General features: G+C 39.2%; 2 protein-coding genes across 2 annotated transcripts; both read right to left on the bottom strand.

The window, feature by feature from the left end:
- Positions 1-57,041: 57,041 nt before the first annotated feature.
- LOC133823511 (endo-1,3;1,4-beta-D-glucanase-like) lies at positions 57,042-58,678 on the bottom strand. The gene is made up of 4 exons (XM_062256321.1): positions 58,545-58,678; positions 58,190-58,280; positions 57,924-58,013; positions 57,042-57,346 (listed from the first exon to the last, which is right to left on the bottom strand). The coding sequence occupies exons 1-4, from the start codon at positions 58,572-58,574 to the stop codon at positions 57,297-57,299; spliced, it is 261 nt and encodes an 86-aa protein (XP_062112305.1). The 5' UTR covers positions 58,575-58,678; the 3' UTR covers positions 57,042-57,296.
- A 954-nt stretch (positions 58,679-59,632) lies between these two features.
- LOC133825283 (alpha-amylase 3, chloroplastic-like) lies at positions 59,633-63,395 on the bottom strand. Its single transcript, XM_062258249.1, has 9 exons — positions 63,267-63,395; positions 63,130-63,174; positions 62,769-62,874; positions 62,371-62,497; positions 61,606-61,721; positions 61,025-61,101; positions 60,769-60,903; positions 59,828-59,846; positions 59,633-59,643 (listed from the first exon to the last, which is right to left on the bottom strand). The coding sequence occupies exons 1-9, from the start codon at positions 63,357-63,359 to the stop codon at positions 59,633-59,635; spliced, it is 729 nt and encodes a 242-aa protein (XP_062114233.1). The 5' UTR covers positions 63,360-63,395.
- Between the last annotated feature and the right edge of the window lie 8,694 nt (positions 63,396-72,089).

Below are 72,089 nucleotides of genomic sequence, written 5' to 3'. Positions count from 1 at the left end.
TTTAGCCATGTGGCCGTACTTTCCACAGTTGTAACATTTTCCATCAAATTTATTGTTATTCTTTGACTAGCCACGCCGGTTGTCTTTCTTTTGAGCTCCCCCTGTTTGGGAGCTTCCATGATGACTATCCTTGTCATCATTTTTCTTAAAATTTTTGCTAGCATTTGGTCGAGATCGACTTTTCTTATCACCACTAAAGAGTGCTTCTTCATCACTCTTTAATGAGATTCCAGATGTTTGCTTAGCTAACGCTTCTTGGTCAGCTAGCAAGTTTTCCAATTCAACAAGAGAAGGTTGGGTTGGCCAACCTTGTATTGCAGCAATAAAAGTTCTAAATTCTGGCCTTAATCCATGAATAATAATTCTTCTAATTCTAGCATCTGACATGCCAGCAGCAGAGTCTAATGCAGAGATTTCGCGACAAAGATATTTTACCTTGGTAAAGTATTGGTTGATCGTCATGTTGCGCTGCCTGATTGAGAGAAGCTCATTTTCCAAAAGCTGCAATCTCATATCATTCTTCTTGGTGAACAGTGATGCGAAAGTATCCCACGCTGCCTTCGGTGTCTTCGCTAGCCTGATGTGCTCCAACATTTCATCTTCAACTGTGGTCTGAATCGCAAACATGGCTTTGCCCGCTTTAATCTTCCATTTCTTCAAAGTGGTTGCATCCTCCGGTTGTGTGACTTCATTGCCGCCAACGATCTCCCACAAGTCTTGGCCTTGGAGATATGCCTCCATGTGCATCGACCACGTGTTGTAATTTTGGTTGTTAAGTTTCTTAATTCCACCGACCACTTGAAGGTCACCCATCGTGCAAACTCTGTAGTACTAAACCACACACAATCACTCTAAGAAACTCAACAAAGGACTCTTTCGGTACGACCCCGATCCGGCTCTGATACCACTTGTTGGATGCCACAACACGTGAAAACGTAATTACTTTATTGATACAGAAGTAATTACACCAAGACTTGATTACAATTCTTGGCCACACACACTAAACACTCTAGTTTACACTCTTTTGAACACTTTTAGATGCACTTTGTGTACTCACTCTTTTTACACCTTTCCAAGGGACCTAAGGTCCCTATTTATACTACTCAACTTTAATATGCTAGAGAACTCTAGAAACTACTTGATAGTGGGCTTGGCCCAAAGACTAGAAAAATCTAGCAAATCACCTTTCTTCTAAACACTACAAACTTCTAGAATATTCTATGACTTTTATGAAACTTAATTATATAATTCTATAGTATTAATAATGATAGAAATTTCTAGAACAGTCTAGAAGCTTAGAGGTGGTGCTGACTTTTCAATAAAACATGTTGACTCAATCAGTATCTAAAAGAGTGTAATAGATGGAGTCTAACAAAATTAAAGTTTTATTAATTTTGGATAGTTTCCTCACTAAAAAAATTTGAGTTCACGCCGCATACAATTCTCAAATATTAGGTAGTTTTGCGGCAAATATCATCATTTTAAATAATAAGACAAATAATATATCTAATTTAGAGAGAAGATTTATGTTCCTTTATTTATGTTCCTTTATTATAAGGTGATTTTTATTTAAGTTGTCATTTTTTTTCTTCTGTATAAATCTCATAAAAGTTTAAACTTTATTTTTAAGGTTTTTTTTTCTTCTTTCATATATAGATATGTATTGTAAGTTTGTAACAATATTACAATTAGTGACAAAGATTTTATTTAACAATTAAGACTCAATAAATAACAACAAATAAACTTAAATGCAATCATCTATTGACTCACAATTAATAAGAATCAAAATCATGTTAATTCAAAGCTTGTATATATATAAAAAAAGTAGGTGTTTGTGAAGTCAAAGCTTGGGGATGGTGGCTAGCCTAATGTAAAGAATGGACATGTGACTGGGATTTATTATTACTTAGAACAAGGAAAAGCACAGTAAACGGAAAATTAGAAAAACCACTTCCTATTTTTTATGGGTTATGAAATTTCAATTGTTCTTCATAAATTGTGCGATCCAATCAGGGTAATTTTGTTAAAATTTCCTTTATAAAAATAAAATTCTTTAACAAGAAAGTATATTATTTTGCATTTTTTTTTAAGGAAGTCAGGTTGGTGCACATTCAAGATGAAAGGAGACTGGGCAGATTTCTCTGTTTTGCTCAATACGTGTTGTATAAGAAACGAGACCCTTGAAAACTGAAAGGTAGAATGCAAAGTAAAGCACAACCAGATGCTAAGAAAGAAGGCAGGAGAAACAAAATCAATACCACATCAAGACAATTGACAATTGAAAAGTGGAGGAATAGTAATAACGACTTTCTTCTTCTTCTTCTTGTAAGTTCTGTCTTTTGTTTCCTTTTCTTCTTCACTATTTATTACTGTCACTGAATCTTGCGGAGCCAGAATTGCATATATTAACTATTTTAAAGCCACATACAAGGAGCTTAATTATTAGTTTTTTATTACTTTTGGGCAAACTATTTCATTGTGGACAGTGTGTTCACTGGTGATATTTAGAGAGAATAGAGCTATTTTTTTTCCTCCAATGTTCGCCATTCTAGTTAGCAATATCATTATACTAATGGGAATGTTCACGTGTTGAAAGTAATATGTTTGTGTTGCAGTGAATAGATTTGTTGGTGTATGCAGTTTTTTAATCATTATTATTCAGAACACTTATCAGTGGCATCAGGTTTATAAGTAGGTTATCTTCACCAGTAATGAGCTCAAATGGTTGAGAAGAATACATGGTATTTGGTTGCATCTATCATTCTAGCTTACTTTGATTGGTTGTACCTTCCAAACTTCGTTTGAATACGAAAGGGGCAGTGACTTTAGTGTTAGAATATTTATTTAAATGGTATATAAAATCAATTTGTTACAACTAATTGATTTAATATATCAGAGTCAATATTTTATTTATTGACAAAATATTCTAATTAATGGTCAACATTATTTGTTACCTGATTTTTTTTATTACCCGATTTTACATATCCCAACTGATTGAGAGAATATCTCAATCTGTGGTAGAGATTTTAATGGTAGGTCTCACTCTATAAATATAGAGTATCGGTCCCCAAGCTCACTGCACTTCCTGACTATCAATAATTGCATCTAAAAGAATTAGTGAGAGCTCGGAAGGTTGTGTATTCGTTCTAATTCTTTTCTTTTTCTTTTGTAGATCTAAAGCTAGATCGAGATTATCAATTGCAATGGCTGAAGGTATACAATATTTGATCCTCTATTTGTCTATGTTCAATCTATATATTAATTCCGCCTACATGTATAGGATTGTTCATATGCATACATTTTATTTTAATCTAACATTTGGTATCAAGAGCCTGGTATATCTCTGCCTTGTTATTTTTGTATGCATATATACATATATATTTTTATGATTTATAAATATGCGTATGTCTTCATCTATACACATATATTATATATTCGTGTATATAGTTTTATATATCGTTGAAAATTGGAGATTGTTAATTCAAATTTGTTTATCAATTTTAGTTGCATTAGAAATCTTTTGGTAAGTGTTTCTAATAATTTGTTATTTGAGAAACTAGTTTAAAAACAAAGCAATGACCATATACATACACGTTCATGGCCTTAAGTTGAAATTTTTATTTATTATTTTCGATCTATTTGAGTATTAGGAACTCTTAAGATTATATTTTCTAATGTTTTGATGTATCAAAAACAAGTTTTGAAAATCAAAACAACTTTTGAAACCTTAAGAACCCAGTTATAGTCAAACTTTATTTTTGATATTAATGATCGATTTGTTGTTGTTTTTTAAGCAAACAAATTCCATGAATATCTTTAAACACTGTTTTTGGTGTGTTCCGGGCAAAGATATTGGAATTTCGATGTCAAAATGGCTCTTTTACGACCGGGTTTTCATTCGGGCTGCATGACCCGTTTGCAGAAAAACGGGTCAAAATGACCTAGTTGACTGAAGAAGACGACCAAAACGATATGTCGTTTTCGGTCATGGTTGAAGAAACGACTCGTCGTTTGGATGAGTACTACGACACACTACAGGGGAAATGACATGCCGTTTCCCGCCAACAGCACAAAAAATGACCCGTCGTTTGACGGGTCATACGACGACATTAAGGGAAAACGACATGTCGTTTTCGCATGGCAGATTTAAAAAAAAAAATTGAAGAAAAATTCATAAAAAATCTGAAAATTACCTTTTTTAATATATTTTTGGAATTTTATTATTTTCTTGATTTAATACTTATTTAGACAATAAATTTTATTTTTAATTCTTTTGCCAATTTAATTAAAACATATAATTTTGGTATATTATATATTTGGAAATTAATTAAAATGTGAAATTACTTGATTTTGGTGTATTTATTGTATGATTATTTTCTTTTATTCATGCAATATTAAATAATTGTGCTTTTTAAGAATGTAATTACTTTTTGTTTTACAATTAAGTTTGTGCAATTATTTTATTAATTCACCAAATCAATAAATGATTTTATTGTCTTATTTAACATGAATATTTTCTGCCAAGCATATATATGGAATTATTGTATTTATTTTCGTACATATAATTAATTATGCTAATTTTTATGATTATTTTGTTCTTATTCATGCAAAATTTATTTTAAGTATAATTATCTTTAATTTTATATGTATGACTTTATAATTTTAAATATGTTGTATATTCCATAATTTTGCTAGATATGTTTAGATTACAATCAAACATTAAGATAGGTTGAATAATATTTAGCATATTAATATTCATAAAACATTTAGGGTGAATAAAATTATGAATAATTCATAAACAATTTTGTGGTTGACATAAGAACGCATGAAACTGAGACAAATGCTCAATCTAGAATGATTTTTAATGATCTTCGGACGACCACACTAGGAGCATTACTCTCTGTGATTGTCTATTATGTTATAACGAAATTGTTCTTAGGTCTTTCTAGAGCCTAAAACATAATGTCTAGTGAACTATATAATTTTAAATAATTAGGGCGTAGCCACAACATCTTTAATTATATAAAATTATATATTAATTTGAAAGGATCACATAATTGACATAAATTGTGATTGATTAAACAGATATAATAATTTTACCCCACAAGGATTTTATTATATTTATATAATTAATTAGGATAATATATTAAATTAATTTTCTTAATTTACCCACAGGAGTTATGAAAATTAATTTAATAGTTTTATTATAAAGTTTAATAAAGATAGAAGTATCAAACCTTAATTTATCCCAAATAATTCGTTTGAATAATCTATCATCCTATACATCTAATTTGGTTAAATTAAAAATTTAGCCCACAGACAATTTTTGTTTAATAAAATTTTATTCTTTAGCATGTTATATATTGGTAAAACATGACTTCATTAAGCCCCAATCTTCGAAATCTAAGTTTGTAATCCTATTCATACAGCTTCTTCATCTTCCTCTAGTTTCGCTGAAATTATTACCAAAATTCCTGAGCTTAGGGGTGACAATTTTAAAATCTGGAAAGAACGAGTTCTTCTTCATTTAGGATGCGCCGACATGGATTACGCAATAAGGAAGGACGAACCTGCTGCAATCACTGCGACTAGCACTGTTGCTGAGATCGCACTATATGAAAAATGGGAACGATCTAATCGCCTCAGCATCATGTTCATTATGTTCAAGATCCCTCTGGAAATGCGTTGATCGGTGGAGCAACCTGAGAAAGTCAAAGACTTAATCAAACTGATCGATGAGCAGTTCGACACTTCGGACAAACCACTTTACAACAACCTCACCCACCAATTCTCATCCATAAAACTCACTGGTGTCAAAGGAGTTAAAGAACATATTTCAAAGATGAGGGACATTTCTGCTCAATTGAAGAAGCTCGATGTAGTCATTCCTGAAACCTTCCTAGTCCATTACATCCTTAAAATCTTCCACCTCAATACGGGCCTTTCAAAATTTCCTACAACACACATAAGGACAAATGGAGTATCAATGAAGAAGCAAGGCTCCTACAGGAACAAGGTGAAAGTCCTCACATGGCCACCCAAGGCAAGAAACGCAAACCATCCAAGAAGGACAATGGGAAAAACAAAGTGCCTCCCCAAGGCGAAATAAAGAAGGATTCCATCAAGTGTTTCTTCTGCAAAAAGAAGGGACATGCGAAAAAAAGAATGCGCCAAGTTCAGGAAATTGATGGACGACAAAGGTGATCCAATTTCATTCGTATGTTATGAATCTAATATGGCTAATATTAATAATAACACATGGTGGATTGATTCTAGATCAACAATTCATATTTCGAATTCCTTGCATGGTTTACAAAACCTAAGGAAGCCAGTGGGAAGTGAGCAAAGCATCTTATCCAGAAACAAGATGGGCTCACATGTGGATGCTATTGGAACGTGCCATTTAGTTTTAAGTAGTGGTTTTGTTTTAAAGTTAGAAAAGACATTTTATATACCGAGTTTCTCGAGAAACTTGATTTTCGTTTCAAGACTTGTACCTTTTGGTTTTTCCTTTACATTTTCAAAAAAATCTTTTAATTTATATAATAAATCTGAATGTGTTGGAAATTGTATTTTTTCTGATGGTCTTTACTGCCTTAATTTATAAGACAATACCGCTTATAATACTGTGCACGTTCACACTGGCAATAAACGATGTGTTATGAATGAGAATTCCACTACATTATAACACCGAAGATTGGGACATATCTCCATTGCTAGAATTAGAAGGTTAGTGAAAGATGGGGTACTCAATACCTTAGATTTGACTGATTTTGATACTTATGTGGATTGCATTAAGGGAAAGCATACTTCCAAGTCTAAGAAAAATGGTGTCCATAAGAGTTCCGACCTATTAGAAATCATACATACTGATATATGTAGTCCAGATATGGACTCATATGGTCATAAATACTTCATTTCTTTCATAGATGATTACTCACGCTACATGTATATCTACTTCATAACAAAAGCGAAGCATTAGATGTCTTTAAGATATTTAAAGCTGAACTAGAGAAACAATGCAACAAGCAAATTAAGATAGTGAGATCAGATAGAGGTAGAGGTGGAGAATATTATGGTAGATACACTGAAGATGGACAAGCACCTGGCCCTTTTGCAAATTTTCTTCAAGAAAATGGGATTGTTGCCCAATATACCATGCCCGGTACACCCGAGCAAAATTGTGTTGCAGAAAGGAGAAACCGAACATTGATGGACATGGTGCGGAGTATGCTTAGCAGCAACCCTAAACTTCCTAAATCCTTGTGGACTGAAGCTTTAAAGACATCCGTGTACATATTAAATCGAGTTCCAACCAAGGCAGTCTCCAAAACTCCTTTTGAATTATGGAAAGGTTGGAAACCGAGTTTGCAACATGTACACATTTGGGGATGCCTATCTGAAGTTAGGGTATACAATCCACAAGAAAAGAAACTGGACCCAAGGACCATAAGTGGATACTTTATTGGATACGCTGAAAGGTTTAAAGGTTAAAAATTTTATTGTCCATCTCATAACACTAGGATTGTGGAATCAAGGAATGCAAAATTTCTTGAAAATGCATTGATTAGTGGGAGTGATCAATCTAAGGACTTAGGTTCTGAGAAAGATCCTTCAAAACCCTCCACCTCAAGAGCAAGATTGATTGTGGTTGATAATACCCCTGCAGTCCAAATGGATGTTGAACCACCACAACCAATTGTTGAAGATCCACAAGTCAATGATAAAGTTCAAATGGATCAAGTTGTTCAAGAGTTGCCTATAATTGTTGAACAACAAGCTGAACCACCTGCTCCCCAAGAGCCTGCTGGTGTAGCCTTAAGAAGATCCACCAGGACAACAAAATCGACGATACCTAGTCACTACATTGTGTATTTGCAAGAATCTGACTACAATATTGGAACCGAAAATGATCCAAATACGTTTTCACAAGCTATGAATAGCAAAGAATTGGAACTGTGGTACAATGCCATGAATGAAGAAATGAATTCTATGAAGAGCAACGGAGTCTGGGATTTTGTTAAGTTGCCTAATGGGGCAAGGGCTATTGGGTGTAAATGGGTCTTCAAAATAAAGAAAGACTCATTAGGAAGCATTGAGAGACACAAAGCGAGACTCGTTGCTAAGGCATTCACTCCAAAAGAAGGAATTGACTACACTGAGACCTTTTCTCCGGTATCTAAGAAAGATTCCCTCAGAGTTATCTTGGCATTAGTTGCTCATTTCGATTTAGAGCTACAGCAGATGGATGTGAAAACTGCCTTCCTAAATGGTGACCTAGAGGAGGAGATATACATGAAACAACCAGAAGGATTCTCCTCTAGTGATAGTGAGAATTTGGTGTGCAAGCTTAAGAAGTCCATCTATGGTTTAAAACAAGTGTCCCGCCAATGGTATTTAAAATTCCATGATTTCATCTCTTCCTTTGGATTTGAAGAGAATGTCATGGATCAATGTATATGCCAGAAGGTCAGTGGGAGTAAGATTTGTTTTCTTGTTTTATATGTGGACGATATTCTTCTTGCAACCATTGATAAGGGCATGCTACATAAGGTGAAGCAATTTCTCTCAAAGAACTTTGAGATGAAGGATATGGGTGATGTGTCTTATGTCATTGGCATTAAGATCCATCGAGATAGATTCAAAGGTATCTTAGGTCTATCTCAAGAAACCTACATTAACAAAGTTTTAGAGAGATTTTGGATGAAAGATTGTTCACCAAGTGTTGCTCCTATCGTTAAGGGTGATAAATTAAATTTGAGCCAGTGTCCAAAGAATGATTTTGAAAAGGAAGAAATGAAGAACATCCCATATGCTTCTGCTGTTGGAAGCTTGATGTATGCTCAAGTGTGCACAAGACTCGACATTGCCTTTGCTGTCGGATGCTAGGAAGATTTCAGAGTAACCCGGGATTAGACCACTGGAAAGCTGCAAAGAAAGTTATGAGGTATCTTCACGGTACTAAGGATTACAAACTCATGTTCAGATGAACCAACAACCTAGAAGTAGTTGGCTACTTAGATTCAGACTTTGCTGGTTGTACTGATTCACGTAAATCAACCTCTGGTTACGTGTTTATGTTTGTCGGTGGAGCTATATCATGGTGGAGTAACAAATAGACCTTGACTGCTACTTCTACTATGGAAGCCAAGTTTGTTTCGTGTTTTGAGGCTACATCGCATGGTGCATGGCTAAAGAGTTTCATTTCAGGCCTTAGAGTTGTAGATTCCATATCTAGGCCATTGAGAATGTTCTGCGACAATTCAGCTGCTGTATTCATGGTTAAGAACAACAAGAGTGGTAGTCGAAGCAAGCACATTGACATCAAGTACTTAGCCGTGAGAGAACGTGTTAAAGAAAATAAAGTGGTCATTCAACACATTAGCACTGAATTGATGATTGCTGATCCTATGACGAAAGGCTTGCCACCTCATAAATTCAAGGATCATGTAGTGAACATGAGGCTTGGTTCCCTTATGTAAATTTATTGTATAAACTGAAGTTATTATCAATGAAACTCTTATTTTGATATTTTCTCATATTTATGCTCATTTGAATTTTATTTGAGAAAATTTTATAGGACCTGAATAAACATAGAGTTTATTCGTTTAAGTACATAGCCACATAAATTACATTGTTATGTAATAAATATATTGTAATACATGGAAGATAATACTCGCCATTAAAAGAGGACCTATCGCAATGATTCATGTGTTTATTATCGAACAGGGATAATCGTCCGGCTTAAGTAATATATTAATTTAAATGCTGACAAAGTGGGAGAATGTTATAATATTTATTTAAATGGTATATAAAATCAATTTGTTACAACTAATTGATTTAATATATCAGAGTCAATATTTTATTTATTGACAAAATATTCTAATTAATGGTCAACATTATTTGTTATCCGATTTCGCATATCCCAACTGATTGAGAGAATATTTCAATCTGTGGCAGAGACTTTGATGGTAGGTCTCATTCTATAAATATAGAGTACCGGTTCCCAAGCTCACTGCTCATTCTGATTATTAATAACTCCATCTAAAAGAATTAGTGAGAGCTTGAAAGGCTATGTACTCGTTCTAATTCTTTTCTATTTCTTTTGTAGATCTAAAGCTAGATCGAGATTATCAATTGCAATGGCTGGAGGTATACAATATTCGATCCTCTATTTGTATATGTTCAATCTATATATTATTTCCGCCTACTAGAATTGTTTATATGCATACATTTTATTTTAATCTAACATTTAGATTATCTTAAATTGTTTTGTCCATACTTTTTTGGTGTTCTTAGACCCTTTGCCTTTCTTTATTCCTTTCAATCTCTATTACATTTTCAAGAAACGCTTTATTATTAATGATATATGCTGTTATATTTTCTCAAAAAATATAACTGTTATATCATTACTATTTCTCTAATTTTATTAGTTTATTTATTTATACCACTTATTACTTGCAATATTGAGGAATTTCTAAATCTTATAACTAAAATTAACAATTATTATAATTTATAACGTCCAAATAGGGTGAATCATATCTTGAATTTTTTTATAAACCTATTTATTTTAAAATTTTTTTCCTGTGTAAAATTCCGTCACTTATAGTCACTTTTTTTAATCAAGCTACATGATTCCAATAGATAAAAAAATGAAACGTTTTTCAAAAGTTTTAATTTTAAAGATATTATGCATTTAAATTAGAGGCATTTAAGTTTAGAGGTTTGTCATTTTTCATTATTTTAATTCTTAGTATCTGTTAGGTCAATTATATTATTTTGTACTTAATACTAACTATGAGTTATATACTCTTTTTTAATAGTTTTATTCGCGCACACGTTATACATATTACATATTACTATTAATTCTTTCGTTAATATCTTATTATTAAATATTAGGAGTTATAGTTTTATAACTGATTTTTAGTTATTTTTTCAATTGGGTTTGTTAGTTATGTAACTCATGGGTCTATATATTCTGCCCATATTCTTTAATAAAGCAGGTTGTTATTTTCATTTTTTCTTTGGGCCTTTCTTTGTAATATGGTATCAATTGCTATAGGAGCCCATTCCCGTTTAACCTTCAAGAAACAGCCTCATCTTTCTCTCAAGAAACCCTAACGTTTCCTCAGCCACATCTTTCTCTCAAGAAGCCCTAACATTTCCTCTGTCAAGCTTTTTGCCCTTCACGGTTCGCACGAGAGGTTCCCAGCCGTGCAACTCATCTGTGTCCAGCCTCCCTCCGACCCCTAATGTGGCTGTGACTCCTGATGTTGCTTCTTCTTCTCCCACTCATGAAGGTCTCGGTCCAGCCATCCCAGCCTCTTCCTCTCCGGTTCATCTGCATCGTCCTCTGCTTGCCTCCTTCCCAAGAAGCTCTGCTTCTCCTCTCGGCAATCATGGTGGTCTCGGCAGTCATGGTGGTCTCGGCATTCTGAGTGCCTCTAAAGCTCCGCCCATGTCAACCTTCTAATATGGATCATACATACCACTTGGGAACTGGAGACAACCCCAATTTTTTGATATCTACTCAGATTCTAACGGCTCAAGAAAATTTCCAATCATGGAAGAGAGCTGCTTCCATTTCCATTGCTGCCAAGAATAAAACCCAGTTCATAAATGGGTCTCTGCCTTAACCCCATCCTTCTGATCCTTATTTTCATGCCTGGCTTCAATGTAATAATATGGTTATGGCTTGGTTATTACAATTTGTTTCCCGTGAAATTGCAGCTAGCATTATGTTCCAGGATTCGACCACTGCTATGTGGAATGACCTCCATGAACGATTCAATCAAGACAATGGCCCTCGAATATTTCAGCTCCAAACTTCGATCCACACTATCAAACAAAGAGGCTCGGATATCAATTCCTATTTTAACCGCTCAAAGCTATTTGGGATGAGCTCAAAGAATTTCAGCCGATTGTTCCTTGCTCATGTGGCTGCAAATGTGGTGCTGTTGAGAGACTTCTTGGATACTATCACCGAGATAAGATTATGCAGTTTCTTGCTGGGCTCAATGACTCTTACTCTTCAGTGAGGGCTCAAATTCTCCTCTACGATCCTCTTCCTCCTCTGTCCAAGGTCTTCTCCATGGTGTCTCAAGAAGAGAGACAAAGAAGTCTCGGCCACACCACTCCGTTCATTGCTGCTGCTGGGGGTTCGAATAATTCAACCAAGCCCCCTACATCAAGATCAAAGAAACCGAGACCCACTTGTTCTCACTGTCTCAAACCGGGTAGCTTGGTGGACAAATGTTTCTTTCTTCATGGATTTCCTCCTGGGTATGGTGACAAGCGTCGTCAAGATGAAGCTCTCAAACCCTCGGTTCATCAAGCTTCCGCATCTCCCGTCTCTGCTTCAATTTTCGGCAAACCGCCTATGCTGTCCCAAACTGAGCTCAGTGAGCAGCTTATCTCCCTCCTAAGTTAGAATCTTCAACACACCTCAGCTGCCATTGACACTAATTTTCCGATTTCCTCACAAGTTTCTGGTAATCTTGTTGACTTCCCCTCTTGTCTGTGGATAGTTGATAATGGAGCTTCCCACCATGTGTGTTACTCCCTTAAATGTTTTAAAACTATTGATAAACATCCTATTGCTACCTTAGTCACTTTACCTAATGGGCAAAGCATTCATATTTCTTATTCTGGCACAGTTCAACTTTCTAGTTGTATTACCTTGATTGACGTTTTATTCATATCTGAATTTCAGCATAATCTATTTTCGGTAAATGCTTTTCTACAACATAGTCCTAACTCTTTAATATTTTCTGCTTCTGAATGCTTTATTCAGGCACCCACTCAAACTTCCAAGATTGGGATTGCTAAGAAAATGGTCAGGCTATTTTACTTTGAACAAGATCGTTAGTTCTTGCACTTTGTACATTCTGATATTACTGTTAATGCTTGTACTAAAATGGACCAATGGCATTTTCGCCTTGGCCATCCTTCTATGTCAATTTCATAATTCCATAAATAAAACTCTTGTTTTTTTTTTCTAATAAATCTTCTGATCATGCTTGTTCTATTTGTCACTTAGCCAAACAAAAAAGGCTTCCCTTTGTGTTTAATAATAATAGGGCTTCTAAGCCATTTGATCTTGTTCACTTTGACATTTGGGGGCCATTTCATGTTCTTAGCATAGAAGGGTACAAATATTTTCTTACGATTGTTGATGATCACCCTCGTTTTACATGGGTATATTTACTTAAAGCTAAATCTGATGTGCAAAGTATTATTCCTCAGTTCTTCTCTTTAATTGCTACTCAATTTTCTATTTCTATTAAAGCTGTTAGATGTGATAATGCAAAAGAACTTAACCTATCTTCTTTATATGCTTCCAAAGGGATTGAACAATTTCACTCATGTGTTGATAGACCTCAGCAAAATTCTGTGGTTGAACGAAAACATCAACACATCCTCAATGTCGTTCAGTCCTTGTTATTTCAATCTCATATTTCTCTCCCTCATTGGTCTTATCTCATTCATACAACTGTTTATCTCATTAATAGAACTCCATCATTACTTTTAAAGAAAAAGGTTTCATTTGAGCTTCTTTTTAATAAATTACCCTCATATGAGCATCTTAGAAATTTTGGCTGCCATGCTTATGCCTCCACTTTAGATAGGACTAGACATAAATTCTCTCCTCGATCTAAAGCTTGTGTTTTCATTGGTTACCGACATGGAATGAAGGCCTATACTTTGCTTGATATTGACAGTCAACAGATATTTCATTCTAGAGATGCCATCTTCTATGAGCATATTTACCCTTTAAAGCATGACAAGTCTACTATGTATACTGATTCTCTATCCTTGACAAAAGTGTTTGATGCAGGACCCCATCATCCTCAAGTGCCCTCCTCTTCCAATAACGCTCTTGAGGATCCATCTCCTACGTTACCTGCAGTTACCACTTCAAAAAGTGGAAGGCCTATTTCTTGCCCCTCTTATCTTAAAGACTATGCTTGTAACTTTTCTATTTCTGAGTCTTCTACTACTTATCCCTTATCTAATGTTCTATCTTATGATAGGTTAAGTGACCACTTTCAGGCTGCCATTTTGTCTGCACACATGGTAGTAGAACCGTCAAGTTACAAGCAAGCTTCAAACATTCTAGAGTGGCAGCAAGCGATGAACGATGAACTTCATGCACTTGACCGAAATAACACTTGGGACATTGTCTCTCTTCCTCCTGGACAACATGCTATAGGATGTAAATGGCTCTACAAAATCAAATACCAACCAAGTGGAGCTATTGATCGCTACAAGGCCCGGTTGGTGGCCAAAGGCTACAACCAAAAGCAAGGTATTGATTATTCAGACACCTTTGCACCTGCTGCAAAGTTTAACACTCTTAAATTACTACTTGCTGTAGCTGCCATGGAAAATTGGCCTTTATGCCAATTAGATATCAACAATGCTTTCCTTCATGGGGACTTACATGAAAATGTCTACATGAAAATTCCAAAAGGGTATCAACCCAATAATCCCCTACCAAAAAATGCAGTTTGTAAATTAACCAAAAGTCTATATGGCTTAAAATAAGCCCCTAGACAATGGTATTACAAACTTAGCACATTTCTTCTCTCTAGTGGTTTTTGCCAATCTAAATCGGACCACAATTTATTCATTAAGAGCACATCTAATATATTTATCGCTCTTCTAATCTATGTTGATGACATTATTATTACTTCAAATAATGATGCCGCTGTCTTTGACTTTAAAGGCACGTTACATGCAGTTTTTCAATTAAAAGACCTTGGCCCCTTACGGTTTTTCTTAGGTCATGAGTGTAACACCCTAGTTACCCCAGGACAGTTACTGTGAACGGTGAATCGAAAATTTGACTCGCTACCTGAGTCATTTGGTTAAAAACGTGCATCTAAGTGTTATTAACAGGCTAAGGTGGAAAACCAATAAAAAGGAAAGGATATATTTTATTAAGTACATAAAACTGTACATGGGCCCATAAAATATTTTACAAGTTATTTACAACTCAAAATGGTCATTACTGTTTCAAATTTACAAACCCGCCGATCTAAGTGGCAAAAATAGGGTAAACCCCCTAGTTCCTTTGAGAACTCCTTGGCCGTGGTGGTCAAGCGGCCGCATATGTACACATCACCACCTAAGATCTCCACTCAAGGCTGAGTGAGCTTTTCTTTCCCTTTACCTGCACCACATAGCACCCATGACCAAAGGCCCAGCAAGAAAACATAATATAGCATGATATAATATCAACAATGATCATAATAATCATTCAGGACTTTCAGTCCAAAACAGGTAAGTGACAGTCACAAAAGTCACTAAGATGGGTACTGCTCCCTTAAGCCATGTGACGATAGGGTCGCTGGGGCTTAACAGATAAGTGAACCTTTCATTAGCTTAAATAGGATAGGTGCATGGTGACTAGTCACCAACATAACCTTCCTCATGACTCTAGAGTCATAACTATGGAACTCTGTTCCCTAGCCATGTGACAAGCAGTCACCTAGGCCTTTGGCCCTAGCTCTGAGTAACTAGTCTTAGACTAGCCAAGCGCTTATAAGAGTCATCGACCTTAGGGTCGGTCCAGCATTAATGCCTTAGAGCCATTCAATGCTGATATCGATTAGATCTAATCTTCATTCAGCCCTGCGTTCAGGATGCTTATGCCGTTTCTGACTCTTAGGTCAGTGCCCCTGACTAGTCAGTACCATAGACAAGTAAACAATATCCGTTAGCATTTAATATGCAATCAATGTTCACATTTATCAACCAACATGCCTCAACAATAATCATGCATGTCACATACATAGGGTGCAGTTTTCTTACCTCGGGTTCGAGCGAGAAATAATATAAGAACGACCCTTGAGAACGATCAACCTTTAGATTCCTTAGCGGTTACCTAATCATAACCAATTAGAAACCATCAATAAAGTAAATCAATGCATGGTTCACAATCTAAACCACACACCTGAGATCAATCCCTCACTCTCGGGACTCTCATCCTACTAAAAAGGGGTAAAGGAACCAACCCCCGAGCCTTAAAAACCATCCCGAGCCCTAAAAATAACATTCCCTGAAACTGACCTAGCTTGATACTTCAATTTGGGACCAAAAACTTCAAAGGAAGATGGAGGGAAGGTGATGTACGTGAAGAGGAAACCTTGCTCTGTTTTGTTCTGTATGTTTCTACAGCCAACCAAAATCATATATATCTCAAGCCAAATGAACCTAATGCCCCTAGGTCATTTAAAGCTTCTAAAGTCTCCCCAAGGGTAAAATCGTCATCTTTCACCTATTTCGTTAATCATAATTAATGCTCTCCAATTCTCGCTATTCTCAATATTCTCAAATACCAATAATTCATATCCCATTACCCTTTTATTCCCAGCAACGCTCTAATCATTAAAACATCCCGAGACTCACCCCGAGCCTCGAACATACTCCCGTTATGACTAAACCGCTACTAAATATTCAAAGATCGTCTCATGTCGAATAACTCGAAAAAATCCACATTATAATGTGGCCTCAACAATATATCTCCGACATGCATACAAATATACAATTATGCCCTCAACGGGCCAAATTACCAAAATACCCCTATCATGAAATGTGGACCCACATGCATGCATTTAACATCATATTATAATATAATTCACATAAACATGCAGATATTCATTTAATGGCATAATTAAACAGTTATGACCCTCCTGACCTACTAATCCAGCCATTAAACTGCATTAGGAATTTCGGGGCATTACAATGAGATTGGTCGTTCTACTAATGGTATATCTATGTCTCAACAACCTTTTACCTTACAGTTATTGAGTGATACAGGTTACTTGGGTGAAAAACCTACCTCCACTCCAATGGAGCCTAATGCCAAACTCAGCAAAGATGAAGGGGAGCTCTTATCTGACCCCACCTTGTACAGAAGTTTAATTGGTAAACTCATCTATTTAACAATTACTCGTCCTGACATTTCTTTTGCTGTCAATAAGCTAAGTCAATTCTTAGCCACTCCCAAGACTCCTCACCTCCATGTTGCGCATTGTATCCTTCAATATCTAAAAGGCACACCTGGCCAAGGCATATTTTTTTATGCTAAATCTACTCCTTACATCAAGGCTTATGCTGAAACTAACTTCAATTGTGAAGATCTATCTCTAAAGATTTTTTCAGATGTAGATTGGGCTTCTTGTAGTGATACCAGACGGTCTGTGTCTGGTTACTATGTCTTCCTTGGACAATCTCTCATTTCATGGAAATCTAAGAAACAAACCACTGTCTCTAGATCGTCAGCTGAAGCAGAATACCGGGCTATGGCCTATGCCACATGCGAGATCACTTGGCTTCTTTCCTTGCTGAAGGACTTTGACATTCAACATGCTCATCCCACCATTCTCTATTGTGACAACACTGCTTCCATACACATCTCGGAAAACCCGGTGTTCTATGAAAGGACGAAGCACATTGAGATCGATTGTCACCTTATTCGTGAAAGAATTCAGGATGGTTCCCTCAAGCTTATTCATGTTCCCTTAGAAAACAATCTTGCTGATGTTCTAACAAAACCCTTGTTTCCAAATCAATTCCTTGAGTTAATCTCCAAGATGAATGTCAAAAATTTATATAGTTCATCTTGAGGGGGTGTATTAGGAGTTATATTTTTATAATTGATTTTTGGTTATTTTTTCTGTTGGGTTTGTTAGTCTTGTAACTCTTGGGCCTATATATTCTGCCCATATTCTTTTATAAAGTAGGTTGTTATTTTTCATTTTTTCTTTGGGCCTTTCTTTGTAATATTAAAGTTAATTTATTAATATGTATAATTTTGAGTTAAACCTTTTTTCTAAAGCTTCAGTTTTAAATAAATATGCATTTAAATTAGAGGCAATTAATTGACTTCCATTCTTGATGCAACTGTTCTCTGTTTAAACTAAATTTTTTTGTTGTTGTAATATTAATTGGGTAGCTTAATGTAAAAATATTTTTTTTTACCTCATTTGCCTTTTTTTAAACATGTTTATGATTATGCCATCTTTTTTAACTATTGGACTTCTTGAATATAAACATCTGAATTTGCATTTGGTTTCTATTGAATGCCTTTTTTGCTATCAACCTTAAAACGAGAGATCAAAAAAATAAGTAATACGAACACAAGGATTTTACATGGTTTAGGTTATAAAAGAACCCTAGTTTATGAGTCTCTGGTATTAAGAGGATTGAATACTTGTTATGGCAAGTTCCAATAGTGTATTCTCAGGCAGCATTTAGATTGCTCTGAGTACAAGGTATTTTCTCTCTTAAAAACAGAACCCTTTACAATGAGACTCCCAGCCCTATTTATAGAGGTTGAGGTCATTAATATTAATCATCAGTAATTACTACACATTCTTCCCATTATTGGGGGATTAATACCAATTCAGTGCATTGGGCTGCATTGAATAGAGACCAGAACCCAAGTGAAATCTACGGGGCCCACCGTAGAAAGGTACCTACTTTATGGGGAACATGCCCAAGGTACTGCCAGGGCGTGCTGTAAGTACTTCCATGTCAGACGGCGTAGTAGGAGTGCAAATTTTTGAGTCGTACACTTGACAACACTGTTGAAGGATCACCCAAAAAGGTTTTCATACGATCTTCTGGCACTGCAAACCCGAGCTGGCTGACACCTGGCGCCTTATCTTAGGTCCGAGAACCAAAACCTCGGACCTGGGAGACAACTGGGGGAGGAGAGCCCTCACCTTAATTGCTTGAGTTGGTGAACCTCCAGCTTAGAGGGCAAGCCTCAGAGAGTAATCTACCTTTAAGGTATCCACGACCTACCTACTGGTGGAGACAGACTACCTCACCTAAAAGGATCTTCACCTCGAATAGAGCCCTCGAGGGGTAACATACTCTGAAGACGTCTACGACCGTTCGAGCCAGTCATTGTGAGTTGCCACATGTCGGAGGCAAAAATACAGACAAAATTTTCCCCCCAAGTCTTTACTCACCCTCGTGCAGTGGAGAATTAAATCAAGAGGAGTGATTTGAAAAATTGGAGGGAAAAATGCTTGGGTTTTCCTCTGACGTCACTCTGAAGAGTGAACCCACATGTCGATGCCCCATTGTCGGGCTCGTCAATCCATGCATTTAATTAGGGGTCAAATTTGGGATTTCCAAATGTCTACTCGACACTCAAGGCATCTTTTCCCAAAGAAAAAATGATTGCGATCCGTGCCTTTTGAACCTTGATCGCTGGATCATCGTTATGACCTTATCAGAGGAAGCCATTCGACAGTCGTGGGAAGTTGCTGTCTACTAGGTTCCCCTCCTTCGAATCTGGTAGGAGGGAGCACATCATCTGTAACATTTATTTGAGTAGTCACCATGGTTGTAAGTGTTTTGAATGCTTTCTTCAAGCTCTCAATGAAAGCACCAAAATGTTGACTGCCTTTTTCGCTATCAACCTTAAAACGAGAGATCAAAAAAATAAGTAATATGAACACAAGGATTTTTACGTGGTTCAGGTTATAAAAGAACCCTAGACCACGAGTCTCTAGTATTAAGAGGATTGGAAGCTTGTTATGGAAAGTTCCAATGGTGTATTCTCAGGCAGCGTTTCGATTGCTCTGAGTACAAGGTGTTTTCTCTCTAAAAAACCGAACCCTTTACAATGAGACTCCCAACCCTATTTATAGAGGCTGGGGTCATTAATATTAATCATCAGTAATTAAAACATATTCTTCCCATTATTGGGGAATTAATACCTGTTGACGCGATTTTTCGCCAATAGTGTATTAAGAAATAATACGGTAGATTAGTGCTTAATAAACCGTAATGAAAAATAAATGATTTCACTCAAGAACACAGAACTTTTACGTGGTTCAGTGGTTAACATCCACCTAGTCCACGAGTCTATATTATTACTGTTTCTCTCTTTGTTTTGGCATTACAAAATAATGATCCCCCTCCCTATCCAATATTCCCAATATTTATAAGGGAATTCCATAGATAGGTTTAGGTAACTGCGTGAGTCAATCCCGCATTTACATTTAATACATATACTTCCCATTTATAATGAGATATGATTTGATCACAAAGTAAATGTTCTCCTAATATCTGGGACTTTAAATATGACAGCCTGGTCATAAATAAACGCATAAAAGGACCCGAGTCTCTGGGGATCCGCAGGTGTGCAATATATTAGAATTACCACGAGCTAGTTGTCTCCTCTAAGTTCGTGCTTAGACAGCTATTTTAATATCCTGAGCTCGCACTTCACGACCTTTGTATCCCTTGCTCAGGTTAGACCCAGGGCGCTTAACACCATGGGTGACCACACAAAACCCGAGCTGGCCACGTGCATAACAATCAAATATCACTCCCATGCTACATCTTCGTATATTTATTTTCCAGTTGTACCCGAGCTGGGTGGATAAACTCAGGCTGAAATTAGGGTACAACATTTGCCCCCCAAGCTCCTGCTTGTGTATGAAGTCATCACTTTATGACCTACACAGTAGGGGCTTTCAGACTTTTGTTACACAAAACCACGCCTGCCCACTACTCGAGTACTGGACACGTGGCGTACCGCGATTGGCGTCTGTTTGGGTTTCTAGGACTGCAATGATTGTCTTGTCACTTTTTTGCCACCATTTTGTCTATTTAACCTTGACCCTTGGATCTTGAACTAACCCAATTGGATGGCCTAGATTAATCTAAACAATTTTCGTATAAAAATGATGGCCAGAGTTCAAACTTCACCACCTTTCATTTAAAATTTTTCCTATTATGCATTTCCAAGCCTTTCTTCTTTCCCAGAAATCCCCAAAAATCGTTCACCATACCCAGTCACTCAGAAGTTTTCCAGGAGCTTCCTATCGTCGATTCTAGAACTTACCATCGAAGAACACACTGTAAGTATGTCATCTTTTGGTTTGAAGAATTTTTCCCTTCCTTTTTTTAATGGAATTTCTGTTCTTTACTACGTTCATCCGTAACATTCACTGTAGTTATTGTTAGGATTCTTCTGAACGTGTTTAGAGAATAGGTCTTGACTTAGGTTCGACGTGTGAATCCAAAATTGTTTTTAGAAATAAGACATTCAAAAAACTGGGAATTTTCTGGGTGAATATGGGTAATCCTAATGGTTCATTAATTTAAAGAATACCCATTTGGGGATAAAGGAAATGAAGGGTTTTTAGGTTTAGAACCAGATAGCTTAGAGGTTACCTTTCTTGGGTGGTTTTGCACTAAACCACCTCCCAAGGAAAGTAATGGTCTGGCAGTCTAACACACGGATCCCTAAATATCAGGGGTCTATTAGGAAACCGAGGTGAGTAACTTAGGGTATCGTGTGGCATCACGCGATGGGGCTGAGGCTATCCTCAACTCATATAACAAAAGCAAACCATTCCCCCTTGTACTTCTGCGTCATAGTCTTCCTACTAACTAGGTCATTTTGTTCGTTAGGCGATCTGATGGCTCCTCAAAAGAAAACCGCCCCCAAGAAGAATGCATCAAGCTCAAGCTCATCCACTCAGCAGAAGAACAAGGGGAAGCAGATCGCCCCAGAGTCTCCCATCCCACACTTCGGTCCGATGGTGGAGAATGAGCTGGTGGTTGACCCCAACGCCTACTTCGAGGTTGAACGTATCATATCAAAGATCACGACCTAGGGGAGGGTGAATAAAATCATGCTGAGCCACAACATAGAGGTCGGGATTGGAACTCACCTTGCCCGACCTGCGTTTGAAGGGGAACGGAGCTGCTCCCCTCTCCAAGATGACTTCATGACTTGGAGTGATGAGCATCTGAAGGCTGGGGCCTTCCTTCCCCTGGACCAATTCTTCGTTGACTTTTTAAATTATGTGAAGTTGGCTCCATTTCAGCTCCCTCAAATTCTTATAGACTTTTGGCGGGGATGAAATATTTGTTTATGAAGTATGAGTGGGAGGTCCCCACCCCAAAAAATATACTATACTTTTTCTACCTTAAAGCTAGCCCGGAGCAGAGGGGACGCGGTGATAGATTCAACTACCTCACGCGATTCCCTAACTCGACCTCCGTCATCGAACTTCCCAATCATCCAAACAACTACAAGGACTTGTTCTTTATGTAAAATGGATTCTGAAACTGCAAACATCGATATTTCAACCGACCTCGTAAGTCTTCCATCTTGGCGAATTCAGCTCGTGAATTTATATATAGTTTTATTTCCCAAGTCTTAACTGAATTTTTTTTCGTGTAACCAGGACGAAAAAATCCGTGACCCTCGGGGGTCAGTACGAGAAGTTGTCTGGGCTTCCACCCAGTGAGAAGGACTATAGCTAGGTCATGAATGACATCATGATGCTAGTGTGCAAGTTGACCGGTAAAGGTAAAACATTGGCCTTAAGGACCCAGACTACCCTTCCGGTGATCCACGAGCTCCCATCCTCTCAAGAGGAGGCCTTGCCAGCCACTGAAGGTGAGGAAGAGGAAGAGGACGAGGTGCTTCTTGTGCGAAAAAAGGTGGGTTCCTGAGGCTGTTCGTCAGGGGCAGCAATCGGCCCCTCTAGCCAAGGTAACCCATACCCTTATAGGGAATTAGATAGGGATGTTGCCGATTTTAGGTTAGTTCAATTTTACCCAAATCAGCTCATCCACCACCATCCTTTTAACCTGGATTGAAATATAACCCTGCTCCAGTGTGTAGACCACCTAGTGGTACGTCATGACAACAGTTATCCCAAGGGCACAGTTGTAGTAGATAACACTTTAAAGTTTAGATCCACCATGGGACTAACCGTAGGACCTGGCCTTCTCTGCTCCAGGGTACATTTGCCCCTAGATTCAGACAATATGTAGAGGAATCCAGCCTTGAGGAAGGACCTGAACTTGAACCCCTTAGGATCCCATAAATATTAGTTGTAGAATCCCCCTGTCCTCCATTAGTTCCAAGGCTGGAGGTTGTGATAATAGACTCCTCCCCCAGCCCGGAGGGTAGGCTCTTTGTTTACTTTCTTTCTTTATATATATTTATGACAACCTTATTTGTGAACTAATTCCTTTTTGTTCTTTTTAGGCGAAGAGATGGAGCAACCTAGAGCTCGTGACCTCCAAACTGCTTTCCAGACTAAGAAAGTCAGCTTGGGCCCTATCGTAAAGAGGCTCATGATCACAAAGAAAACCCCTCCTGTAGCGAGAAACACCTCAAGATCCCCTTCCAAGGGGAAAGACATGAGCTCAACTTAGGAATCAATTTTGGTGAGTTCTGTTACCGCTAAGGTTTCCCCTCCTCCTTCTCCACCTCGATTCGTACCTCCCCAGGCTCAAGTGTTACAAGCTGAGCCCCAGCTCCTACCATCCGCATACCAGTAGATCCTCAGGACCTGGAGAAGATCCCTGAAACCTTTCGGGGTACCATTTATGAGACTGCGAGCCATATGGTGGGGCACACCTATAAGGCCAACTCGAGGGATCTAAGGACCATCGAGGAGCGCAGCTTAGAGAATGTCATGGAATCAGCTATGGGGATGAACCTCGCTGTAAGTTGTCTTTCCTTGGTGAAAAATTTCTTCTTATTGTGATCAAGGGTATATCTTTGACTTGTTTTGTTATTTTGCAGTCTTTCCTAGCCCAGTATCGCATCATAGCCTGTGCTAGGGCTAGAAATGATGAGCTCTAGACCAATCTGAACACTACCAAGACTGCCCTAACTGCCGCTCAAGAAGGCGAGCAGGCCGCCAAAGTTGCCTTGGCGGCTGCTCAAAAGAGTGAGCATGACGCTAAGGTTGCTCTCGCCTCGTCCCAGGAAAGTGAGCAGGTTGCAAAGACTGCATTGTCTTCCCTCTAGGCTTAAACTACACAACTTCAGGCCGAGGTTAATGAAGCCAAAGAAAAACTGCTCGAGGCCAAGGCCGCAGTCAAAGAAGAAAAGGTGGCCTCATCATCGTCCATGGAAGAGATACTATACCAGTGCTGGGCCTTCAACCCGGATGAGAACTTCTCTTTCATGGGGGTTGAGCTATGGGATCCGTACCTTGCAAGATTCATGGCTTGACTCTTGCAAGAATCGTCAGAGACTGGTGAGGCTTCCGGAGCAGCTGAGGGAGATGGCGAGGAGGTCACCTCAGTGGGGCAAACTGGTGGAGCTTAATGATAGCTCTTTTGTATTTGTCTGTAATTATTTAACAATTTTTTTATTAAACAATTGCCTTCGGGCTCAGTTCAAGGTTTTTCTCCTCGGGATAATTTGCCTGCTCTATTTCAATATACATCTAACTTTTTGATCCATTTATCTTTCCTTTACTATCTCTCATGTTTATGAATCCTTAGACTTGTACATTTGAGATTTTAGGAATTGATTTTTGGATCGGGATAGAATTTATGAAGCTTGGTTATATCCAAGTTTTGTGTGCTGATTTGTATCATACATGTTAAGAATCAGGCCTTGAACCTGTTTATATTCGAGGTTTTTAATAATTTAAACTTAGTTCATGTTAGGTTTATTGATAACTCGAGCTTTAACAAGCCCTTGATATTAAACTATTTCCCCACCTTTCCAAGTTTCGGACTTGGTTGCATCCAGGATTTTAAATGATTTCAACTTAGTTTGTGCTAGGTTTATTGATAACTCGAGCTTTAACAAGCCATTGAATAATCAATATTCCAAGCTTCTAAATTTTGGACCTTGTTACATCCAGGATTTTAAATGATTTCAACTTAGTTCGCGCTAGGTTCATTGAAAACTCGAGATCTTAAAAAGCCATCGAATAATTAATTTTTCCAAGCCTCTAATTTTGGACCTGGTTGTATCCAGGGATTTTAATGATTTAACTTATCAAGCAAGCTTAATTTTACGAATCTCGGGTTATATGCCCCCCAGGTAACCAAAATGTAGAAACTTTCTTGGTTGCTTTTACAAAACTAGAACACGAACTCATACTATCTTAAAGATTATTTAACAATCCACCTATTATTTAATAAAATGGATTTTATAAATGAGCCTTACATTGATGGTGGTGCTACTGATAATATTTTTTCAAATGTAGGGTGTTCCAGGTCTGTGGGACTACTTCCCCATTCAGCCGAGCTATCTTGAAAGTTCCTTCTCGCAAAACCTCAACGACCTGATATGGTCCCTCCCAATTCGAGCCTAAAATACCATCCTTGGGATCTTTATTTGCTAGAAATACCCTTTGGAGAACTAGGTCACCCAATCCAAATCTACGCGTCTTAACTTTAGAATTAAAATAGCGAGTGAATTTTTATTGATAATGGGGGAGTTGTAATTGTGACTCTTCTCATTTTTCTTCATTCAGATCGAGGGATGCATTAAGTAGTCCCTCATTATGCTCTTGGTTGAATGTCCTTTGCCTGTGAGTGGCTACCATGGCTTCGACTGGAAGGACGACCTCGCTTCAAAAAGTTAAGGAAAAAGGAGTATGTTTCGTGGAGGTTTTGTGAGAAGTTCGGTATGCACAAAGTACTTGCGAGAGCTGTTAGGGCCATAATCCTTTGGCCTCATCTGACCTCTTCTTCAGGCTCACCTTTAGGGTTTTGTTCATAGCCTTGACCTGTCCATTGGTCTGTGGAAACGCTACTGAGGATAAACTCTTAATAATGCCGTATTTTTCACAGAAGTCAGTGAAGAGATCACTGTCGAATTGTGTCCCATTGTCTGACACCATCATTTTAGGAAGCCCAAATTGACATATAATACTCTTCACCACGAAGTCTAGGATTCTCTTCGAAGTGATGGTTTCCAAAGGTTTCGCTTCTACCCACTTCGTGAAATAGTCGATTGCCACCACCGCGTAACGAACTCCTCCCTTTCCCATTGGTGGGGACCCTATTAGGTCGATTCTCCATACCGTGAATGGCCACGGGGAAGAGATCATCGTTAGCTCAACTGGAGCAGCTCGGGAAATTATGGCAAAATGTTGGCATTTGTTGCACTTTTGGACATACGAGATTGAATCTTTTGTTAGAGTGGGCCAAAAATAGCCTTGCCTCAATATTTTCATTGCTAGGTTTTGCCCCCCAGCATGATCTCCACAAAATCCTTCATGCACTTCTTGCAAAATGGTTTTAGCTTCCTTGGGTAGAACACATTGTAGGAGTGGCAATGAATGACCACGTCGGTACAATGTCCCATCCAATATCACATACCGCGGAGCTTGATATAGTATTTTTCTTGCATCCCTTCTATCATCAGGTAGCCTTCCTGTTGTGAGGTATTCAATTATGGGAGTCATCGAGGTTGGTCTTGTGTTGATCATTTCGACTTCTACCATTTTTTTTACACTCGGATTCTCCAAGAACTCCACTAGAACTACATTCAATGTCTCAGATTCTTTGGTGGTGGCAAGCCTTGCCAAAGCGTCAGCATTAGAGTTCTGCTCGCGAGGTATCTGTTCAATAGTACTGTACTCAAATTCGGACAACTCTCCCTTCACCTTAGCTAGGTAGGCCGCCATCTTGGTACCTCGAGCTTGATATTCTCCCAACACCTGGTTAAGCATGAGCTGAGAATCATTATAGCATTGGACAGATTTTTCCTTGAGCTCCCTTACCACTCTCAACCCAGCTAGTAAAGCCTCATATTCAGCTTCGTTGCTGGATGCTTTGAATCTAAATCTCAGAGCTGTATGGAATTGATGTCCTTCTGGGGAAATTAAGATGATCCCTGCTCCCGATCCGTTCTCGTTTGATGACCCATCCACGAAGATTTTCCATAACTCCTGCACCGATTCCTTCAAAAGCTCCTCTGGAAATCCGGTGCATTCTACCACAAAATCAGCAAGGGCCTGAATTTTGATTGAGGTCTGTGGCACGTACAATATCTCAAACTTGCTAAGCTCGATAGCCCATTTTAAAATACTTCCCGACGTTTCAGGTTTTTGTAAATACCTGACTAAAAGGTTGGTCGGTCATGACGTTGATTGAATGGGACTGGAAATATGGTCAAAGCTTCCTCGAAGCCAATATCAAACAGAACGCCAGCTTCTCTATCAGTGGGTATCGTGACTCAGCTCCGAGAAGTCTCTTGTTTATATAATATACTGGTTTTTGAGCACGGTCTTCTTCTTGAACTAACACGGCACTGACTGCATTTTCTGTCACAAACAAATAAAGGAACAGGGGTTCTCTAGTCATAGGCTTAGATAACATTGGGGGCTTGACCAGGTGCGTTTTTAGGTCGAGTAATGCCTGTTCGCACTCCTCAGTCCATTCAAATTTTTTGTTTCCTTGAGCAAGTTGTAAAATGGCAAGCATTTGTTAGTAGATTTTTGAAATAAAATGATTTAAAGCTGCCATCTTTCCAGTCAGGCTTTGAACTTCTTTACGCGACCTGGACGATGGAATTTCTAACAAAGACCTGATTTTCTCGGGATTTTCCTCTATTCCCCTAGTGTTGACTATGAAACCCAAAAATTTTCCAGATGCCACTCCGAACGTGCACTTCTGAGGATTCAGCTTCATGTCATACCTCCTTAAGATTCCAAAACATTGTTCTAGATCAGATACATGGTTATTAGCAGTCTTTGACTTGACAAGCATATCATCGACATACACTTCCATACTTCTCCCGATCTGATTAGCGAACATTTTGTTGACTAAGCGTTGATACGTAGCACTGACATTCTTCAGCCCGTAGGGCATGACTTATATAACAATATACGTTATTTGGGGTCATGAAGCTAGTATGTTCCTGGTCCACAGGATTCATCGCGATCAGGTTATATCCAAAATACGCATCCATGAAGGACATGAGCTTGTGACCTGCCGTGGCATCTACCAACTGATTAATCCTTAGTAGTGAAAAGCAATCCTTGGGACAAACTTTGTTCAGGTTGGAGAAGTCGATGCAAGTCCTCCATTTCCTGTTTGGCTTTTGGACCGGCACTTGATTGGCGACCCAGATCCAATATTTTGCTTCACGAATAAACCCGCACTTTAATAGTCAAGCTACTTCTTCCTCAAGAGCTTAAACTCGAACTGTTCCTAAGTGTCTTCGTTTTTGGGATTTTGCAGGCATGTTCTTGTCCAAATTTAAAGTGTGCATGATTACACTTGGGCTTATTCCCACCATGTCTTCATGTCACCAGGAAAAAATGTCCAGATTCTCTTGTAAGAAATTGACCAGCTCCTTCTTCCTTTTATCATTAAGATTCTTCCCAATCTTTACGACTCTTGAAGATTCATTGGTCTCAATGTTTACCTCCTGGAGCTCCTCTATAGCTTGGACTTCTGACCTGTCTTCGCCTATCCCTGGGTCAATGTCATCGCGCTGGGTGTCGTCACTATCCTCTTTTTGCTGAGGTTCTTTCGTCCCACAAGTAACTTCTACTTCCCGGGAATCCTCGCCTCCGTCATTTATGACCATAGCTTGCTGCCCGGGTTGTGATTTTCCCTTCATAGAAATGCTATAGCATTCTCTGGCAGCGAGCTGATCACCTCTAATGGTGCATATTCCCGCAGCTGAGGAGAATTTTATTACTAGGTGACAGATAGAGGTTATGGCTTCAAATGCCATCAACGCAGGTCGGCCCAAAATCGCATTGTACGCAGCTGGATAGTCGATTACCACGAGCTCAAGTAGCTTGGAGACAGTTCGTGAACCTTCTCCCAATGTTACCACTAATTCTATCGCCCCGATGTCTGCTGATCCTTCACCAGAAAACCCGTACAGAGTCATTGAGGTCGCCTTCAATTTTGCTATAAATAGCCCCATTTTTTCCAAGGTGGACCTAAAAAGTAGATTCACAGAACTCCCGTTATCTACTAGTGTCCTCTGGACCCTTCGTTTGGTGAGCTGAATGGGTATGACCAAGGGATCATTATGTGGGAATTGGACGTGGCTAGCATCTTCTTCTGTAAAAATGATTGCTTATTTTTCCAATCGTTGTTGTTCCAATAACTGCTGTTCCGGGACGAACTCCACTTCATTATGGGATTTCAGTTCATTAATGTACCTCTTCTAGGACCTTCTGGTCATGCCTGCCAGATGAGGTCCTCCTAAAATGGTGGCTATATCTCCCCCTATTATCGGAGAAGGATCGTCCTGATTCACTTGAGCTCCGGTTTGACTTACTGGAGCTTCGGGGGCTGACAGAGGGTTTGGTCCGGCGGGCTGATTAGGGACCACCCAATTTCAGGCTTACTGGGCCAAAGGTCTTGCTCTAATGATAGTTTCGATCTCATCCTTCATCTATCGACAATCATCAGTGTTATGACCGATATCATAATGAAATCGGTAGAACTTCAAAGGATCTCTCTTCGCTCTTTGGTTTTTCAACGGTTCTGGCTTCTTCCATGGAAGGTGAGTAGAATTTACTAGGAAGATGCACTCCCTAGTATCCATGGGGTCGGTATAAGTGGCGTAAACAGGCTTGAATTTCTCCCCAGACTTATTTTTCTTTGTTCTGCTCTAGTTTCCCTCACCATTTCCCTTCCTTTTGTTACCCCCCCCTTGGTTATTCTGGGTAATAGTTTGAGCTGTAGCCGCAACGTCTGTTACCACCCTAACGGGCTGGACATGGATCTGGTTGGTTCCTATGATGGAAGCTCGTGCCTCTTCCAGGTTAATCCATCTTTGAGCTCGTGCCAAGAACTTGTCCACATTATTAACACCTTTTCTCTGTAATTCTTGCCACAGGTCGCCCCCAACAAGGATTCCCATCCTCATTGCCATGAGCTTGGAGCTGTCATCGGCATCCCTAGCTCGTGCAGTGACATTGGAAAATCTACTTAGATATGCCTTCAACATTTCGCCAGGTTGCTGCTTTACATTGGCTAATGAATCAGCCTTAACCTCAGCTGTCCGGGAAGCCTGGAATGCTTTTTTGAAGTCAGAAGAAAACTTCTTCCATGAACTTATAGAATGCCTCTTATATTTCTTAAACCACTGCCTGGCTGGCTCGATCATAGTTGAAGGGAATAAAATGCACCTTAGATTGAGTCTGATATTGTGGGCCATTATCATGGTATTAAACATCCCAAGGTGGTATGATGGATCTCCATCTCCGTCAAACTTTGACAAGTGTGGTATTCTGAAGCCTATCGGATATGTGGCCGCCGCAATATTTGGAGTGAAAGGCTCGAGCTCATCCTCTGAGTCACAATCGTCTTTATCTTTTCTAGATAAAAGCCTCTCCATTTTCTCTTCCATCAGAGCTAGCCTCTCGAGGGTTTTGTCTTTGGTCCCTTGGTTATCTGGGGGCTGCTCAATAGCTCCCATCCTATCATACACGTTTGATGGGTTATTGTCCCTCCAAGCTCGAGCTTGGTTTGGTGGGGCATTCCCATTATCATGTACTATGGAAGGACCTCCCTCTTGTCAAGTATAACTAACATCTTCATTTCGAGCTGGATTCCTTCTCTGTGAATTCAAACGATCACGCAAATCAGGTTGTGAATTGTACCGAGGGCTTTGTGCCGAACTCAGCTGATTTCTTAGATCGCCCTTGGACCTACCATTTTGATGACTTTCAGTCCAATAACTTCCATTTGCGAAGCTTAAAGCTCGCGGTTGAGGTTGAGGATCTGGATTTTCAACACGTGTTCGTGGGACATAGGTATGGGTGGACGGTGGAGGATTTCTCCTACTATCTCCATAAGTTGGAAATTCCTGCATAGGACGAGGTGGTATTGGATGTCTAATAGGTGACGGGGGATGCCTTATTGGCGAGGCAATCCTTGTCCCATCAGGGTGAAATAGATTATCCCGCCTCTGCTCTGCCCCATTATTTTTAGCTCTCTATGCCTGATATCCGATCGTGATGTAGGAGGGTTTGTTGGAACATTTTGTCTTTGTGAGCCTGTCCCAGCCCCTCCTCGTGGATTGACATGGGTATTCCTAGGTGCTTGTGAATGAGGCACCAAACTTGGGATTGCGGTTCTAACCGATCGATTGATATGCTGATGACCCCTATGAGGACCACTGGGATGAGCATTCTGGCGGTCTTGCCCTATAGGCACAAAATTTGGGGTGGCAGTTCTGACTGACCGACTTGGATTGGATCAGTTATTCCTGTGAGATTTATAAGACCCACTTTGCCTCTTTTCAACATTAACATCGGTTGCAAGAGGGGGTAACCCAGCCAAAACCTCCTCAATTTGCCTGTTTCCTTAGCGAGATGGCTTCTTAACTGCATGTTTTCCATCTCAACGGTAGTTAAGTAGCCTGGGTTTGGATTTGGTGGTAATGACGCCGAACTCCTAGTGTCGCCGTGACATGCCGGTTGTTTTCTCGGACGTTGCTGGACTTCAGGGCCATGCTCGTTCCAAACAGTGGTATGATGGGCCTCCTGCCCACCAGGCTGTTCTATCTCATTGTCGTGCATTGAGTGAGTGAGCACCATGATGAGATTCAATTGGGATTTTGATAAAGCACTAATTTTCCTCTCAACGAAATTACCAAACTGTTGACGCAGTTTTTCGCCAACAGTGTATTAAGAAATAATAAGGTAGATTAGTGCTTAATAAACCGTAATGAAAATTAAATGATTTCACTCAAGAACACAAAACTTTTACGTGGTTCAGTGGTTAACATCCACCTAGTCCACGAGTCTATATTATTACTATTTCTCTCTCTATTTTGGCAGAGTTTTGGTATTACAGAATAATGGTCCCCTTCCCTGTCCAATATTCCCAGTATTTATAAGGGAATTCCATAGACATGTCTGGGTACCCACATGAGTCAATCGCACATTTACAAAATTATTACATTCAATACATATACTTCCTATTTATAATGGGGTATGATATCACAAAGTAAATGTTCTCCTAATATCTGGGACATTAAATATGACAGCCTGGTCATAAATAAACGCATAAAAGGTCCCGAGTCTCTGGGGATCCGCAGATGTGCAATATATTAGAATTACCATGAGCTGGTTGTCTCCTCCAAGCTCGTGCTTAGACAGCTATTTTAATATTCTGAACTTGCGCTTCACAACCTTCGTATCCCTTGCTCGAGTTAGACCTAGGTTACCTAACACCACGGGTGACCACACGAAACCCGAGCTGTCCACGTGCATAACAATTAAATATTACTCCCATGCTACGTCTTCGTATATTTATTTGCCAGCTGTACCCGAGCTGGGTGAATAAACTCGGGCTAAAATTAGGGTACAACAATACCAATTCAATGAATTGGGCTGTATTGAATAAAGACCACGATCCTAGGGAGATCTGCTGGGCCCACTGCAGAAAGGTACCTACTTTATGGGGAACATGTCTCAAGTACTGCCAAGGCGTGCTATAAGTACCTCCATGTCAGATGGCGTAGTGGGAGTGTGAATTGTCGAGTCATACACTCGACAACACTATTGATGGATCGCCCAAAAAGGTTTTCATATGATCTTTTGGCACTGCAAACCTGCGCTGGTTGACACCTGGTGCCTTATCTTAGGTCCGAGAACCGAAACCTCAGACCTGAGAGATGACTAAGGGAGGAGATCCCTCACCTTAATTGCCTGAGCTGGTGAACCTTCAGCTCCAAGGGCAAGCCTCGGAGAGTAATCTACCTTTAAGGTATCCACGACCTACCCACTGGCGGAGACAGGCGACCTCACCTAAAAGGATCTTTGCCTCGGATAGAGCCCTCGGGGGGTAACATACTCTGAAGATGTCTACGACCTTTCAAGCCAGTCATTGTGAATTGCCACGTGTCAGAAGCGAAAATACAGACAACATTTTCCTTTTGGTCTCTTTAGGTTGTTCTCCATTATGAGCTAAAAATCAGGGTCTTATATGTTTAGGGAAATTTCACTTTCTATGCATAAAATGTACCCATAATTAAAAAAAATCCCACCACTAATCACTTTTTCAATTTGATGCTAATGAATCCCTATGTACCAAAAATACCCCTATCATTCCCCCCCCCCCCCCCACCCCCCCAAAAAAAATTGAACCCTATTTTTCTCTCACTCACTCACTCACACACACTCTCTCAATCAGACGTATCCAAGAAAAACCTGAGCCCCCTTCCCCATTTCTCCCTTGTATCCCTCTATTTCTCTCGATTAAAACCTTCATCCGATGCCTCCCTCGACCGAGATCGGTACCAAAGAAGCTCCATTACGACGGAACCAAGACCCACACTGGCGATATCGTCATACGCAGCCAAAGACCTCCAAGCAACCACTCATGATGGAGGAAAGGTAATATCCTCAACCCAACCTTAATGCATGTTTCATTTTTAGTTTGGTTTTAAAAATGGAATTTTTGTGGAATGGGTATGTTGTAGGGAGTCAAATCGAGTTTCTGGGTATTTTTTCTTGGTTTGCTGATGTTGTTCGATTAGATGAATATTTTTGGTTTGATAAAATCTTGATAGTAGCTCGATAATATTATTGCATTAGAAATCGATAGCTTCGATTGTTGCTCGATAGTTATAGACATAATGGGCTCAATAGGAGCTCGATGATTCATTATTAAGACATATGTTGCTTTTTCTCGATGTTAGATCGATATATTCCCGATAGTGGCTCGATATGGTTATGTTGTAGCTCAATGGTGGCTTGATAACAACTCGATGACAATGTTTAACTTAGTTTTGCAATGAAAATTTTGACAATTTTCGCCTGGTTTTGTTTGACTTTCTATTTTCCCACTAACTATTTTCATGTGTTGATGCAAATGCCGATGTTGCTTACTCTGTTTGGTGATCACTTTCTTGGCCGAGTCATGTATAGGGGTGGTAGTCATTTGGATACAATTAAGAAGAGGTTAGTGAAGCTTGGGCTAAGGAATTCCCTTTCAAACAATTCTTCTTGGCTTCAAAATTTAATTTCTCAGGAGTTTTGGTGCATCAATTGATGTTGAGGAAAATAGCAAGTAGAAAAGAAGATGAGGGGCATTTCTTTTTGGTCTCGAAGTCCTATAGATTTGGCATGGGAGAGTTTGCTCTGGTGACAGGGTTGAATTTAAGCTCTGGACCGTCATAAGTAGAGCTAGATGAGAGTCTGACCAGTGATCGCTTGATAAGGGAGTATTTTAATGATGTTGAGAAATTAAAGCTTCTACAACTAGAGAATGCTTTCAAAACCTAAACTATTGTGGAAGATGTGTACAAGCTGGGGCTTTGTTTCTTGGTTGAGGGGGTTCTAAATGCCTCGGAGGGAAAGTTGAGTATATGGCGAGATATATTGAAGCTGGTTGAAGATATAGACTACTTCTTCAACTATTCATGGGCGAACTTCTCTTACAAGAAGCTTATCAATTCTGGTAAGAAGGGCATGCATCACCAGAAGGCTAACTATGATAGACAGAAGGATGCGAAGGTGCAACAAGAGTTGAAGTGAAATTTCTATAGTTTTGCCCCAACATTATAGTATTGGGTGTACGAGGCCATTCATCAACTTGCGTAGGAGTTTGTTATGAGCTTAAGAAATATGGTCCTGAGGATGCTTAGTTGGTCACATCAGAAGAATAAGGATTTCACAAAGTCTGTCCTTTCACAAATGTTATCGTAGAACACTGCAAGTTATATTTGATTGACGATAAGCAGTTATGTTTAGCTATATGCCTATTTTTTTATGATAATTTGACTTAAATCAATGTTTTATGTTGGTTGTAGTTGATCGTCCTACCGTTGTTGAAACCCCGATTAGCAGAGCTCCAGTACTACAACACCTTGATTGAGGGTGATGCTCCTATGTATCCTGGGCTTGGCTAGGATTATGAGGAGACTGATGGGGAGGAGTAGACGACCCTAGATTTATAGAAAGTGGCCGAGAAGGTGTCGCAGGTTATTGATGATGCTGGCCCTGTTGAGGAAGAGGTTGCATGCCTCATCCCTCCCGCAACCCCTGCTGCAGCCTCGACCCTCATTCTAGCTGATATCACAGAGTTGATACAATAGTTGGAGAGAGTCAAGGGTCTATAGGAGACCCTCCTAAAGAAATAGTAAGTGATCATGGACACGTCCAGTTAGTTCTTGACATTTATTCAGGAGTGACCAAGAGACTCAGGGGCGATGCTGCAAATGGTTCAGACTTAGATTCATTGGATTTTCCAGATGATTTTGCATTTGATGGGGAGTCCACTCCTCCCACCATTGTTGTGACACCTGATCCAACAACTCTGAGAGTCGCTATTGTAAACTTTGATGAAGTGGTCGGGGTTCGGTTTAATAGGAAAAGATGCAAGCCCGATTGGTTGAAGACTACAAAAATCCAACGAGAAAGAAACTTCGCAGTGACGTAGGTGGAGCTTCGAAGGAGGCATTGGTCCTCGACCCTCTCAAGAAGCCAGCTACCAAACAGTATAGGGCACTCTGCAAGTGGTTTCTTGGAGACTTCCCCAACAAGATTATGAGGGATGTGAAGATCGGGTGTCACTATCCATCATGGTTTCTGACGTTGAAGACACCTCGGTCGTGGCTCGATGATGAGGTAAGTTATTTATTTAAAATGTTTAACAAATTCTGTCCTATTCTATACATTTTTTATTCTGTTTTAACTAGCTCGATATGGCTCACTAGAGGCTCGATAATAGATTGATGGGGGTATTTAACTAGCTCGATATGAGCTCGATGTGGGCTTGATGGTGGGAACAAAATAGTTTTTGGGTTAGAGATTTGAACTGGCTCGATATGAGCTCGATGGTTGCTTTTCAAACGATATTTCAGCCATTTATGATGATTTTTGCTAACTTTTTTTTTGTTGATTTAATTTCGTCTTCTCTTTGTATCATATTTATGCGGCACATCACATGCTTTGTAGGTGTAGCCAGTTCTACCTCGGGGCATATCGCCAGAGTGCTGTTGTGATGAACATCATGTTCTCACAAGTTATACATGCAAACATGAACAATACAAGAAAAGTTCTAACAAAGAAAAGTTCCTTTGGGATGATGACGTCATGTTGATGGTGACTGGCCTCAAGCAACAATTTCTACCATCTTGGGCAGGAGTTCAGGATGTATATTGGTGCCAGAACTATGATCAGTCTCATTGATTTGACATTGAGGCGTCTATTTCTAGTTGGACATTCACCATATATGATTCAGACATCTATGTGATTAGTGACACAGTGATGGATGAAATTATGAAGCCATGGTGCATCCTGTTTCCTTCTCTGCTGCTGCTGAGTAAACTGTTCAAAGATAACTTGATGTTGAGTAAACTGTTCTGTTCTAAGGAAATTTATAGTACTGTACATTTAATGTTTATATGTCTTTTACAGTGGAGATTGTGGTGTGTATGCTATTAAGCATATTGATCATCTCATGGCTGGGCTTCCATTAAACACCATTTAGGATGAAAATATAGAGTTGTTCAAGAACAAGTGGACGACAAACTAGTGGTATCAGAATGTGCGACCTTGACTAACATCTATATGTGACAGACTTGAATGCCTTTAGATTATATTTTTGTTTTTGTTTTTTATTGGACATATTTTATACGAGTGATTGTGCAAGACTCTTCATTTTTGATGATGATTGTACTTACATACATGTACAGGTTCTTTAGGGGAAAAAACTTTAAAATTGAGCTTTTTTGGTCTTTTTGTAAAAACAAGCGACATTACATCGAGTTATTATCGAGCATATCGAATTGTTGTGATTTTTAATCGAGATGTTATCGAGTAGCATCGAGCATAATCAAGTTTAAAATCAATTTCACAAGGCTATCATTGAACTGTAATTGAGCAGCTATCGAGCTACCATCGATCAACGTTAAGCTGTTATCGAGCAACCATCAAGCTGTAAACATAATCAAGTTTAAAGTCAATTTAATTGGATATTGTCGAGCGGCCGTTGAGCTATTATCGAGCTAAACACATTCTGGCAAAAAAAAAAAAAAAACAAAAAAGAACTAAAAAAACAAGGGAAACCAAGCAAAGCAAAGTTAATAATATAAACTCGTCCAAATTAATACAAATAGTTTATTGTCTAGCTTTATATGAAGCCCTATCGTGGCCAAGACCAGCACACCTACTAAACTTACACTCTTTGCGCAAAATTTTGCCATTTGATGGATAATGTTTTGTCTTTGGTCTTCCTAACTTTCTCTTCTTTGGTTGACCAACTGGTTGTTTCTCAACGAGTACCCCATCTTGCATATTCTTTATGTCCTCGAGAATTGTCCACTCGTCCTTGTTGCTAGGTGGATAATTTGTTTCTTTATACGACTCCCTCCACCTCTCAATAGTGTAGAATGGGGAACATAGTGAGTAAATGTTGACATCGCGGTCGAGGGCTGTAGCCATTGCATGAACACAAGGTATCCCTATCTTCTGAAACATGCAATAGGAGCATGATTTGGTCATCAAATTCACCTCACCATCACCATCTAGGTCTACCAAATAAAATTCGAACTGTCCAAGAGCGTGGAATTTCAAGTACCTTGCATCACATGCAATACTTGTCAAATCTTTCTCCATTAGTGGTGATAATTTGGATGTGCACTTCTTTGTCTCACGACGACGCTTAGCAAACCATGACTGAAGTGTGAAACAAATGAATTCCACAAAAGTAGTGACTGGGAAGGTTCTTCCGTCCCTAGTTTTGTTGTTGAAGATTTCATCGTAGTTTCTTGTCATTATATTGTATCAATTCCCAGGAAATTAAGCACGAGTCCACTTATCAAAGACAATACTTTTGAGATATTGACCTATGATAGGATCCATTTGCTTTATATTTTCAAAGTACCTTTCAAAGTTTGTCTTTCGAAATGCATAGGCCACATTCCACATCTTTTTGTGACAGTGATCAGTCTTGAACTTAGCAATTACATTCATACTTATATGATGGTAGTATGCACCGTGGTAGGCCTCATGGAAGATGACCTCAAGAATAATGCTAGCATGCCTATCTGATACAAAGATTATCAACATCCCCAATGGTTTCTTCCAATTTCATCAGGAAATACCTCCAAGAATTGTGATTCTCACTATCCACCAACGCGAATGCAATTGGATAAATGTGGCTATTCGCATCCAATGCAACAACACACAACATGTGGCCACCATGCCTCGTCTTCAAGAAAGTGCCAACCACACATATCATAGGATGACATGATGTAAATCCCTTTCTATAAACTCCAAGTGAGAAGAAGCAATAAAGAAAGCGACCATCCTCTATGACAAAATTGGTTATTGTACCTCGATTCTTTTAATGCAACTTGTGCAAGTAAGAAGGTAACTTGGAGTAGGAGTCTTCAGGTGTCCCCTTGACATAATCGAGTGCCTTCTCTCTGCATCTCCATGTCTTCATATAACTCATATCAATCCCAAAAAATTTCTTCATATCCTCCTTTATGTGGTTTTCCAAGTAGCTAGTGTCATTAGTAGCATATTTTCTCTTGATAAGGTGCCCAACGACCCAAGGTACTGCTTGATGATGGTCTTTCTACCGTATTTCTAGTGAGCATGTATGTACACTATTGTATACAGTGATGTCAAACATGAAAGACTGCACTAGCTTTTTCCCCCTTAATCTCCAACCACATTTAGGATCCTTGCAGGTCATATACCACACATCAGTACCAGACTTTTTCACCACAAACTTAAAACTATTCTTCTATCGAAGAGAGCCACCACAAACTCAAAATTATTCTTCTAGTGAGTATACTTGATGATTTTTTTTTGAAAAGGCAAGAAATAGACATGTTAAAAATTATTGTTTTAAAACGTTAAATTTTAAGAGCACTCCCACGTATGCATGTCACATGCAAATGCATTTTTATGTGCAAATATATGCTTAATGTTCAAACACATGGCTTTTACTTTGTAACTGTGAATGATTAATAGGTAGAATTATCATTATTCTTTTATGATTTTATGTGAAATTATTGTATGATTGCAATTGTAGTGCAACTTGTGCCACATGCACACGTGGGGTATGTATGTTGGGCATGAGTATTCTTACATGATTCTAAGAGGCGAACGTTTGGTTATGATTATAGGCTCGTTGTGACGTTTTCGCATTTTACTTTGCTCGGACCTGAGGTAAGGAAGTTAGACAGACTTTTCTATGTTTATGCTATGAAATGGTAAGACTTGTATGTTACAAGAAATAATGTGCTATGGAAATAAAGATGCGCTGTTTTGATGATAAGCCAAGTGATATGGAAAAGTAAAATTCTATCTTGATATGTCATAACAAGTATGATGCAACATGTTTTTTTGTTTTGTTTTGTTTTGATGTGAACTGGATTACATGTGTTTGTATGATGAATGAAAAGAAAATGTTCCTAGCGTGCTGAACACAACACACACTACAACAATATAAAGGTTTTATTACTATATTTGGGAGACATTAAAACTTTACAATGTCTCCCAATGGGGGAGACATCGTAAGTGGGGTCATTGTAGGTGCACATCCCACGTCTCCTAGTGGGAGACGTTAAAATGTGTCATAAAAAGTCTCCCAATCTTTTTTTAAGCAAATTAATTAAATTAAAATTGATTATTATTAATTTAAATTGATTTAATAATTAATTAAAATGAATTTGATTTAATAATTAATTAAAGTGAAATTAGTATAATTAATTGAATTAAAATTGATATAATAAATTAAATTGAAATTGATATAATTAATTAAAATAAAATTACAAATCTTCATTAATGAAAATTTAGAATATTGTTTTACAAGATAAGTAATATTTGTTAGACATTTGCAAAAGTAAAAAATATTGCACTATATATGAAGAAAGCAGTAAAAATTAATAAAACCTAATAACGAGTTTAGTAACTTTGGATTATTGGTAACACATCTGTTGTTCATTCTTGTCGCAACTCATCAATTTGTGCCTCCGTATATGGCGTCCTTGTTAGCTGCAAAAAATATAAAGTATTATATATTAATTAATTATTTGATTACAATTACATATATGGTTTCAAAAATAATTTGTAAGCTTTAATTAATAATACCGTTCTCAAGTAATGTCTTGGACTCGCATGTTCAATCAAATCCTTCAACATCCTCATCATGTAGTAAATTTGAGCAGCATCCCCCCTATATTATTAACCTAACCATCCATCGATTAAATAAAATCAATCAAGCAAGCACAACATAATTTAAATACAAGAAAACATATATATAATCCTAGATAAAATCGGGAAACATTTCCCTTATAATAGTGACCTAACCATCTGCATATGAATAACAAAACAAACAATTCAAACAACATACAATCAGTTTCTTCCTTATAGCTCCGCATCACACAACTAAATTTTCCATAACCTACTTCACTAAAACACACAAGTTCCCAACCTTCCGTTATCACTGCAGCACACAATTTTAATCTCACAACCTACTTCACTATGGATGAATATTTAAGAAATTCAAACTCCTCTTACATATGTTTAGTAGTATTAAAAGTATAAGTAAGAGAACATATATGTGTTTACCCAAAAAAGGACTACTTGATGATGTGACAGAATTAACATACAAGTGGGATACACATGACCATTTAAGTGAGTATGATCTGTTCGACCATCGACCAGAAGAGAATTCACTCAGCAGGCTGTATATTTCATGGGCGACCATTCTGGTCGCAACATTTCATATATTTCCTTCAGAAATGTAATGTTGCATTTATGTAATAATTTCAATTTCCATTATTATTTAGGCACGTCTGTATTAAATGTAATTAAGTCCCATCGGCCCATGTAGAACTCCTTGAGCCTATAAATAAGAATCAAATGGCTCAAGGGAGGGGATTTTTCGATTGGACTTTTTGAACTTCAGAATTCTAAGAGAGAAATATCGTGTTTTTATTCACCATACTTGTATTCATTGTGAGGCTGTTAGGAGTGTGTCCTAAAAGCATGTAAAAGATATTTGTTTTTCTGTGAATAAATAAATACAATGGTTTATTATTATTGTTATATTTAGATTGTTAAATTATTATTTGAATAATTTTGTAAATTTCAGAAAAATTCCATATTCATTATTGAGGATGTGATCTTGTATTAGTACGAGAGAATTAAGATCACATGAATGAATAAAAATAGTCAACAACAACAAATTAAAGTTATGGAATTCTTTAATTGGAGTTGTAAGTACGATTTATTGAGTATCATAATGATACAAATAATCTAGATTCAGATTATTGATGCGGTAAGACATCTCGGTAAATGTGCTTTATACAATATGATTATATATGACATGGACATATATGAATTAAAGTCTTTATCCAAAAACCATTTAACAATAAAGACTTGTAATTCATATCATAACTGATGATCATTTATAGATCAACCTAAATCCTGAGTGTTCATGAACTCTTGTTCATGTTTATTAAATCTTTTGATTCATTCATTATGGTCTCTTCAAAGAATGAGGCTAATGACTTTTGTTTTGGAGATTTAATATCATCGATGGCTGGGAACATGTATCAACAATACGGAATCTAATATTTCCTAACGGATCGTATATTAGTTCCCTTAAGGGTTAATTCTGGAACTGAATGATTTTGAGCTCAAATCTATAATTAGATTATAGATTAATTATTCACAAGTGAATTAATGGTACTTAAGGAATAAGAAGTAAATTAGAAATGTAAAATGGTAATTCTTCCATTCTAATTTATGAACTAATTAATTAGAGGGTTGAACTATTGTAAGATGATTATATCAATGGACGACTTAAGAAAATATTTCTGTAAAAGTATATCTATAACATAAAGAGTGCAATTCTGAATTTATAGTGAAGAAATATCAGAATTAATAAATTAACTATTATAATTAAAGAGTTTAATTATGTAGTTTCAATTTATTTGAGCTTAATGTTATAGGTCCATGGTCCCCAAAATGGCTCAAACAAACACTGACAAAGGTAAATACAAAAATGGGCAAAAAAGACTTATTTGATAAGTAAAATATTTTTCTATGTATCAAACATAAGTATTGTATAATTATGTGTAATTAATTAATTAATTATTTGATTTAACAAAAATATAATTAATTTTGAATTAATTTTTTTTGGGATTTTTGGTATTTAAATAATAATAAAAATTGGGAAAAATCACATGCCATCACTGGTATGTGGTACACGTGTAGCACAGTGCACAGTCACTGTGCTACACGCATAAGAGACTGAGAACAGTTTCTTGGTTCCACAATTTTAGTTATTTAAATATTAATTAAATAATGAGATATTGTAATATGATTAAAACATTATTATTTAAACAAAAATTCGATTACTGATTAGTTATTTTCAAATTGTTTAAAATAACTAAGATTTTTATTTTAATATATTGGATATATTAAATATAGGATATCAGTTTTTCAAAACGTAACTTTTCAGGGATAGAAAAATATCTTGAAATCTCTCTCAGAGAAAGAGAACAATGATACAAACAAAACTCACTGTTATTCACAAAACCTAGGTCAAAACTTTATCAGATCTCATGTGTTGAGAACATCTGATAAATAGATTTTGCCTATTATTTGTATAGCAAGCCCACACTCGTTCTTTGTGTGCTGAGAACATTTTGGAAGATCTTGGTGTGAGATCTCAAGGATTTTTCCATACAAAAAGATAGTAGCAAGGAAGGACCTGAGGTAATTTTTTTTCTATTCATGTCTTTGATTCAATATATATATGCATGTGAAGAAGTAGATCTAGAAATCTTATGGGATTAAATTAACAATTTGATTGTTGTTCCGGTGCGTATAATCTCTGATTTGATCAATAAAAACGAATAGAGGCTTGTGAAACTCGTGAACCCTAGTTCATTGATCACAGTTCTTGGGATTCAACATTAATAAGAACACAAAGTGGACGTAGGTTATTACCATCTGCTGAGGCCGAACCACTATAAATATTTTGTGTTGTTTGTCTTTTTGTCTTGATTTCATCTCATTTCTATCGTTTTACTTGACTCCATGTCGTTGAAAAAATTGAGGGTCAACATTTTAGTGCTTTCATTGAGAGCTGAACTCAAGACCTCCAAGAAGATTGAATGGCAAAAATAGCTAGAAAGACTGGACAAACCTATGGTGCTGCACCAACCCAGCCTCCTCCACAAAATGTGGCTGAAGATGAGCCACAAGTGGATTTGGAGGAGGAGGAAATGAATTTTGAGACCTTGAGGATGACTCTGATTGTGTTGCAGGAGGAGTTAGCAATTCTGAAGGCTAATCAAGAAAATGTGGCCGAAATGATGGCGTTGCAGCAGAGGGAGATTGATAGGCAACGCCAAGAATTGAATGAACGGCAGGCCGACATGGACCACCGATAGACGGACGCCACTGTTGCTCTGGAGGCAGCCATTCAGTTGGCCCGAGGACAGCCTGCACCGGCTTCCCAAATGAATTAGCCACCTAATACGCCACAACAACAAGGTCCACATTCAGATCATCCTCAACATCACCACACTCTGCCTCAAACGGCCAACCCTCAGAGGCCGGAGCAACCCCCTACTGCTCAATAGGATAGGCCATTTTAGGATCCTGAGCAGCAACCATCTTTTCACACTGGCTGAGATAATCCCCAGCAGCAAAGGCAGAATAGGGCCGGACAACCTCCCCGAAGTCCTAGGTGCCAAACTGCTGAGGAGCCAAACCCACCGAGCAGGGGACAATGTCCTTCTTTGAGCATAAGACATGTTGAATCAGGCTCTGTGGTCAGGGTTCCCCCACGACATAATAATGCACGGGGACCTACCGACCAACGCAGGCCTCCACCTGTCGGACGGGACATGCTAGTGAGGGGAGGGGGAAACAGTGCGATCAGCAGGTCAGACCATAGTCGGTCACTCTTTAGGATGGCCATGACTATAATGAGGTGGATTCTGGAAGAGGAAATGTTTTTTGAAGGAAAAAAGAGAGGGGTAGAGAACAGAACCCTCCACCAAGAGATAACCAGCCGACGAGCCAAAATGTTGGGGCACAGCCTAGATAGCCCAATGTCTTTGATCGACTTGGCGCCAGCGAACAAAGGCGTAGGCATGAGGATTTGAGGGATGTTCTCAACGACAAAAGGGAAAGACACGACGAGTATGCCCCTCCAGCACCTGCCGCCCCTATAGTACCAGACGCGGTACAGGCCCAGCTCGATGCGTTGAATCAGGCTGTCCAGCAACTAGTGGGGAGCCGGACATCCCACATTGAACTTGACCAGAGAAGAGGCACTCCATTTGTGAATAGAATAGCAATGGCCAAGACCCCAAGAAAATTTAAGATACCGGTCTTGCCCAACTTCACTGGATTAGAAGACCCAGTATCTCACGTAAACAAATTCGAGATACAAATGGATATCCAGAAGGTGTCAGATGATGCTCGATGCAGAATCTTTCCAGCCACCTTGTTCGATACTACTCAGGAGTGGTTTTTCAAATTCCCTCCTGCCAGCATAGTGTCATGGGAAATGTTCGTGAAGGAATTTTACAGACATTTTTATGCTGTTCGTGTACATTTGACAGAGGCCAACCAACTGGTCGAGATATTCAAGAAGGAGGGAGAAACCTTGAAGGGGTATGTCCAACGTTTTATGCGAGCCGCTGCTGGGACTAAGATAGTTGGTGATGAAGGAAAAATGATGGCACTTATTGCTGGAGTAAGACACCATTCATCCCTCTGGAACAACTTTCAGAAGAATGGAGTAAAAAGCACCCAAGAATTTTTGGACCGAGCGGACAGATACATCAAGCTAGAAGAGGCCATTGCCAACAAAGGGAAGGCGCCCGCAGACGACCAGGGTTCGAAAGAAGATCCAATCAAAGCCGCCAATGGGTCTGGGAAGCTCAATGGCAACGGCAAAAATAATTGGAAAAATAGAGGAAAAAGGGCGAACCATGAGCCCTCAACATCTGAGAACAAGCGCCCTAAAAGTAACAGATACGAGCCGAGGTTCACCAATTACACGACCCTAGTCGATAGCAGAGCAGAAGTGTACCAGGCCGCTAACACCACTATTCCCTTCAGGCGACCAGCCCCAATTAGGAAAGATATCTCCAAGAGAGATACAACCAAGTTTTTTAATTTTCATAACGACTATGGTCATGACACCAACGAGTGCAACCAGCTTAAAGATGAGATTGAGTTCCTGATCAGACAAGGACACCTGAGAAGATATGTACGAGCCCCTGGAGGTTCTCAATGAGAGGCTCAAGGAGGCAACAAGCAGGCACCTGTACGCCAGTGCTCGCCCCTTTTACAGCCAGCTCTAGTTGCTGGTACATTGTTAACCATCTGCGGCGGCCCACACCTAGCGGGTGATAGTGGGAAGGCAAGGGAAAGGTATGCCCGAACCTTACATCACGACCAGGACATTGAAGTGCTGAACATAGAGGAGCGAACTCCCAAAAAATCTCAAATAGAGGAAGAACCGATAACTTTCCCTGAGCTTGACGATCAGCATGTCCAATTTCCCCATTCGGATGCTCTTGCCGTAGATGTCCAAATCGCTAATATGATGGTTAAATGAGTATTGGTGGATACAGGGAGCTCAGTGAACATTCTATACAAATCTTCTCTGGAGCGAATGAAGTTATCAATGAAAGATTTGGAGCCATGTAACCAAACCATTTATGGTTTTTCCAGCGAAGGGCTCGCACCAACATGGTCGATCAGGCTTCCAGTCACAGCGGGAACTGCACTGGTGAACAAGACATTACTCACTACTTTTATAGTAGTTGATTGTCCTTATGCGCATAATGCTGTGATTGGAAGGCCTATTATAGTCGACCTGCGAGCCGTGACCTCGGTTAGGCACCTGGCCATGAAGTTTCCAACTGACGTAGGGGTTGGATGCGTGTTGGGAAACCAACGAGAAGCATGGGAATGTTATAATTCCTTGATCACCAAGGCAAAAAGGGGTAGATCGAGGGAAAAATCTGAGAAAAGGTTGCTATTGGTAAATGAAGAACAAGCCCAATTAGGTGAACATGTCACCAAATAAGGTGTTGCCCAAAGTGAGGATAGGGATTTAGATCCTTGCTTTGGGGATTTTGAAGAGAGTGTAGGACCCGTGGAGGACCTCGAGGAGGTCCGACTTGAAGAAGCAGATCTGACCAGGGTTGTGAAAGTCAGTAAAAACTTAGAGACAACAACAAAGCAAAAACTGGTGAAATTTTTGAAGGAGAACCAGGAGGTGTTTGCCTGGTCGCATAAAGATATGGTTGGGATTGACCTAGAAGTTATCAGCCATGTCTTGAATATAGAATTTTTTTTCCACCAGTGCAACAAAATAGGAGGCTGCTTGACAAAGACAAATCAAAGGCGTTAAAGAGGAAGTCGAGAAGCTAAAGGAGAACAGATTCATCAAGGTAGCATTTTGTAATGCCCTAAAATCCCTAATAAGGTTTAAAACCTTGATTAGGAGGCCGGGAATGCCATAATTTATTTATTATATTTTTAAGTGATTATATGCATGTTTATGTGAATTATATTATGATATGATGATAAATGCACGCATATGGGTCCATTTTTAATTATAAGGGAATTTTGGTAATTTGGCCCGTTAAGGGCGTAATTGTGCATTTTCATGCATGTGGGTGAATTATGAATAATACCACATTATATGTGGATTTGTTCGAGCCATTCGGCATGAGACGATCTTTGAATGCAAGTAATCGGTCTGGTCATAACGGGGTTAGTTTTAGGGCTCGGGGTGAGTCTCAGGGTAATTTGGTGATTAGAACATTGTCGGGAATTAAATGGTAATGGGATGTGATTTATTAGCATTTGAGAATATGGGAATAATGGGAATTGGAGGACGTTAATTATGATTAGCAAGATTAGATGGGAAAGGACAATTTTGCCCTTGGGGGCTGTTAAGGAAAGAAGATAAGCTTAGGGGCATTTAGGTCTTTTCACCCTAAGGATAGATATAACTTGAGAAGGCTATGGAAAGTTAAGCAAAAATAGAGCATCTCCTTCAGCTTCTTCCTCTTCATCCGTTCATCATTTTCTTCTTCTTTTCTTCTTGAATTTTGAAGCTAAGTTTGAGGATTCAAGTGTGGAAAACAAGGCTTGAGGTTCTAGGCTTGTGTTTAGCCATTGAAGGGGGTTTAATCTTGAGCTTGAGGTAAGATTCAGCCATGAAATTTCTAGTTTTTACTCTGTTTTGAAGTTAGTTTTGAGTTAGAACTTTTGATTGTAGAATTGAGTAATTGGTGTGGTCTTTGGTGGTTAAAAGCTTGGGTTTTGTTGTGGGAATGTTGATTGTGTTGTGGGGGATGCTTGGTATGGATTTGGAGATGTTTTGGTAAGTTTTGAAAGGATTAAAAGAGGGAAAAAAATGAGGTTTTGATGGGAGAAAACAGGGGTTTTTGGCTGATGGCCAGGCAATGCCGCATCGCTTGGGAGGTAATGCCGCGGCATAGGGTGCAGGAGCTTGAGGCTGGCACCTCTGTTTGGGAGGCAGACCGCAACATGGTGGATGTAAGGCCGCGACCCTTAAGAGCATTTTTGGCCAAAATTGAGTTTTTGGCTTGGGGACTCAAACCTTAGGCCTCGGGATCGTTCCTACTACCCGGTTTGGTGGGATTTGATGTCCCGGAGGCTAGGTCTTGGTCCGGGAACCTTTATTATTGATTTTATTGATTGAATCCCATATTTGGTTATGACTAAGTGACGGCTAAGGGATTAAAGGATTTATCGTTCTCAAGGGACATTCAATTGTTATTTCTCACCCGAACCAGAGGTAAGAAAACTGCACCCAGTATGTGATGCACGAGAAACATGTGATTAGGGCATGCCATGAATGTTGAATATGAGATTGATCAGAGCTTGAGTCTCTGTGTTTGTGCATGATCATAATTATGCTAGCAACTGTAAGTAAGCATGCTGAATGCCCTACATTTAGATATTTGACATATGATATATGCTTGGTAGCATTGCTTACTTGTGCGTGGCACTGACTAACTAGTCAGAATTGGAAATGGGGTCAGTATTAACTGTGAAGCTGTGACCTACTTGTCAAGTTCGGTAGTAGTACTATGCACTGGTCACCTGGTATTGAATAATAAGTCAAGAACGATCTTAGCGTGTTTAACGTAAGCCGACAAAGATTATATCTAATCGACATCTGCATTGAATGACTCAAATGAGCATTAATGCCAGACCGACCTCAAGTTCGATGAAAAACTAAAAGCACTTGTCTAGCCAAAGGCTAGTCACATACAGCCTGGGCCAGAGAGCCCCAGTGACTGTTTAGTCACATGGCTACGGGTGTTGAGCCGTGTGACTTACCTTGCAGTCACTCATTTGATTGGAGCCAGGGCCAGAAGGTCCAAGTGATTGTTTAGTCACATGGCTATGGGTGCTGAGCCCATGTGACTATTTTGTCACATGACTATGGGTGCCGAGCCTCGTAGTGACTTGTTCGTCAGTCATTAATCTTAATATAGCCATTTCTAGAAAGCCTAGTTGACTATTTCATCACATGGCTATGGGTACTGAGCCCCTAGTGTAACGACCCCAAATTTACTGTTAAGGCTTAAGGGCCTGGAGTAGTGTGCCTGGAGGGCATAATGGGATTTTGTGTGTGACTTTATTGAGTTTAATGCATGATTATGATTTAATGCGCATTATATGACTATCTGATTATTTGAGATGCATGACTATGTAAATTAGTATGCATGTAGACCTGATTGTCTTAGAAAGAGCATAATTGTAATTTGGCCATTTTGGGCATGACTGTGTTGATATCTGTGATCTGTGACTCGAGACGATCCTAGATGAGCGGGTTAGCGGAAAAGTCAAAGCGGGAATTTATACCTGGCTTGGGTTAAGCCTGGGGAGTTTAAATGAGAATTTGGAAAAAATATATTGAGGTTAATCTTGATGATGAGGAATGTATATTTGATGATTAATCAGGTATTGGGTAGCAAGCGGGAAATTATTAGGAACACTTGAGGAATTAGTGGGAATTTGGATAATATGACTAAAATGTCCCCACATGGGCAAAAAGGTTTAGAATTATTAGGGAGGGCATTTTGGTCTATAGGCTTGTTGGAGATAAGTTAAAGGGAGCTTTATACTTAGTGGATTTAGTAGAGAAAGAGTTAAGGCTGAAAGAAAGAAAGAAAGAAGGAAGAAAAAGGAAAAGAGAGAAAAGCTGAAGGGTTTTGTTCCAAAAGAATCGGTTTGTGGCTCTCCCACCATTTCCCTTCATTTTTCTTGGAGTCAAGCTCAGTGGAGAGCTAGGGTAGGTTGAGCATCAAGGATCCTAAGCTAGACTTGAGGATTGGCAAGGGATTAGCAAGATCACATCAGAAAGTTGAGGTAAGTTCTTGGAGATTTCAGTTTTAGGGCTTGACTGGTTTGAGCTAAATAAATGGGATTTTTGGGGAAATCAGGTCAAGATTGTGAAGGAGCAAGCTAAGGAGGTTTAGGGTTCAACTCATGGTCGAATTTCTATCCACGGTATGATTTCTAAGACCTTACCTTTGATGTTTGAATGAATTTCTGGTTTTAGGGTTCATTATGGTGGATCTTGAGTTTTGGGTTGCTTGTGCTTGTGGTATGAGTTCTTGGGATGCTTGGGATGAGTGTGAGGTGTTGATAAGTTTGTTTTTAGGCTTGGGAAATATTTGGACAAGTTTGGGGTTGAAATGGTAGAAGGAAATCGCAGGAAGAGATTTTGGGCATTGCTGGTCTGCAACTAGCGCTACAGCGCTAGTTAGTGGGCGCTGTAGCGCTAGCCCCTGTTTCTGGGGAGTGAGGTTCTTCTTGTAGCGCTACAGCGCCCTCTTTAGAGTGCTGTAGCGCTGCACTGTTCACAGAAAGGGATTTTTGGGCTTTTGTTGAGGGATTTTGACCTAGGGTTCGGGGCTCGATTCCACCACTTTGTTTTGGGGATCTAGGACTTCCCGGGGTCTCGGGATTGGTCCCGAGGCTAGGTTTTGGACTTGAGGTTTGGTAATGACTTTGACTTATGGATTTTACATAGGTGAGCGCTAGGGCTCGAGTAGGATCGTGCTCAAGGAGTCAGGTGATCAAGGCTATCGAATTGAAAGGTAAGAAAACCGTAACACCCGAGATCAGGGCATGGGCCCACAGTGCTATTGTAGGGCATGGCCCTAGATTGTATTATGTGCAAATGTATAACCTTAAATGAATTATGATGTGTTTGAATGATTATTTCGAAATGTACTATATGTGTGATTATAATGAAATGAACGGCTAAGGCTGAGGGCGGCGAAGGCCGGGTACGGCCTTGGAGCCGGAAGTAACACTCAGCACATGGGGTGCTTATAGCTAGGGTGGGACCCAAGGGATACATGTGTGATCCTTACGGTGAGGACCGAGACTCCAGGCTTTGGTAAGGCCTCTGGGGCGGCATGGCCGTGCTTGTTCAGTCTGATGGTTTTCCTAATTATTAGTGGATTATATGTCAGCGATATTTTATGCATATGTCATGTACTATTTGGGTTTTCTTGCTGGGCTTCGGCTCACGGGTGCTCCGTGTTGCAGGTAAAAGCAAAGAGTCAGTCAACCGGCCATGAGTATGGAGAGCGTGGGGGGTGGCGCGTACATGTTCGGCCTGCCCGACTGCTTTGGTTGGGGGCATTTTGTATATGGCTGTATTAACCCATTCTTTTGATAGTTAACCAAATGTAAATCTATTTTTGAGTTGTAAATATTTTGTAAACCTTATTTTTGGGATCCCAGGTGTTTGACACTTAACGTTTTCAATGAAACTAAACATTTTCAAAGAGTACAGCCTTAAACTCTGGTTTAATCACACTTTTGGTTTTAGAAACCTCGTCTAGTCAAGTCAATGCACAATTTCTGTTTTAAACTCACTCAGTAATGGCTCTAAGGTAGTAGGGCGTTACAACTTGGTATCAGAGCGAGCCAAGGTTTATTGGTTCTGGAGATCGACCGAACATGTACGCACGCTGCCATTGAAAAGCTCGACTCAGGGTTGATTGGTATGGTTGATTAATATATCTGAATATGTGATTGAATGCTTTGTGTGCCTGCTTAAGTTATTAAGAGCATGATGATTGAAATAACATATGCATGATGCCAGGGCAAGGCCCGTGGTATGCTGTATGATATCTATTTGTCATTTTGGACTGTTGATCTTGGTTGTTGTTGAGATTGAGAGGTGGAAATTGGACCTTGTTATCATGCCTGATGAGCGGTGTCACTGATTGCAGGTATTTAGTTGTAATGCCTCGCCAATCATCGAGACTCCGCGGCATTCGGGCCGAGGATGACAACCAGGGTCAGGACCCTCCACCTGCCCCTCAGAACTGGCAGCAGATTTTAGCCGAAATGGAGGCTAGGTTGAATAGAACAGAGGAGGAACTTAGTCAGTTGAGACAACAGGCTCCTCCACCAGCCACTGGGTTACCGCTACAGCCAAGTGTAGCACCAGCTCTGGTTCAACCTGTGACTGAGAACAGGTTGGAACCTCTGTATGAAAGATTCAGAAAACAGCAACCTCCTACCTTTGAGGGCGGAGCAGACCCACTGCAGGCTGAGCAGTGGATGAATATGACTTCTATAATCCTAGACTTCATGAGGGTTGAAGGAAAGGAAAGGGTTGACTGTGCCAACTATATGCTTAGAAATGATGCACGAATATGGTGGGATGTAGTAAGGCAGCGAAGGGATACTGCAACTATGACTTGGGAAGAATTCAAGAGCATTTTTAACGAGAAATACTACAGCGTAGCCGTTCGAGCTGCGAAGGCTGATGAGTTTAACAACCTGACTCAGAGCAAGTTATCTGTCACCGAGTACACCCTGGTATTTGACAGATTGGAGAAGTGTGCGCCAGAGCTAGTGCCGACTGATGCGGCCAGAAGGGACAGGTTTATACGGGGATTGAACGTGAAGATCGCCCGTGATGTGAGTATTACATTGGCCCCAGAGATTACCTATGCGCAAGTGGTAGATAAGGCCCTCACTGCTGAGAGGGCTGAGGATCAGATCTGGAAGGATAGCGCTGCTAGGCGCGATACCAGGAGGGTAGTGCCTTCTTCTTCTGGGCCTAGTCGGGGCAGCGGCCCCAGTGAGCAGAAGAGAAGAGCACTAGATTCATTTGCTCCTTATGGTTCTGACAGGAGGGTTCGCGGTTCTGTGGGTGGCTGCCAGGGCGGAAATGACAGCTGGAGGAGCTTTCCGATGTGTCCTTGATGCAGGCGACGACATCAGGGCGAGTGCCGGACCAGGGCATGCTTTATTTGTGGGAGCACCAGCCACTTGAAGAAAGATTGCTCGCAGGCTAAGAAAGAGGAGCCAAGGTAGAGGGACAGCCTCGCTCCTGCTAGGGTTTTCACTTTGACTCAGACTGAGGTAGAGGCCAGTCCCTCAGTGGTCACAGGTCAGATTTTTAGCGCTGGATCCTTGTTTACTGCATTGATTGATTCTGCTGCTACGCACTCATTTGTTTCTGCTAGGGTGATTGATCAGCTTTGTAGACCTAGTATTTTGTATGCTAGGGGTTTTCAGACTTTATTGCCTACAGGAGAACTGGTAGTCTCTAGGAGGTGGGTTAGAGCATTACCAGTAGTGATAGATGGTAGAGAATTGTTTGTTGACCTGATTGAACTAGATATGGACAATTTTGATATAATACTAGGAATGGATTGGTTAACGCGGTATGGAGCAACAATTGACTGTAAGCGACGAATGGTGACCTTTGAACCAGATGGCGAGGTACCCTTTGTGTTTGTGGGAACGATGAATGGACCGCGGGTGCCTATGATCTCAGCACTAAAGGCTAGAGACCTGATGCAGGAGGGTTGCATAGGATTCCTAGCGAGTATTGTAGATTCCTCCAAGGTGGTGACAGTGGGACCGAATGAAACCAGAGTGGTCTGTGAGTTTCCAGACTTGTTTCCATCAGATCTGCTGGGATTGCCACCACAGCGGGAGATTGAGTTCGTCATAGAGTTGGCTCCGGGAGCAGAGCCAGTGTCCAAGGCACCCTACAGAATGGCTCTGGCAGAATTAAAGGAATTGAAGATTCAGCTGCAGGAACTACTGGATTTGGGTTTTGTCAGACCGAGTTTCTCGCCATGGGGTGCTCCAGTATTATTTGTTAAGAAAAAGGATGGATCGCTCCGGATGTGCATTGACTACAGGGAGTTGAATAAGCTGACCATCAAGAACAAGTATCCATTGCCTAGGATTGACGATTTATTTGATCAGCTTCAAGGGAGTACAGTGTTCTCGAAGATTGACCTCCGATCAGGCTACTATCAGTTGAGGATCAAAGAAGAGGACGTACTAAAGACTGCTTTTCGGACACGATATGGGCATTATGAATTTCTGGTTATGTCCTTTGGATTAACCAATGCCCCAGCGGCATTTATGGATTTGATGAACATAATTTTCAAGGATTATCTGGATAAGTTTGTGATTGTATTTATTGATGATATCCTAGTGTACTCCCAATCAGAGACAGAGCATGAGCATCATCTGCGCCTGGTGTTGCAGCGGTTAAGAGAGCATAAGTTATATGCTAAGTTTAGCAAATGCGAGTTCTGGTTATCGCAAGTTTCATTTCTGGGCCATATTATCAGTAAGGATGGGTTACTGGTCGACCCAAGCAAGACGGAAGCAGTGAGAGATTGGCCTAGACCCAGCAGTGTTCCTGAAGTTAGAAGTTTCCTTGGACTAGCAGGTTACTACCGGCGGTTTGTAGAGGGGTTCTCCAGAATTGCTACTCCATTGACAGAATTGACAAGGAAGAAGACCAAGTATGTGTGGACAGATCGATGTGAGAATAACTTTAAAGAGTTGAAGCGACGGTTGATTACTGCACCAGTGCTGAGCCTGCCAACAGATGATGAGAAGTTTGTGGTCTACTGTGACGCTTCTAGACAGGGTCTAGGATGCGTGTTGATGCAGGCCGAAGGATTGTTTCCCACTCCCAATGATCGACCAACTGGTCGATGCCATATCAGGGCATGAGATTTTATCATTCATTGATGCATACTCTGGGTACAATCAAATTAGTATGCATCCACTTGATGAGGATCACACTAGCTTTTGAATTGATACAGGGCTTTACTGTTACAAAGTAATGCCTTTCAGTTTGAAAAACGCTGGTGCGACTTACCAGCGACTGGTCAATCACATGTTCAAAGAGCTGATCGGTGTTGACATGGAAGTATATGTTGATGATATGCTTGTCAAGTCGAAGAAGACAAAAGTGCACATCAGGGACCTGCAAGAATGCTTCAACATCTTGAACAAATATCAGATGAAGCTAAATCCCCTCAAGTGTTCATTCGGTGTTGGATCAGGAAATTTTTTTGGGATTCATAGTAAACTCGCGAGGTATCGAAGCTAATCCCAAAAAGATCAAGACCCTGATCGAGATGAAGTCGCTTGCCAAAATTAAAGATATTCAAAGCCTCACCGGAAGGATTGCTGCTTTGAGTAGATTCATTTCCAAATCAACGGACAAGTGCGTTCCATTTTTTAATCTACTCAAGGGCAATAAGAAGTTCGAGTGGACGGAAGAGTGCGAGAAGGTTTTCAGGAGCTAAAGTCTCATATGTAGCAACCACCAATCTTGTCCAAACCGGTCGAAAAAGAAACTTTGTTCATCTACTTGGCAGTCACAGAATATGCTGCTAGCGCAGTTTTGATCATAGAGGAGGACCATGTCCGAAGAGCTGTGTATTATATAAGCAAGAGGCTAGTAGGAGCAGAGTTGCGATACCCACCCATTGGGAAATTAGCCTATTGCTTGATTTTGGCCTCCAAAAAGCTGCGACCATACTTTCAAGCTCACCCTATCGTGGTACTCACCGACCAGCCGCTACGACAAGTTTTGCAGAAACCAGAAGCTGCTGGTCGATTATTGAAATGGGCAGTCAAACTTGGGCAGTTTGATATTTCCTATTTACCATGAGCAACTGTGAAAGGAAAGGCTTTAGCAAACTTTGTCGCAGAATTCACTGGAATCCAGGATACCGAGCCGATAGATGAGCCTAAACTCCAAAGTCAAACTCCTGCGTGGAAATTGTTCATGGATGGCTCTTCCAACGAGCACAATGCTGGAGCAGGGTTGATCTTAATCACACCCGAAGGACATCGAATCCAATGTGCAATCAGATTTGATTTTACAGCATCCAATAACGAAGCCAAATATGAAGCGCTGCTCGCAAGATTAAGATTAGCCAAGGACATGGATATAAAGTCGCTTGAGATCTATAGAGACTCCTAGCTGGTGGTTAATCAAATTATTGGAGAGTACAAAGCCTGAGGTCACAGGATGGTTGCTTATTTGAACAAAGCAAAGGACTTATTAGCACAATTCAAAAAGTATACTCTCCAACAAGTACCTCGCGATCAGATTTTAAATTCCAATGCTTTGGACAAGTTAGCAAGCGCGAAAGATGCTGACACCTTAAACATAGTACCGGTTGAGCATTTTTCTACACCAAGCATTCAAGCAGAAGAGTCTTCCTTGGTAATCCAAGTGGCAGACACATGGATGACGCCCTTCATTAATTACCTAAAGCAAGGAGTGCTGCCGGCGGACAGAAACAATGCAACAACTCTCTAGAGGCAGTCGGCTTGATTCATTATGGTCGAAGAAATTTTGTATAGGAGAGGGTACTTGATGCTGCTATTAGGGTGTGTTTCAAAGGAAAAGGCCAAGGAACTAATGTGAGAAGTCCATGAAGGTTTCTGCAGAGATCGTGCTGGGGGGAAGAGTATATAAAAAAAGATCCTAAGGCAAGGATACTTTTGGCCCACAATGAATGAGGACTCTGTGGATTTTTTTTCAGAAATGTGACAAGTGCCAAAGGTTCTCCAAGATACCCCAAGCAGCCCCCTAATGAGCTCAAATAGATGCAAAGCTCGTGGCCATTCGTAGTATGGGGGATAGATTTGATCGGGTCTTTACCCACAGGAAAAGGCAATGTCAAGTATGCAGTGGTTGCTATTGACTACTTTACAAAGTGGGCCGAAACTGAGCCACTTGCAACAATAACGACCAAGAAGGTGCTGGATTTTGTGGTCAAGAACATCGTGTGTCGGTATGGGTTGCCAAGAAAGATTGTCTCAGATAATGGCACACAATTTGACAGTGATCTGTTCATAGATTTTTGCGAGAGGCACGTGATTATCAAGAGTTTTTCATCGGTAGCTCATCCGTAAGAAAACAGACAAGTTGAAGCTGTCAACAAAACCCTAAAGGACACTCTGAAGAAAAGGCTTGAAGAAGAAAATGGGGCATGGCCTGAACAACTACCAGAAGTCCTTTGGTCGTATAGGACGTCCCATCGAATAGCAACATTCCATACTTCATTTTCTTTGGCTTATGGATATGAAGCCATGTTGCCTATTGGATTATACCCACCATCACATAGAAGGTCAACATACGATCAGAGTGCTAATAATTAGTTATTGATGGAATCTTTGGATTTGGCCGATGAAAGATGTGAGCAAGCTCAGCTTCGAGTGGTAGCTTACTAGCAAAAGCTGGCTTGGTATTTCAACTCTAAAGTGCGTAAAAGAAAATTTAACGTGGGAGATTTGGTACTTAGAAGAGTTTTTCTTAACACCCGCGATCAAGCTGCTGGAGTGCTTGGATCTAACTGGGACGGTCCGTATCAAATTGAAGAAGTTCTCCAACCAGACACCTATAAACTTGCTCGCTTAAATGGAGATCTCATTCCTCATTTTTATAATGGAGAACACCTGTGCAACACTACAAGAAAAAACAGTATTCATAACACTTAAAAACTGCTAACCAGGACTATTGATAGCACTTCTGAAAATGCTAACATAGCCCCTGTTATTAAAAGTCCAGTCTTTTCAATAACAGTTTTTGAATGTTATGTTCGGTGTTATCTTAAACTATTCAATAACACATTTTTAGGTGCTATAATATTCAAATAATAACATTTAGATAGAGTTTTTGGTTATAAATTTGAAGTTTAATCTTGTACTTTTTTCAAACACTTTTCAACTGTTACATTTGATTATTTTGATAACATTTTTAATTTGTTATATTATATAAACCATAACGATTTTTTACGCTTATAATATGTTTTTAAATCATAACATTAGTAATAAAATTTTAAATTTTATTTTGATAAGTATACTTATATGGTTTTTTTTTAATTAAAAGATTTTCATTATTGTATTTTGATAAAAAAAAATTCAAAATTAATCATAAAATGTAATTCTCAATATATTGATAAACCATAAGTATTACATTAAACAATAACTAATTCAAACCATGAATATGTCTACTTCATGAGATCTTAGTTCTAACTTAAGTTTGAAAGCATAACATAATAAAGTTTCTTGAACATTTTTTACTTCAAAAATGAAAAACAAAAACATTACAAGATACACAAAAGTAAACCATGCATGAAACTTGCTCCATCCTTCAATTCATCATTCTTTGTGCACTTGTCCAGAAGACAAAATTCTCACATTCTATGATATCCCTTTGGGTCTGGTTGACAACTCCTGGAAGTGATCTGAACCTAAAACAGCACATATGGACATTAGACACATATTATTTCCCTTAAAACCAAATAGATTATTACATAGATATGCATGAACATCAGATGAGATGAACCTCATACCACTAGCTATTTTGCACAGCTTAACAAAGACCTGTATAAGATTTCATTAACCCACTTGGAATCCAAACTAACATGTATTTAGCCCAGGTAATGAATGAATGCTATACTATAATTTTTACAGACTTATAATGAAATATCACTGGAACATTGTGCCAAGAACTTAAACAACTCTGAATTGTAGTAAATGGCTGAATGTTATTTGAGGATTGAACAGGGTTAATTAAACAAAGAGAACAAGCACTTAATTAAACTTTAAAGCATGATTTTTAAACAATTTCATGAACAAATTAGATATTTTTGACCTCTGAAAGTATTTGAATCATGGATTAATATTTTTGAGTTGAGAAAGAATGAGTCAAGTTTAACATAAAATGCAAAAATTGGAGTTTTGGTGAAGTGAAATACACAAGCGTTTGAACTAAAAGTTATCTTATAATTTGTAGTTGTTTCAAAGTATCATATCACTATGTAGTACCTTTGATGTCATCCACAGTGACGTAAGATTGATGTAAGAGGGCAGCAGCCTTAATAGAGTCGCACTTTGCGAGTTGAATTGCAGCCTTGGCTGAGAACAGAACAAATCTTGATCAGCTTAGCGTAAGTAACAACTAGATATATGGTTTGAACTAACAAAGTCAGTCACTGCTCGTGATTGAATTTTTTCACAAGTTATTGTCGAATTTGCCAAAATGTCATCTAGATACCATAATGGAAAACAAAGAAGTATGTCAACAAACTTACCACCCCAACAAAAGCCTGCAGCACCTATTGCAGAATAGCCTCTATTTTTCAAATCCTGAATCACTACTTTGGCAAATTCAAATCCCTCGTCCTATTGGAACAAGCAAATGGTTTCAGAACAAGTCTAAGAGAGTTTTAATACTAGAGTACAACAAATTCTTCCAGAAGTTAAATTAACTTGACAGTTAGGAAAGATTAAGATGCTAAAATAGCAACTATTGGCCTAGCTGAATCTAGAATTAATTTTGCAGAGCCCACAACATGAAAACTTTCAACTAACTCACCAGAAACAATCTTAAGTATCTATTACTAATATTAAGGACTATCAAGTATGAATCAAAACACTAGAACCAACCGTGCTATGATCTTTAATCCAAACGCTCATAGGCCTTTTAGTATCTGCACGAACAAAAGGATTCCCCTTCAAGAAGTCAGGAACGGCCACAAAGAATCCAGCAGCTGCGACTTTGTCGACCACTTTCCTTTACAATAGGTAGAAGCTTGTATTAGTTTTCAAGAGGACACACAACATCATTAATACAAATCACAACTTATTTTTCTCAAACAAAAAAGAAAAAAAAAACTGTCATGCAAGTGCTTAATAGCGAGTCTTAACGAATTCTTACACAAAAATAGGACCATTAATACCACATATATCCACTATTACTAATATTACACTAATCCCTTCAGAATAGTACAACAACAAATATTTGTCTAATTTAGCTCAGCTTCCTCAACATATAAGTTGGGTGTCATTTTTTTTAACAAAAGGGAATCTTGACTGGTTCCAAATATAATAACAGGTGGAAAAAAGGGGAAGAAGTTTGGACTGGTTTCAAATATTAAGCTAGGGAACACTCTCATATAATAATAATAATAATAATAATAATAATTAAAAAAAAAGTAGTAATAATGCTAAAAGACATACTGAATTCATTTATAATTAACTCTTATTATTTACTAGTTTTGATGTTAAGCACAATCATTGCTCTTATGTATATGTATAGGACAGTGGTGATGAATGAGAGGGAAAGTACAAGTGTTGGGGCATTGTAACTAACTAATGGGGAAGTTTTGGTTTTATTTTGAAGCGGTGGATTACCAATCACTGCTCTAAATCCCCTCTATTATGAGAATAACGTATGGGGCAGGGGAATAAAAACTACTGCTCAAACGAAAAGTTTCCACATATTGCAGTAAAAAGAATCATCTAGTTGTTTTTTATGCCCTGTTTTCTTAATTTGTTTTCTATTTCTATTGTTGCTCTTTGCAACTACTTAGAAAATAATTCCCTTATATTGCTCTCTAAACAACTTCAGAATAAAGGAAAAGCTAGAAGGAATCAAATAACTCAAGAAAATAAACACACAATATGCAAACAAAAACAAATTATAAACACACAAAAGGCACCAGCAATTATGTTATTAAAATAATAAGTTACCATCAATTAGAAGCTGCATGAACAAGACAAACAAAATTCAAGAAACATATCATGTATAGCTAGATGCATATTACCATATAACATGCACCCAAATGCATATTACCATATATAATACTTGGCTTTTATTGATTTTGTTTTTCTCAGTAAAAGGAAAAGAAAACTGTGACTACACTTTGTTCATGGAAATTGTTACGTACATGGAAATTGAATAGAGTACTGCATAAAAATAATATATTACACTCAAAAAGCAACAAAACCAGAGATAAGAGAAAACTTCACTTCTTAATTAGCTAGCATATATGGAGTTAACAGTGTTCATAGAATAGCAAGTGGCCACAATACTCTAAATTTCAAACATATGGTTCCAATTCTATGTGAAGCAAAGAATTCAAGATGAAAAAATAAATATAAAAAGTAACAATGAATTTATAATAGCTAATACAATGCCAATGGAATATAACCATATGGAAAACAACTAAATTACTAGAATAATGCTATTGAAAATAACCATGAGGTGTAAACAAACTATTACGTGATGGATTGCAGCTTCTAAAATTCATAAAAATCTTACATATACTAAGGAAAAATTTAGCAATGAAATTAAGGGTTTAAGTTATTTCTCATACTAGTTCATCTTAAGGCTGCAAAAAGGGAACAAGGAGTTTAAGTTGGCTCAAGAAAAGATTATGTACTCTATATCCACCAGGTAAAGTTTTATGGAAGCTTTAATGGAATGAAGGCTACACTCAAGCAATTGAGTGGCGAAGAACTTACTGCTCCAGGATGGGTCAGAATATAGGCATATCCTTGTGCAAGCTTATCTCGTGGAAATGACCAGTGACCCTGGAAGAAAATAGAAAGTCAATTTCCCTGAATTCAAGCTCATTAGATATAGATATCACTATATAAATAAGTTATAACTAAAATTTGTATAGTATTTGCTTATCAAGGATAAAAGTTTGGCTTCTTAACCAACATCAAGAAGTGCCAGCAGGAAAAAGCATAGAGAGCAGCATATAAGTAGTAGACAATCGTTCTAGCAAATCTTGCAAATTTGGCTATTCATACTATAGATCGTATTACCAATGTGCATGTTTATGCCTTTTTCTGAATAATTAAATGCATGTAAGAGAGAGACCTGTGTTGATCCTGTATCATGGTTCTCTAGAAATGTGATAGCACGCGAAGGCCACCATCCCATAACTCCAGTTGGTTTGCCTTGAGGATCTATCAATCTCCAGTATTGATTATGCAGAGCAGAGTGGAGGATTCCCTGCACAAGGGCAATACCTCAAGAGTTTACATCTTTCATTGAAAATAAGTAAAATAAGAAATGAAATATCTGGGAAATTAAAATAGATATTATGAGAAACTTGAGAAAGCAGAAACATCACCTTTGTTGTGACATCAAATGCTGATGAAGTACCCCCTGTGGCATTGATCCAATTGACTATCCTTTGCCTATGAGCATCTATAATTTGAGTGTTCCATCCCCACACGCACAAAAGTAAATAAATAAATAAAAGAGTGTATCTTATATAAAGTAAACTGATCTTTTCTAGCTGCCTAACAAATAGTGCATGACATAAATAACATGATTCAGGTTCCCTTGCTTCAATTTCTAACTCATTGTTTTGTAAAATAATTCTAGGTCCATGTACGTATTGGGAGAGCAAGATCAAAATCTTAACCCATCTTGGGTAGCCAAAAAAGTCTCCAGACATCTAGACCCCAGATGAATAATCAAACATGGTATTTTAGAAATCTTGTATTCTATGCCCCAATCTGGAAGATCAATTCAACAAGTTTGTAGGCACTTGAAAAAAAAAATTAAAAAAAAAAAATGCCACCCTGAAAACAGTGAGGTAGCAGGTAAATAAACTGTACGTGAATGCACACAAATCTCTCAACATTGAGCAAACATAACAGCTAAAATCCTTAAGTGAAGACTTTCTTTCGGGCCTTAAGTTCTTACCTTGATTGTAACACAAGTCGCCATGCTCATAACCTAAACTATCCCAATATTCTCCAATAGCAAATGCAGGATTTGAAGCTTCAATATATTCTTTTACATAAGAACCTGAGAAGCCCCTGTGAACAACATATAAGACAAAAACTTCTACTAAAATATATGAATAGAAATATAATTATGAATTTATAGAACCATTCAAAACTTTCCCAAACATCCTATCATTCCAATTAGTGTAATCTGCAGTTGTCAGAAGTCACTGTGATTCCTCTTAAATTAGTCTCCTTTGAACGTCAAGGTGACACATGTTACATTTAGATGGCATGTTCAGTCAGAAAAGTTGAGTACAGTACTAAACAAATGAAATTAACTGGAGCATATAGAATATTAATGTCCTTAGCAGAGCCGTCTAAAGACATGACTTTATAAAGTTATGCTTCATTCATATCAATATCAGCATCTTTGACTCAAAAAGACAAAAATGGGATAGATCTCAAAGATGGAAAGAATGATGTTCATTTATTGTAAAAGTCACTGATGACCTGTAAATGCACAAGCACACAGTGCTCTCAACAATACAAACAGAATTTTTATTTTTATTTTTATTTTTATTTTTATTTTTAAATGAATGGTGATGAGGATCTAATCTCATATACATTGCTTTCCATCCAGCTTTATCATTGTGATCTATGAATAAGCAATCCTAGCACAGAAATCAGCAGGAAGTGTTTGAAACACATGTAAAGCTGAAAAAGTTGAGAAATACATTACCTCACAAAGTCGAGGCGCCACCCATCATAACCAATGTAATTTCGAAGCCAATTTAACCACTCTTTTATATCTTTTATTACAAACTCCTGGGAATGATCGATGTTTGGTGCAGCATGGAATATATCACCTATGCAAAAATTAAGAGCAACTAAGTAAGATAGAATGCTCTCTCATTTTCCAGCTTAATCATCAAAACTATTATAACATGTTAATCATTTCCAGCTTAATTATTAAAATTAATAATGACATATTGACATTTTCATCTATCGAACATTAACATTTAGACATATACACATGCATATGTATGCATGTAAATATCCACATGCATGCTACTGCAAGGCATTCTATGTGAAGCACTTATAATTACTACATCAATAAACAATTGAATGAAAAGGTACCACTAGAAGGGTTTCCACGACCCTGAAAATTTGGATCATCGCAAACAATTGCCTCAGGACCCCAAGAAAGCTTGCCACCAAAAATGTTCCAAACACCATTTGGGCTCTGAAAACAGCAATACATATATATATATTCTGTAATAGAGGCCTCAAAAACATTCTTAGATGGAACCTAAAATACTTCTGATTAAGTAACTATATTATCACTTGATCGTAACAATAGATATGATAAAAATAAATTTTTTATATTAGTTTACTGCATATGACAATCCACCATTCTCATAGGTTCTTAGAAATGATAAATATATTCGCACTCAGAATAATTTGAAAAAAAAGAAGAATTTGTATAACAATGTCTAACCTGTTTATGTGCACACTGATGATTCAGCACAACATCTCCCAAGGCCTATATTCATAGAAATACAGACATAGCACCAGGTTTTAAAACCAAGTTTAACATCCAAAACTCAACTTCAAATAAAAAAATCACAAACATACCAAAAGGTCTTGAGAATGCATTTCTTCAATGCAGTGTTTAAGTTCCTCCTCAGAACCATATGCTGAGTTTAAATTGTACAGATCCGAAGGCATATAACCTGCATGTCATTAGATAATCAATATCTACTGTCTGCTATAAAATATATATATAAAAAATTACGGTATATAGATATATCTAAAGAGTCTAAATCAGTGAAGATTAACAGATCAAAATACTACGCAAAATAATAATAATAACAAAAATTAAAAAGTTCTATCTTGAAACGTACACCAATAGATTTTCCTTTTTGAGAGAAATAACTATTCATATATCCAAAACACATAAACAGGATGTGTGGGTCAAGTGGCCAACAATAACATACTAATACTAAAATAAAAGAGATTGCAAATCCACAAGAAGAGGAAAATCACTAAACAATTTCATCTCCTTTAGATGTTCCTGCAACAAGTTCATATATGTCAAAAAGGAAAGCACATTTCAACTACAATACACAAATTCTTAAAACTTGAGACTCACAGCAAGAAGAAGGGATTCTTTAGTGGTTAGCCTCTCCATTTCTTGGGCGTAAGCAGCTGGAGCTCCTCCCTGTACAGCCTGCTGGACCATTGCTCTGCAAGTCAATCTCCGTGGTAGACCCACGAGTCGAGCCTCGCCACGCCGTAGACCCACCGCTGCAAGCACCGTCACACCCACGAGCCAGCCACGCTGTAGACCCAAGAGTCGAGCCTCCCTGTCACACGATCGAAGCCGCAGGCCCCATCACCTTGTTACACACCTGCAACAAATTGAGAGAAAGAAAGAAAGATTGAACGAGTGAGAGAGAGAGAGAGAGAGAGTTACTGAGTGTGAGAGAGAAACAGAGGAGGCGTGTAGAGTAATTAGGGATTATTGCTTTTGTGTTTCATTTGGCGCCTGTGTATTTCATTTACCGCCCATTTTCCGTGTCTTTTTCTATTACCATGCGACAATAGCACTTATTAAAATATGCTATATTTTAATGTAATATATGGGCATAATTGTTGTAGTGCAAGTATTATCAATAAAACAATTATTTTTAAAGAATTGGCTTTTATTAATTTCACTTTTTACAAGTTTATGTTCAAGGGTTAGTCAGTAATATGACTAGTCACTTATAAGTGTAAGATCAATTTTTGATCACTCGTACATACACGATTTTCCACTTATAACAAGAAATAAAAGGAACTATGCGCAGCTGGTTATTCTTTCCAATTATTGTATTTATTACAAGTATTTGCTCATTACATATGTTGTTTTACTATATAATAATTTTTTATAAGTATTTATTACGAGCAGTAATGTTCGAACAGGTCTTTGTCATGGCAAGTGACCGAGGACCTTAAGCTCCTCAATCACTTGGGGGGGAATATAAGGTACCAAGAAAGCAAAGCATACCAATAGGCATATGTAAACAAACAAGAAAAATAAGGGAAAGCATACTATGGTACTTAGAGTATTTTTCAAAATTTTGTTTAAATTTTGTCAAATCAAAACAAAGTGCTATGCTAAGTTCAGTCATGCGAACATATGTTATAATAAATTGCAAATATTATAATGTCAAAATAGAAATGTGTTACACCGCGAGCATTTGCTGCTTGGATGTAACTATTAATTAAAAGGAAGCTGCCCTACGTAGCAAAAAATTCTCTTGACATCACGAACCATGGTTCATATGTCCTACTTACAAATCAAAATAAATAAGTAAAGTTATTGAGCGGCAGGAGCAGCTGGAGGATCTTGTTGGGGTTGCTGGTTGACTGTGGTCCTAGCATCCTCTGTGACGCCTTCAATGCCTGTCGCCAAAGCGATCTCAGGGGATTCCTAAGCTTTCTTCTCTTCTTCTAGGCGAGCAATGCATTTTTCCTGCTCAGCCTACTTCATATGCTCTGGTAAATAGTCAAAGTTCACCTCGGGGTTGCTTTTCCAGAACATGCAAAAGCAGTTGAACATCGCTCCCTTGAACTTTTCCAAGTTGTGAGCGTTGGATTCTTCGAGCAGTTTGACGCGCTCTTCCTACTCGGTAGTTTCTTTTATGCTAATCATCAAGTCGTCCTGGAGTTTGGAGGCCTCTTTGAAATTCAGCATCGAATCCTCCTTATATTTCTCTTTGATCTCAGTGATTTTAACCAAGGCCTTTAGGTGTTGCTTCAGCTCCTCGTCCAGTTTAGCAGCTTTCTCCTTAGCTGCTCTCAGCTGCTCGACATGTTTGGCCTCGACCGCCTTGAGCTGCTTGGCGTGTTTAGCCTCGACTGCCTTAAGATGATCAGCGAGTCTTTCCTCGACTGTCTTGATCTCTTCAGCATGATTGGCAACAATCTCCTCCGAGCGACGCCAAACAGTATTCATGGTCAGAACTCCCTACGATTAGGAGAAAAAGTAACGCTGTTAGTATGAGTAAAAGGGCAAAATAGACAACTAAAGCACAACAAAAATGGCGACTTACACTGAGTACTTCATTCAGTGTGCAGCTGAAAATTTGGTCGACCTTCATGGAGGAGACATTGCTGAAGCCTTCCTAGCTACGCTGGTGTCTTAACAGTTTCTTTAGCTTGTCGTTGGTTGAGTTGTAAGCTGTGTTCAGGATAGCCTCAGCTTGAGTCTTTCCTGACTGAGCAGGAGGACTTAGGTTGCGAGGAGCTGGAGGAGTCGGGTTGAGGGGAGCCAGAGGAGGGGTCGTGTCCTTGGAAGGTGGTGGTGCAGGAGGATCCTCAGTCCGAGCCCTTTTCTTGGAGGGGTCGCTACTGCTTTCCCTGGGGTGTCGCCTGCTTGCTTTCTTACTGCTCGCAGGAGCTTTGACATTGATGTTACTATACAAGTCAAATGCTTCGCCGGAAGGCATGATTGCAGGATGGAAACAAACGATCAGATAATATAAATTAAGTTACTTAAAATAGCAAGGGAATAAGAGTAAGAAAAATTCTAAGTAGTATACCCGAGCTATTATTACTGGTTGATACATTATTTATGGTACTACTGCCACACTCACTCTCTACCCCGAAGAAGTCTGAATTTAAACTATTGATCGCAAATTTAAAATTTTCGTCCCCGTCAAATAAATGACAGGGAATGGGCAAGTTGTCTAAAAGTAAGAAGTTAGTATCGTTCTCATCAGAAGACTCGAGTATGGGCAAGGGAACTCTGGAAGTTTTTGCTTGCCCTTCCCATGTTGGAAAGGGGTAGAGCAGCCCCTGGGATGCTGGAGGGTTCCCTGATGGTCCCTCCTATTACCCGCTGTCTCAGGGGTTGTGAAACATCTTGTTGCTGCTCAGGGATCTCTCCTCCGGTGGCACTCCCTGTTGTGGACTCTCTCACTTCCTGGTGAGGTGCCAGGAGGCCGACCAACCTCAAGTTGCTTTCAATGACCAGCTCCTTGACACTCTTCTTGATGTTCGTCATGTTGGCCAGGGTTGCAGCCCTTATCTCCATCTCTGGAGTGGGTTCGGTCGATGTAACGCCCCAACTCCAGGGACCGTTACGGTGTGCCTTGTAAACAGTGCTAAACTCACTAATCGAGTCATTAGGCCAAAATCGTGAACTAAGTATGATTAGCGGTTTAGGGATTAAACATTTTGGATAAGATGTAACGTTTCACTAGAACGTTTAATATATACATTGGGATCCCGAAAATAAAGTTTCAGAGTTTATTACAGAAAATATATACAACAGGCCGTTCTAAGCGGCAAAACAGGGTTCAACCCTAGTTCCACTTTAAACCTCGGCCGTGGCGGACGAGCAGCTGCATATGTACACGTCATCACCTAAGCTCTCCAACTCAAGGATGGTCTAGCTTCCTCTTTCCTTTACCTGCACCACGTAGCACCCGTGAGCCGAAGCCCAGCAAGAAAATACAATATATAACATGATATAATATCAACAATAATCATAGTAACCATTCGGAACCAACGGTCCATACAGATAGGTGACAATAGCCAAAAGTCACAATAATGAGCATCTCTCCCTTTAGCCATGTGACGATAGGGTCACCTGGGCTTAACTGATAAGTGTTTCTTTCATAAGCTCGGTTAGGATAGGTGCATGGTGATTAGTCACCAACATAACCATCCTCTCGACTCTAGAGTCGTGACTAAGGACAGCGTCCCCCAGCCGTGTGACAAACAGTCACCGGGGTCATATACCTTGGCCGAAGTCATTTGGTCTTAGACCAGGCAAGCGCTTATAGTTCTCATTGACCTTCCGGTCGGTCCAGCACTAATACCCCATATGAGTCATTCAATGCCGACCTCGATTGGATCCAACCTTTATTTGGCCCGGCATTTACAACGCACTGCCACCTCTGACCCTTGGGTCGGTAAAAAACAACCAGTGCTCAGCCCGTGGTGAACTTAACTAATAAGTCACAGCTTCACAGACGGATCTGTCACCATTGTCGATTCTGACTAATAAGTCAGCGCCATACACAGGTAAGCCATGCAACCAACATATACCACATGCCCAATATCCATAAACAAGGTATTCAACATGCTTACTTAACAGATATTAGTACAATTAGGACTATGCATTAACACAGAGGTTCAAGCTCTGAACGATATCACACCCAGTATACAAAGCATGTCCTAATTACATGTTTCTCATGCATCATATGCAATATATCCAACAATCCAACATGCACCAATAACAGCCATGCATGTCACCTTTAATAGTCAACCACCATGCATGTCATACATAACAATCAACCGGCATGCATTAATAATAACCACGCATGTCATATTCAATAATCAACCAACATGCTTCATAATAGCCACGCATGTCACTTATACACAGGGTGCAATTTTCTTACCTCAGAGTCAAGCTAGAACGATTAAAAGAACGACCCTTGAGAACGATCAACTTTTAGTCCTTTAGCGGTCACCTAGCCATAACCAAATATAAGGTATCATCAATAAAAACAATCAACATAAGTTCCCAAATCAATATCTAGCCTCCGGGACATCAATCCCCACTTAACCGGGTACTAGGTTCAACCCCGAGACTTATGGCTTGAATCCCCAAGCTAAAAACATGTTTTTGGTCAAAATGGCCTTAAGGGCCGCGACCCTCCCCTGCTGCGCCGCGGCGCGCCTTCAAACAGAAAGGCTCCCCCCTGCCAGACGCCAAGGGCCGCGGCGCACCACAGCCGCGGCGCGGCGCCCAGCCCAGACCAGCAATATGCCCACGCTCGAACCCGTTTTTCCCCTGTGTTCTTTCCTCTCAAACTAGCCCTTCAAACCATCTTTAATCCTCCTCCAAACATACAATTAAACCCCCAAATAACACCCATAGCTCACCCTCATGAAACCAAAAGCTGAAAACTAAAACTTAAAAACAGAGCACACTAGTAAATCCATAACTGGAACTCACCTCAAACACGGTTTTGAATCCCCTTTAATGGCTGTGACAAGTTCCCTAGCTTCCCCTTTTTATTTCCAAGCTTAACTCCTCAAGGTGGCTCTCAAAATTCAAAGAAAAGGATGAAGGAAGTCTTGTACGGGAGAGGAAGGGAAGTGATGAGGATAGGCTCTGTTCCACAGCCTTCTAAACTCTCAAAAGAACTGATATATATCCTTAAGGTCAAAAGACCATAATGCCCCTAGGCCAAATAAAACCCTCTAAAGGCTTCCGAGGGTAAAACCGTCCTTTCCCGTCTATCTCGTTAATTATAATTAACGCTCTCTATTTCCCGCTATTCTCAATATTCCCAAATACCAATAAATTATATCCCATTACCCTTTAATTCCTGGTAATGCTCTAATCATTTAATTCACCCCGGGACTCACCCCGAGCCCCGAACTTAAACCCGTTATGACTAGACTGAACACTTACATCTCATGATCGTCTCATGTCGAACAGCTCGAACCAATCCACCTTATAATGTGGCTATATTAATTAATCACAACCATGCACCCAAAATATAAAATTATACCCACAGTGGCCAAATTACCAAAATACCCTCATAGTTAACATATGAGCCCATATGCATGCATTCACCATCATATAATAATATAACTCACACCAACGTGCATATAATCATTAAATACTTATAATAAATCAATTATGGCCCTCTCGGCCTCCTAATCAAGGTCCTAAACCTTATTAGGAAATTTGGGGCATTACAGTCGATACCATGGACCTAGACAATATCAAAGTTCTAAGGACGATATAGAAAATCTAGAAGAAAGTAAACGACCAGTAAGTAAGAGATTTACTTCCTCAAGTGAAGGCCAGGTTATCGACAACCAGGTTCGTCATAAGGAAGTACTTCCCTACATTGGATTTGTACGTGATGTCGCTCAAAAAGGTACGAGCAAACTCTTGGTGGTAGAAGTGAAAGAACCTCGTGTTGTTGTCGTTGGGGTTGGACTTGAGATCGAATAGGTAGTTCATCTCATGTGGTGTAGGCACGGGCCATTTTTTATGATTGTAAAGGATATAGAGTGCTGATAGTACTCTATACCCACTGGGAGTAATTTGAATGGGGGCAAGGTCAAAATAATTGGCCACCCCTTGAAAAAAATGGTGCAAGGGCAAGATTCCCCTTGCTTGGATGTGGTACCTCGACCAGGCACTAAAGGCGCCTCCGGGCACATTTGCACTCTAGTCGGGTGAAGGTTTGACTAGGGTTATCCCAGGAAGACCGTACTTCTTGAGATATTAGTTCACCATCCTCGCCGATATGATGCTAGGAGGCGCAACGTACCATTGACGTCTGGCTTAAGACTGTCGCGAGGTCGGGCTTTAGGTTGGATTTCTGGGGGTGTAGTATTTATTGTATGAGGGTTAGTAGAATGGTCCTTAGTATGAGGGGCAGGTTGGTTAGAAGAAGGGTTGGTTGTTTTCTTTTTTCTACGAGCAATATATTTCACACGACCCATGTTTGGTTGACTGGTACTTCTGAAAACGACAGTGATGGTTGTTCTTGATCCTCGAATAGTAGCGCAAGAAGATCGTCGTCAATTGGCCTCTCATCTACCCAAGGATCGTGCATGAATATTTGAGAACAGAAAAGGGGAGATAAGAATCTACGACCAATAGATAGAAGGAATGGAAACGTTGGGATAACGTTGCTTGTGTATAAAAGTTAAGCTTTTATACGACCATCAGCATTCTAACGTAAACACTAAAAAGATGCGAACAGTTTGGAAAAACAAATTAAAAAGCAAAAGTGAAAAGTTTTTTAAGGAAAAATTTTCGACTCCGAAGACGGGCAGGAAAAACCCAGATTTTTCCGAAAGCAAAAAAATCAAATTTTACATTGATTTTGGGCCCTAAAAAAGTATTCCTACTTCCCACGCGAATTTCTAAGCCTCATTTAGTGTTTTTACTAATTAAAACTCTTATCCTATCATGTCACTAACTACGAACACAATTACCCCCGAAAGCAGTTGTAACGTCCTGGGTAGCCAAGACCGTTACACTGTGTATTTATAAAGTGCAGGACTTGCTAATCATGTCATTTAGTTGGAAACGTGTCACTAAAACTATTAATGAACTAGGGTTAAAAGATTTTGTTCATAAAAGATACATTTCATATAAATAAACGTTCTATACATGGGATCCCAAAAGAAATAACATTTACAGGTCAGTTTACAAAATTTCCAGAGTACAAACAACCACTAGCCACTCTAAGGGAAAAACAGACATTTATGGTCCTCCTTTTCCCATCCCACCCTCAACTATGGCGGCTGAGCAGCTAGTCATGTACATTCCGCCTCTAGAGTTCTCCAAGTCAGGGCTGATCAAGTCTACCCTTGCCTTTACCTGCACCACGTAGCACCCATGAGCCAAGGCCCAGCAAGAAAACACAACATCATAGCACAAACAATGATAATAATCAGATAACTCTTTAAGCATGTTCATACACTTAGCAGTCCATACTAATCACATAATCCATATATACAATCAGGAAATTCATGAGCTAATACTCAACTACTCATCACATCAAATTCGTCAATTAACAATGATAACCAAATCACATGATAATTAGAGTCGACGCCCTTAGGTCGCACCCTCTGTTTACCCCACTGACTCTGGTCCGCTTAAACCGAGCTTAGTGAATATTAAGCTATCCTCAACTACAAGTGGCTGAGCCACGCCCTGTGCGCAAATGTAAACTCTGGTACTCTTAGGTCATTTTTTTATTATTTACATGGCGTAACACCATCCTTCATAATGCATACAAAACAGGGAGCCCTTGGTCCCATTATAAATTCACAACTGGGTGCAATTTTCTTATCTTTAATTCCAAGTGTCCTGGTTACGAGAGATGACCCTTGAGCACGATGCATTTCCCGAGCCCTAGCTTACACCTAGTCACAACCATGATAAGAGATTCCATCAATAATTGTATAAAGGTTTCCGGACTAAGTTCTAGCCTCCGGGACATCGAATTCCACCAAACATGGTAGTGGAATCGATCCCGAGCACCCTAGGTTAGGTTCCCGCGCCTAAAATCTTCATAAGGCCAAAAATGCCCTTAAGAGCTGCGGCCCAAGCTTCCTTGGTCGCGACCCGCCCTTATCTAGAGGGCCAGCCTCATATGTCAACAGACACAGGCTGCGGCCCAACACTCCTCTTGCCACGGCCCACCCCTCTTCCTCAGTTCCCATCTGCTTCAGAGGGCCACGACACACCAAGAACTGAGCCACAGCTCGAACCCTTCAAAACCAGAAAACCCACCATTTTTAACACTCAAACCTCACACAAATCCACCCAAAACCATCCTAATGATACAATTCAATTAACACAAACATTCTAACGTGTTTCCAGCAGCATAACCCAACTAAAACATAACTTAGAAACTCATCAAA

Source organism: Humulus lupulus, chromosome 1 (assembly GCF_963169125.1).
Source record: "Humulus lupulus chromosome 1, drHumLupu1.1, whole genome shotgun sequence".
NCBI lineage: Eukaryota > Viridiplantae > Streptophyta > Magnoliopsida > Rosales > Cannabaceae > Humulus > Humulus lupulus.
This window is presented reverse-complemented; position numbering and strand designations above follow the sequence as displayed.

What these genes read in the sequence shown, in the direction of transcription:
- LOC133825283 (XM_062258249.1), bottom strand. Translation starts at nt 63,359, where the DNA reads ATGCCTTCGGATCTGTACAATTTAAACTCAGCATATGGTTCTGAGGAG. An exon ending in CGACTTGTGTTACAATCAAG is followed by an intron (nt 61,102 to 61,605) that starts GTAAGAACTTAA and finishes CTCAAATTATAG; the next exon opens with ATGCTCATAGGCAAAGGATA. An exon ending in CATTTGATGTCACAACAAAG is followed by an intron (nt 60,904 to 61,024) that starts GTGATGTTTCTG and finishes GCCCTTGTGCAG; the next exon opens with GGAATCCTCCACTCTGCTCT.
- LOC133823511 (XM_062256321.1), bottom strand. Translation starts at nt 58,574, where the DNA reads ATGAGCGTTTGGATTAAAGATCATAGCACG. An exon ending in GGATTAAAGATCATAGCACG is followed by an intron (nt 58,281 to 58,544) that starts GTTGGTTCTAGT and finishes TTGTTCCAATAG; the next exon opens with GACGAGGGATTTGAATTTGC. An exon ending in TGCAGGCTTTTGTTGGGGTG is followed by an intron (nt 58,014 to 58,189) that starts GTAAGTTTGTTG and finishes TTCTGTTCTCAG; the next exon opens with CCAAGGCTGCAATTCAACTC.